A 72,089-nucleotide genomic window follows, 5' to 3' on the forward strand; every position below is an offset into this window, starting at 1 on the left:
AACAGAAACAAAAGTGTAAAAAGGAAAAGAAAAAGGTAAGCTAAACCTCCTTTATTAAGGCACGACAAAAAAAAATTGGAAAACGCAGACCCTGGGTCACTAGTAAAACAGCAGTACAACTGACAAAAAAGAAGCTCTTTGCTAAAATAGGCACAGGTGGACACTTCTACAAAAAACAGGCTCAGGAAAAAAACCTCGACTACTCGACTCACGACTCACGAAGTACAACCCAGAGCGTTCTCTCCACCCCCAACTTTCATTCTTATATCTTTTAACACGTGATGGCCCTGTCTAGACTTTGGGCCATACATGACACAGGTATCGGTCTACACGTTTCCTGTATTCTCCAAAAAGTTAAATGTGGTTTCATCTATTCAAGCATTTCCTAACCACATCCTCTGCATCTATCATACTGAAACACTCTGTCTTAAACTTTTACACATTAGCAATACTACATATCCATTTTAAGATGCACATCTACAAAGTTTTTAAAATTCAAAAAAGGTAAAAAAGGTTCTAAAACATTTTCCAGCTATTTCTTAACATTCTTTAAAATATTATGCAAGCACTTTCTTAAAAAACATTTGCCAATGCACATTTCTTTCTAATAAAACACATGCGTATGCTAGAGGTCAAAACTCCTCTTGAAAACACCAAACTTAAAATTGCAAAACCTTTATATATGTATGCAAGCATCTACAACTTTTTAATGCACAACTTGGATATACGTATGCACAAAGTCAAACACATTTGCCAAAATGCACACTTTTCATTATTAAGCATTATTTTTTTTTTTAATTGTTTCTCCAAAGTCCATCAAAACGAAGGCTCCTTCAGGGGCGTTCGACAAAATCATACTCAAATCACAAGAAAAAAAGCAACATATGTGATGAGTTCCATCTAGAATAGCCCAATATTTAGCCCTATAGCCTATTTCTAACAACCAAGTGAAAGGAATACTATAGTATACAGCATACATTTACGTAAAGTTTGCACATTACATTTACATTTAGCAGACGCTCTTATCCAGAGCGACTTACAGTAAGTACAGGGACATTCCCCCCGAGGCAAGTAGGGTGAAGTGCCTTGCCCATGGACACAACATCATTTGGTTGGCATATCCGGGAATCGAACTAGCAACCTTCTGATTACTAGCCCGATTCCCTAACCACTCAGCCATCTGACTCCCGTATGACTCCCTCATGTCTCTGATTGTTATTGGACTTGTACCCCATTCTGCCACTGCAATGCCTTAGCTCACACGCTCGCAACCATATAAATCTATGCTCGCCACTGGTCGCAAAGTATGACGTGTACAGCTAGTTGCAAGTGTGCACGAGGTCTCGGAGCTAGGGAAAAAAAGAGCCACTGTTTAAAGCTAGACTGGAAGAGTCGGAAGTGGAAAGATGACGCGGTCCAGTTTCCCGATCTCGCTTGCCTCACTGCGCCACTGAGCACTTTTCATAGAAATGAATGGGGATGCCATCTTGGAAGACAAAAGTTGCTTCCTCTAGTTATATTAACTCTATGCTTTAAACACATTGGTCCACTCTGACATCACATTTTCAAAACAGTTAACACACAGGCTAAAACAGAAGCTCACTGGCCAAAATGACAAATTGTTCTAACACTCACAAAACATTAAAAACATGCAACCAAAGCAAATATTTCCATCAAACACCAAAACTTGTGGTCAAATGTATTATATTCTTTCAAGTAATCATTATACAATGGACAACAAAATACAGCCATCAATATGAAATGATACTTTTCAAACTCAAATGCTGGGAAAAAAACCTACCAAAGGAAACTTATGGATGGAAATGCTTTAGATATATATAAACTCCTCAAAAAAGGTTCGGAAACATTATTTCGGTTGATTATGCTTCCCCTTCAATAATACCAATTGGTATTGTATTTGATATCGTTAGAAAGCCTGATTAGTCACCTTTACAACGAGGTACAACTTGTAAGGATCGTGCATTCGTGGAATGAGCAACACAGCTAACCGTGTGGGTAGCGTCACCCCAAAAAATGGCAAAATTCCCTGCAATATTCTTCTGTTGGTATTCACTCTCGTTTCCAGCATGAGGAGGAGGTGCCAAGCTGTTGTGGCTGCGTATGGATCTTCCACACACTACTGAGGTCCCTGACAGTGTAAAATGAATAAAGTGTAAAAATGGCCAATATGTGTTGTTTTTTCCTTATTACTGTGGGAGAGTGCAATCATCCAATCCACCAAGCAACTCAAAACGAGACACAACGTTCACAACGCCACAACGTTCATTTTTGGTGCGTCGTTTATTCGAGGGCGGCGTTTATTCGAAGGCAGCGTTTATTCGAAGAAATACGGTATATATAATCTTTCACATTTAGTCCATTCGTTCTTGACGATTATGCCACAGGTTCTCATCAACATTGCATTGAATTTTTTCCCTTGCAATGCACCGAGGGAAATACCTCCTTGCATGGCGTATCCATCCCTGGCAGTCCTCTGCACCTATGGCGTATCCATCCCTGGCAGTCCTCTGCACCTATGGCGTATCCATCCCTGGCAGTCCTCTGCACCTATGGCGTATCCATCCCTGGATCCATCCCAAGCAGAGAAGAATTGCATCATCATACGAGGCTGTGCTGCAAACCATTCATTCAAAAAGCGAGAATGGTAGAAGGCCACATTGTCCCAAATTATGACATACAGAGTCATGCCAGGCCTCAACAGCCCTCTCTCTTCAGGTGGAACCAGTCTTTCATTCAGTGCATCAAGAAATGTGATGATCTCACAGATATTTCAGATCTCCTTATGTTGCATCATACTTCCAGGCCCCTTAGATCAGGGGTGTCGAATCCTGGTCCTCAGGGGCCGCTGTCCTGTATGTTTTAGATGTTTCCCTGCTCCAACACACCTGATTAAATTGAATGGGTTGTTATCAAGCTCTGTGGAAGCCTGCTAACGACCATTCATTCGAATCAGGTGTGCTCTGTAACAGTTACCCTCTGACATGCCACTGTAACAGTGGCCCTCTGACCTGGCACTGTAACAGTGGCCCTCTGACCTGGCACTGTAACAGTGGCCATCTGACCTGGCTCTGTAACAGTGACCCTCTGACCTGGCACTGTAACAGTGGCCCTCTGACCTGGCACTGTAACAGTGGCCCTCTGACCTGGCACTGTAACAGTGGCCATCTGACCTGGCTCTGTAACAGTGGCCCTCAAGACCCGCAAGGTCACAGGTTCAAATCCAGGCACTGTCTTTTGGCCTGTCATAATTTGAGGAGTCAGATGGCTGAGCGGTTAGGGAATCGGGCTATTACTCTGAAGGTTGCCAGTTCGATTCCTGGCCGTGCCAAATTATGTTGTGTCCTTGGGCAAAGTACTTCACCCTACTTGCCTCGGGGAGAATGTCCCTGTACTTACTGTAAGTTGCTCTGGATAAGAGTGTCTGCTAAATGACTAAATGTAAATGTAGAAGACTTCTGCTGTGCTAAGAATGTGATGATGAAGATCAAGTGGATCCCAGTTTCATTTAATGTCTTAGCAAATGCGAAAAACTGTAAGGTTTTTCATGTTAAGGTTAGGGTTGTCTTATTATTCCCATGCTCTACACTTAGACATGTACACACTCCGTTCTTGTGTGTGTGTGTGTGTGTGTGAGTATGTGTTTTCATGTCTGTGTGTATGCGTTTGTGAGTGTGTAGGTGTGTGTGTGTGAGGGAGTGTGTGTGAGGGAGGGAGGCCTGTGCCTTTCAGAGTGAGACAGACACATAATTGCTAATGTCCCTTAGGCAGTAATAGAGGGGCAGTGAGGGTAAAGAAGAAGGAGAGAGAGAGACAGAGAGAGGGAGGGAGAAAGAGAGATAGAGAGGGAGAAAAAAAGAGAGAGAGAGAGAGAGAGAGAGAGGGGAAGAGCGGGACCTTGAAAAACAATTGATTGACCAGATCAACTTCTTCTTTATTTACTCACCACTTTTCTTTTCCTTCTTCTCGTTCCTCCACTCTGCCTGTTGTTAATCTCTTCTTTCTTTTACACGGTCGTTTGACCAAACTGATACCATACACTGCGGAGACAACTAAACAACAACCTCAGGGGAAGAAATATCCTCACATAGTTTTGTCAAGTTACACACAAACAAACGTGAGTGGACATTCTTGTGGGGATCGAAAATTCAGCTCCATTAAAATGTCTATTTTTCTTCACCCTTACCATAACCTAACTGTAGCTTCAAACCCTAACTCTAAAATGATTCCTAAAACCTAACCCCAAACCTTAATGGAATTCTAACCCTATAGCATCTAAATGCCCCTAGAAATAGCACTTGAACTTTCTGAGGACTAAAGAAAAGATCTCAGTGAGTTGACATGATAATATAAATATCATTCCTTAGTTTACCACTCTGGCTTCTGAGCCCTACAAGATTTATCCAACCTGAATTATTCATCTGAAGATATTTACAACTGTTTATCATCCAATATGCAATTAGTAAGTTGACAGGCACCCTCCACACACACAAACACTATATTCACTTCACAAAGCATTTCTGAAAGATACAGAGGGTAGTCGGTTATGACCATGTCAGAATGTCAGGTGAAGTACCTGCAGACAGAAACACAGCTATGTCACAGGGGACAGTTACCTTCACACACACACTCTCTCTCTCTCTCTCTCTCTCTCTCTCTCTTTCTCTCTGCCTTTGGAGTTGGAAGGAATGGTTATTAATACCCAGTAGGCACTGAAATGTCAACCCTTCAATACAGAAGCACAAAGACCAGATTTATTTATGCACCTGACAGGTTTTGTGTGTTTCTGTTCTGAAGTTATTTTTTGCTTTCAAAGTGTGTCTGTCATAGGAAGGCAATGTAGGCCAGGCCCACAGACAGGCAGAGTGGGAGATGAGAAAAGTGGTCACGGTTGTGTTTCACTCCTCTGAGAGCTTGACCCAGACCAGAGGCTCTCCAACCAAACACCATGTTACCTTGAACTAATTCTTCCAGGACAATCAAGTAGGGACTGCTGAACATAGTTCTTCATGTTTCATGTAGTCCATGTTCTTTGCATGTTCAATGTAACCCAGAATACTGTTGGTAATGTGTTGGAATGTTTATGACAGTCTGCTGTCTACTCGGCTAACACGGGTCCCTGCTAACAGATGCTGTTCTGTCATTCTAGTGAGTCAACAACAACATGACATATCTACTACAAGTAAACAGTCACAGCTATTCAAGGTGCCACAGTCACACCTCTCTCTCTCTCTCTCTCTCTCTCTCTCTCTCTCTCTCTCTCTCTCTCTCTCTCTCTCTCTCTCTCTCTCTCTGTATTTGGTCTATTTAAACACTTCTGTATTTTTAGCATTGTGTTAAAAAGGCCTGTCTGCAGATAAAGCAATGGAGACGAAAGACAGACATCTTTTAGAAGTGACGCTAACCTGAGGAGACTCCAGTCCTTATACCTGTGAAATGGCTGTCCAGTGTGATAACTAGAAAATGCTGAGAAGGGAGCAGAGCGTAAGAAATAATAAGACAAGGAACGTCAGTCTTTACAAGTAGATGTAAAAGAAAAGAAATAGGATCAGACAGTGTCGCCGGATAGCTGTTAAATGCATACACGCAAGCACACACACATGCATGTACGCTCACTAGAACGTCACTGACAGATGTGTCGACACATTTGTTTAAAAATACACATCTCCACTCCAGAGTTGAGGGCGTGAGATGTGACGAGGGATAGTTTTCTCTGCGTTTCTTAGCCTTGGAGGAGGTTGGCAGCAGTCGGGAACAGAGCTCTGATTGTGACCAGCCTACATCCACAGATCAGCAGAGACAAAGGAATGACACAGTGCCCTGCTATGTGCCCCCTCAGTCACAACGTTTCACATGTCAATATTCTGTCTCTGGACTGTCAACAGCAGAGGGAGTTGGAAACTAAACCAGAAACAGAGAGAGAAAGAGAGAGAGGAGAATGAGTGAGAGGGAGAGAGAGAGGGGGGGGAGAGAGAGAGGAGAGAGGCAGATGGAAAGGGGATACAGACATGTAATTTTCCTGGACCATCATTAGGAGTGGACTCGAGAGATGAGAGGGCTGGAAAACAGACAACATGATAGTAGAGGTGAAGAGACACAAGGAGAGATATAATAGATAAACCCTCAGAATAAACGGAGAGCAGGAAGGAGGGGCCTAAGAGAAGGGGTGGGATAGAGGTGGGATGATGCCAGGAGCAAGCGGGAGAAAGAAGGTGGATAGGAGAGGCTGTGTGGGGAGGGAGAGAGAAGGTGGAGAAAGAGGGAGAGAGAGAAAGGAGAGAGGGAGAGAGAGAGAGGGAGGGAATGAAAGAGAGAGAAAGGGATAGAGAGAGATGTATGGAGAGATAGAAAAAGAGAAAAGAAAGTGGAGGGTTAGAGAGATGGATAGAGAGAGATAGATAGAAGAGAGAGAGCGAGAGAAGAAGGGATAGAGAGAGTCTAAATCATACCACCATTATAATCAGGAAGCACTGCCCCTCCTACAGGGGAAGGGAGAGAGAGGGAGATAGAGAGGGAGAGAGAGGGAAAGAGAGAGAGAGGGAGAAAGAGGGAGGGGGAGAGAGAGAGGGAGGGAGGGAGAAAGAGAGAACAAGAGGGAGGCAGAGAGAGAGATCGAGAGAGAGAGAGTTGGAAAGGAATAGGAGAAGCCAGATTGCTCACCGCTAGCTCCGGCAGAGTGACATCGTACTGGAATCCTCCTGGTGGAAGCAGGAGATCTGTTACCATGCAACAGGGTGAGGATCCGCTACTGTAGCGCTGTGTGACCCAGCAGCCTGTCCACGTGTGCAGACGCTCCTGTCGGTCCTGGTCCCCTGGGCTACTTCAGCCCACACCTACAGGACGCCCGGGAACACCCTGACCCCAGCAGAGCAACCCAACACCAAACCTGATGAGGTGCAAGAAGGGAAAACAGAGGAAGAGAACAAACTGATCTCCACTTTCCATGGATTGTTTTTGTTTCTGCTGGAGAGAGAGAGAGAAGCAGAGGTGGAGAAACTTCAGCAGCAGCATGATGACTGGTCTTACCCATGCTCTCCCTCCCCTGGTCCTCTCCTTCGTTCTTGTCTGTCAGCTTTCAGGGTGCTGGGACACTGACCAAGTGAGACAGAGAAATAAACTGTGACTCTACTCTACCAAAACACACATACTTACTCACACACACACGCACACGCACACACACACACACACACACACACACACACACACACACACACACACACACACACACACACACACACACACACACACACACACACACACACACACACACACACACACACAGCTGGCTGCTCATCTGAGTTTTCACACCTTCCCTCTGTGCAGGGGTGTATGGACAGCCCTCTCCTCCTCCTGTCCTGTCCTTCTCACTGTCCTCACCTCAGACACACACACGGAAGCACGTGCACATACACATACACAGGTGCATTCTTACACACGTACACACAGAAACGCAATGTCCTTATGCTTGCACAATTCTGTGGTTTTCATTTTAAGAGCATGCAAGCCATCACTTCAACAATACACACATGTACACAAGCAAACAAGCACACACACTTGCGAGAATGCTCTCTTGGTCACCAGATCATTCCTACAAGTGCTGTAACAGGAGGCAGGGTGGTAGGACACCAACAGAAGGAGAGACTAAACAGTGAAACACGAAGGGAGGACGAACACCAGGAGGATGAAACGCAGAGAGCTACAGTCGAACAAAGACAGTCGGCACAGGTAATATAGTCTCTCTAACCCTAATACAGTCTCTCTCTCTCTTTCTCACTCTTTCTGTCTTTCTCTCTGTCTCTCTCTGTCTACTTGTCTCTCTCTCTCCCTCTGCCCCTAACCCTCATTCTCTTTTTCTCCCTTTATATTTTCTTTCTTTCTTCTCTCTCTTATTTCTCCTTGTTTCCTCCCTTTTCCCTCTTTTCTTGTATTTCTACTGTGAGCTTGATGGAGTCACTGAGAGTGTGTGTGTGTGTGTTACTGGTCAAACCTGGCGGCAGCCTAGTTGTGGAGAGATAGATTCCTGGTGAGATTGCTTTCTGGTGTTAACAGGGGAAAGCTTATTGTAACTTACTGTCTTGTTGTTTGGTATCTTAACAGTTTTCCGAATGTGTCTGCTTGTGTATGTCCGTTTGTTTAGCTCCATGAGAGTTGTGTAATTTGTATTAAGTGTGGAGTATGTATGTTCTGGGCATGTATGTGTGTCTATGTGTGTGTTTGTGTGTCTGTCTCTGTGTGTGGGGGTTTTGTCTGTGTGTGTGTGTGTTTGTGCCCCTGTCTGTGTGTGTGTGTCTGCAGGTTTTGATGAGTGTGTTTTAGTGTTTGGGGTAATCAATCACATCATCATCACACTTGATATGCCCAACAATGTACCATTCAAGTTTACAAGTCCAATCATGCTAAACAGTGTGATTCCAAAGTGAACAAGAGTGTGTCATAAGGATGTTGAAGAAGCTTTGCAGAGTATTTTGTGTGTTCATGTTATTTATTTGACACATTCTGTATACATACACCACGGACTGTCAAATACTTTACCACAAGTCTGGAAGGAAGGGATGAAGGAGGAGGGAGAGATGAGTTGACAATGTCAGAGTACGAGTTGTGATTCCCTTAAACTGACGTGTTGATGGATCTCCAGTAATCTTCATGAGCAAGATCCTCCACAGCCATGTTGAGATCTGCAGGAGGCGTTCAGCATGTTGAGATCTGCAGGTGGCGTTCAGCAGAGCTGGTCCCCGGGGGAACACCAGCCTCAGACACTCAGGCCCTCATGTACGTACATTTGGAAACGTAGCGTTATGTGCGCCATGGCCAACCCGCAGACAGTGCACGCTGTGATACTTCAGCCTACGTCGTATTGACCAACCCTGCAGTTCATCGGGTAATCAGCGCCTTTCTCCACTCACTATATTGACATTGCGAGCATTTAAAACGTGCAATTGAAAGGGCCTCCTTCTCTCTTTCTATCATGGATCAGCCACCAAAGTCAAAACAGCGAAAACAAAGATTTAGTGATAACGAAGTTGATGTGCTTGTTCATGAGGTAACAGCGAATTTAAATATTATACAAGGCCGGAATTCCACACCGACACAAAAAATGTATATTGCATGGATGCTTAATCTGTAACGCTTAATGATTTAGTGTTCACTCAAATGAAAAAGTGTGATCCTTGCGGCAAACGGCAGCTCGTCTCCTTGGCCTATGTCGCCATCATGTTTGTACATACCTCGCCATGCCTTTACGCGCACGTTGCGAAACAAATACGCCTGAAATGGGCGCAAAAGCATTAGTACATGAGGCCCTCAGAGACACATGGGCGCACACAGCATGTAGGGTATATGTATCTGTCTGATAAACGCTGAGGGTGTGTATGCACACGCCTGTGTGTACGCCTGTGTGTGTTTGGTTGACATATGTGTGTGGCTGTGTGTGTGTGGCTGTTTGTGTGTGTGTGTGCGTGGCTGTGGGTGTGTGTGGCTGTTTGTATGTGTGTGTGTGTGGGTGGCTGTGTGTGTGGCTGTGTGTGTGTGTGGCTGTGTGTGTGTGTGCGTGGCTGTGGGTGTGTGTGGCTGTTTGTATGTGTGTGTGTGTGTGGCTGTGTGTGTGTGTGGCTGTGTGTGTGTGTGTGGCTGTGTGTGTGTGTGGCTGTATGGCTGTGCGCTGACGCAGGTAGAGCCCAAGACAAGAATCTTTATCCCTCATTACGGAGCCTTCGCCATCTGGACCCACTCACTTCCATGGCGATACTGAAAAAGATTCTAACACAAAGGCCTGGTCGGACACAGATGTCCACACATATGATGCAAACGTTTGTGTGTGTTGTAGAGAGAATGCTTCAGCGTAATTGATTTGAAGCGTCGGAGTGTGGGAGTGTTTTTATGACGTGATTATAAACTCAGAGTCAGATGGTAATCTCATAAACCCTTTTATTAAACTCCTTTAAAGTGCTCCTAACCTGGCTCATTCAGACCAGTCTCAGCACTGTTGTAATGCTATGTTCAGCATGTCTTTGACTGTTTTTTATCTCCTGGTCGACTGTTTATAATCCTAGTGTCAGACAATGTAATACTCCTAATCTGTAGCCAGCGCGTACAAACACACACATAATCTGAGGTACATTACGTAGACTTCCATTGAGATTACAGTGTTACCATATTTTAACTGCTTTTTCCACTTCTCAAATCAGCCTCTAATTTCTAGTTTATTTTGCATAATTTGCTACTTTTCTCATTCTCCTCTTCTTCCCTCCCCACCTCCATCCCCTCTCTCCTTCCTCCTCCTCCATCCCCTCTCTCCTCTCTCCTCCATCCCCTCTCTCCTCCCTCCTCCATCCCCTCTCTCCTCCTTCCTCCATCCCCTCTCTCCTTCCTCCTCCTCCATCCCCTCTCTCCTTCCTCCTCCTCCATCCCCTCTCTCCTTCCTCCTCCTCCATCCCCTCTCTCCTCCCTCCTCCTCCATCCCCTCTCTCCTTCCTCCTCCTCCATCCCCTCTCTCCTCCCTCCTCCTCCATCCCCTCTCTCCTTCCTCCTCCTCCATCCCCTCTCTCCTCCCTCCTCCTCCATCCCCTCTCTCCTCCCTCCTCCTCCATCCCCTCTCTCCTCCCTCCTCCTCCATCCCTTCGCTCCTCCCTCCTCCTCCATCCACTCTCTCCTTCCTCCTCCTCCATCCCCTCTCTCCTCCCTCCTTCTCCATTCCCCCTTTCTCCTTCCTCCTCCTCCATCCCCTCTCTCCTTCCTCCTCCATTCCCCCTCTCTCCTTCCTCCTCCTCCATCCCCTCTCTCCTTCCTCCTCCATTCCCCCTCTCTCATTCCTCCACCTCCACCTCTTCTTCTCTCTGAAGTGTATTGTTTCTTCTTCACTCTACTGACGTCACCTTCTCACACCGACAACAACCCCTCAACAGCTCCCCTCAAACTGGCTTCTACTCATAATCAACCTGTGAGATGAATTTGTGACAGGTTCAGCATAATTTACATGCCTGTAGATAACCATGTAGAAAAAACATGTTGGTTGGTAGACAGAAGGATGAGGTGGTCCTTAATGCCTTTCTCTGAAGGATCAATAATATGGTCTACATCACACCAGTCATCCCCTCTGATCCATATAGCCTCTCACCAGTTCAAACCTGGACTGTAGTGAGAGCATGGTTCTGTAGCTACGGGCTCAGCTGGGTGTCTGAGAGGAGAGGAGGAGCCAGCCATGTTTGATGCCAGAGATGAGAACATGCAGGCAGGAGGGCTGGTGGTCCTGTACAGAAAGATGTGTCTGATGATCACAGACTAGACACAGATCAACCACGTGGTCACTACAGAACATCTAACAGCCACAGAATGTGTACCTGGAGGACGACACCTTCCAGTCACATGAAAGCCTCATCAAAGCTCACCCTTCATCAAAGCCCACCTGTTTGATACTCGCTGTCCATAATGAGGGATTATTAGGGGACGTTTCTAAGTATTGAAAAGAGAAACTAAATTTTAGATCAGAATCAGAATCAGAATGGGATTTATTCGCCATGAAAGTTTGCACAGACAAGGAATTTGCTTTGGCAGGAAGGTGCATACAATAAACATATAGGGACCAAAAATGTTAATATGTGGACTATCTATACTAAGGGTACATAAACTAGCAGTACTAAATGGGATTAGAATTGAATTAAATATACAATAAAATAAAATATAAGTTGCCGTAAATTACAATATAAAAATACAAACATACAAATATTATAAAAAATACAAATGTACAAGATACAATTATGTAATGTAGTGCAAAAAGCAGTGTGTTTTAAGCAGGAAGTCATTAGAGTCAGTGTGGTCCCTTGGCCTTGTTGAAGAGGCCAACAGCGGAAGGGAAGAAACTGTTTTTGTGGCGTGAGGTATTGGTCCTGATGGACCGCAGCCTTCTGCCGGAGGGGAGTGACTGAAACAGGGAGTGTCCAGGGTGGGAGGAGTCGGCCACAATCTTCCTCGCTCGCCTCAGGGTCCTCGAGGTGTGCAGGTCCTCGAGGGTAGGCAGATTGCAGCCAATCACCTTCTCAGCAGTGCGGATGATACGCTGCAGCCTGCTCTTGTCCTTGGCAGTGGCAGCAGCGTACCAGACGGTGATGGAGGAGGTGAGGATGGACTCAATGATGGCTGAGTAGAAGTGCACCATCATTGTCTTTGGCAGGTTGAACTTCTTCAGCTGCCGAAGGAAGTACATCCTCTGTTGTGCTTTCTTGATGAGGGAGCTGATGTTCAGACTAGATATAAAGACTAGATATCTAGCAGTCAACATCTCAGAGCTGCTTCCAACTCCTCGGCATGTCCTGACTATGGTTAGCTTGTCTCTCCTGTGTGTCTGGTTAGCTTGTCTCTCCTGTGTGTCTGGTTAGCTTGTCTCTCCTGTGTGTCTGGTTAGCTTGTCTCTCCTGTGTGTCTGGTTAGCTTGTCTCTCCTGTGTGTCTGGTTAGCCTGTATCACCTGTGTGTCTGGTTAGCCTGTATCACCTGTGTGTCTGGTTAGCCTGTATCACCTGTGTGTCTGGTTAGCCTGTATCACCTGTGTGTCTGGTTAGCCTGTATCACCTGTGTGTCTGGTTAGCCTGTATCACCTGTGTGTCTGGTTAGCCTGTATCACCTGTGTGTGTCTGGTTAGCCTGTATCACCTGTGTGTGTCTGGTTAGTTTGTCTCTCCTGTGTGTGTCTGGTCAGCTTCTGTCTCCTGTGTGTCTGGTTAGCTGGTTTGGTTAGCTTGTCTCTCCTGTGTGTGTCTGGTTAGCTTGTCTCTCCTGTGTGTCTGGTTAGCCTGTATCACCTGTGTGTGTCTGGTTAGCCTGTATCACCTGTGTGTGTCTGGTTAGTTTGTCTCTCCTGTGTGTCTGGTTAGCTTGTCTCTCCTGTGTGTCTGGTTAGCCTGTATCACCTGTGTGTGTCTGGTTAGCCTGTATCACCTGTGTGTGTCTGGTTAGTTTGTCTCTCCTGTGTGTGTCTGGTCAGCTTCTGTCTCCTGTGTGTCTGGTTAGCTGGTTTGGTTAGCTTGTCTCTCCTGTGTGTGTCTGGTTAGTTTGTCTGGTTAGCTTGTCTCTCCTGTCTGTCTGTTAGTTTGTCTCTCCTGTGTGTGTCTGGTTAGCTTGTAACTCCTGTGTGTGTCTGGTTAGTTTGTCTGGTTAGCTTTTCTCTCCTGTGTGTGTCTGGTTAGTTTGTCTCTCCTGTGTGTGTCTGGTTAGCTTTTCTCTCCTGTGTGTGTCTGGTTAGCTTGTCTCTCCTGTGTGTGTCTGGTTAGTTTGTCTCTCCTGTGTTTGTCTGGTTAGCTTGTCTGGTTAGCTTGTCTCTCCTGTGTGTGTCTAGTTAGTTTGTCTCTCCTGTGTGTGTCTAGTTAGTTTGTCTCTCCTGTGTGTGTCTGGTTAGCTTGTCTCTCCTGTGTGTGTCTAGTTAGTTTGTCTCTCCTGTGTGTGTCTGGTTAGCTTGTCTCTCCTGTGTGTGTCTAGTTAGTTTGTCTCTCCTGTGTTTGTCTGGTTAGCTTGTCTCTCCTGTGTGTGTCTGGTTAGTTTGTCTCTCCTGTGTGTGTCTGGTTAGCTTGTCTCTCCTGTGTGTGTCTGGTTAGTTTGTCTCTCCTGTGTGTGTCTGGTTAGTTTGTCTCTCCTGTGTGTGTCTGGTTAGCTTGTGTCTCCTGTGTGTGTCTAGTTAGTTTGTCTGGTTAGCTTGTCTCTCCAGTGTGTGTCTAGTTAGTTTGTCTCTCCTGTGTGTGTCTGGTTAGCTTGTCTCTCCTGTGTGTGTCTGGTTAGTTTGTCTCTCCTGTGTGTGTGCACATTTTTGTGTCATTGTGTGTGAGCTGAGGGTGAGTTGAGTAGAGGTGATTACATTCATGACACCGGTGTAAGGATTATAGTATATGGGATTAAGCACACACACACACACACACACACACACACACACACACACACACACACACACACTCAAACACACACATTAAGTTATAAATACCTTTAGAGGAAAGCTTCCTTGAATGTGAGACTATCTGAACAAAGTGAAGTGAAAATTAACCTTTTTTAACCTGTTTACGCTCCTGTTTCGCTCGCGAGACAAAAATGCTGCCTCCCCCTTCCTCAGTTACGACGCACTAAATTCTAAAAAATATATTTTTTAGACGCTACACATGTTATACATCGTTGGAAAGCTACGATTCTTGTGCTTCCATTGAAATAAACCAATTCAAGATCAAGTCGCAATAGCAAGCAAAGTCAACGTCTTTTTCCGGTGAACATTCCTTCAACAATGCCAAAGAAAAAAGTTGTACTCACCCTAAGTTGTTCAAATAGGTCCAGGTGTGCAAATCATGCCATCAAAACTTGATCTGCGTAAGTCCCAAGGGTTCAAAGTATCTAACCATGTAAAGTAATTCGTCCAAATACAATGTTTTACGTTCATGAATAGCCATTATCCTTTGTTTCATTATGCAAGTTAGCCGACGGAAGAAACAACTTGTTCACATAAAAGTGTTATTTTCTCAGATTTATCAACGGAGTATTTACAAAATGAAGGTCTCAAAATGTCCGTTGAACCCTCCCCTTTTGATTGACACCTTGTTCGACCCAATAGGAGCTTCCATGCCCCGTTGACAGCCCTCTAAAGCCAACTAGGTCTGTGCGTCCTGCCCCCCCCCCGCCCCCCCCCCCACACTCGTTCTAAACAAATTTCTCGAACTGGCTTCGACTGGCTCTGAAATTAGCTCGTTAGCCTTGTAGCTGACAGCTAGCTGAAAATGCCAATACCTCATTTGTATGCGTCTGTGGAGCCTTCAAAATAACAGTCGATTGCGCAATATGGTTGACAGAATCAGTGTTCTTTGTGCGCCAATCCTTGGAATCAGATAAAGCACTCCAATGTGTTCATGCTTCAGTTTTTGTGTTTCAGTATTACTAATTAGGGATTTAGCTATTATATATGATAGTTCTAAGTACCACCTTTCATTAGAGATAACAATTATGAAAAATAATACCTTTTTATTTGACCTTGACCTTGGTTACAAAGGGTCATTTTGGAGTCTCCAAAAGACCCTTTTAGAAAATGCCTGGATGTACTCTTATAAAAACATGTGTCAAATATGAATATATTGTGGTATTATGTTTGACTTTTGATTTTAATTGGGTAAGGCTTCAACCTGTGGTCCAATTTAGTCTTCCAGATAATACCTACCACCTCTAGGCCTATTCAGGCCTCTGTTTTCAAAACAAAATCTAGGCGGAAATAGAAATTTTCACTTTCCTTGTGTTCAAGCTTCTATTACTCAACACTAGAAGGACTGACAGGGGTCCTGACAACAGGGGACATAACTTCAGAGTGTCAGCTTTCAAAAGAGATCATTTACATGCATGTACTCCAAATGGTTCAAGAACAGCTTCCAATTTACTTTGGGTATGCTGTTTAGGCGTTTTCAGGCAAATTTAACAGGAACATGAAAAGGTTAACCCCTCTCTCCCTCCCACCCTACTTCCTCCCTGTCTCCATCACTCCCTCATCCAACAATCTTTACAGGAAGTAGGGGGCTGACATGGCCACTCGTCCGGGACAGTCTCTTCACCCTCCTCTTCTCTTCCTCCTCCTCCTCCTCCTCTCCTCCCCGTCCTGTCTGCGGGCCCGCCCCCTGACCCTCCACCCCTCCATCAACGTGGCGGTGGTGTTCAGTGGCTCCACCTACCAGAGTGAGGTCAGAGGTCGGGTGAGCCGAGAGAACTTCTCTGACCTGCCCCTGGAGGTCAACCCTGTCACCGTGCTCGTCAACGACACCAACCCCCGCGACCTCCTCACGCGCCTCTGTGAGACCATGGCAACGGAGCGGCTGCACGGCGTGGTGTTTGAGGATGACGTGGGCTCGGGGGCGGGGCCTCAGGTGACACACAGCCAGGGTCCACTGCAGGTGTCACAAGAGAGGATTCTCCTCTGGGCTGTTTTAGACTACAGATGACTTCTGCAGGCTTACTGCTTTGACTTAGCCAGCTTCTTTGTTCTGTGTGGTGGGTTACATAGGGTGGGTGTATACCATGTGTGACATGCTGATGAAGGTGTGTTCTCTCTCAGGTGGCAGAGGTGGCGCAGATCCTGGACTTTCTGTCCACTCAGACGGCCCTGCCCATTGTGGGTGTCAGTGGAGGCTCCGCCGTGGTGATACCTCACAAGGTATGCTCTCTCCTGTAGTGATACCTCACAAGGTATGCTGTCTCCTGTAGTGATACCTCACAAGGTACGCTCTCTCCTGTAGTGATACCTCACAAGGTATGCTGTCTCCTGTAGTGATACCTCACAAGGTACGCTCTCTCCTGTAGTGATACCTCACAAGGTATGCTGTCTCCTGTAGTGATACCTCACAAGGTACGCTCTCTCCTGTAGTGATACCTCATAAGGTACGCTCTCTCCTGTAGTGATACCTCACAAGGTATGCTCTCTCCTGTAGTGAAACACAGCAGATTTGTCAGATGATTTATAAGGGTGCAGAAACCAGTCACAATCTGATTGTCTTTCTCAAAGCCCTTAACAATGGAAAGCCAATGAAAGGAAAGCCAGCCTGATGGCATTGTAGGTTCCACTGTATGGTACATCATAAAGCTAACATTTAGATTACTCAGGTAGAACTCAAAAGTCCTTTGGCAAGCAGAACTCAAGTAGGAAACCTGGGTAGTGAGTGCAGAGATGAGAGTGCAGCGCCGCCAGTCAGGGAAGGTTCTGCTGAGAAACCAGCAGATGGAAATCACAAGAGCAGAAAGGCTTCAACTAATCCTTCCTGTACGCTTGAAAACATTTGGATTGAATGATTTACAATGTATCCCTCTGAAGAGTGGAGATGGAGAGCACTGAGCTGTTTATTTAGCACCTAACAAGGTCAGGTGATGGATGTGATGGGATCCGGTCTTTTTCTGGAATTGAGAGTGACTCTCCGCACCTCATCACTCCCTCTCTGTAGAGGATGTGATGTGGTAACTCCCTTCATTAACACCCTGTATTTATAGCTGGAGCCGGCAGAAAGCTTTCTCTATCAAACACGTGTGTACAGTACACACAGACAGTCGCACGCACACACACACACACACACACACACACACACACACACACACACACACACACACACACACACACACACACACACACACACACACACACACACACACACACACACACACACACACAGAGACAGTCACATCCACACATACACACACAGACACACACATGCAGTTACACAGACACAAACTCTCACACACACTCTCAGGGTAGACTTCTGAATGATACACAACCCTTCAGGTAGTGGTGGGTTGGGAAGTGTAGCATATGCTTACACTACAGAATGTAAACCATGTGATCCATTTAATGTAGCCTGTTAAATCTGGATTCTCTCTGCAAGTTTTGTGATACAGGCAGAGATCAAAAAGAGTAAGATATAGCCACAGGCGGTGAAAGATTTGCCTGTCAGTGTAAAGTTGTGTGTGTGAGAGAGAGAGAGCTAGAGAGAGAGAGAGAGAGAGAGAAAGAGAGAGAGAGAGAATGAAAGGCAGAGAAAGAGATTGTGAAAGGTAGAGAGAGCAAGCGAGTGAGAAAGACAGAGAAAGAGAGAGAGATACGTTCAGATGAAGTACTACTGACAGGAGCCTAGAGGCTGAGTTTATGTTCCTCACAGAACCATCTCTCTTTTTTCAGACAGAAATCTGAGAGGACTTTTACTCTGACTTATTTTCCATCTTTCTTTTACCCTCTGCTTTATCCTATCGCTCCTCCATCCATATCTGACCATATTCTGCCATCTTTGTTACAAACCTAGTCTTTCACTTATTCTTCTTTTCAACATTCTACTTTATTACACCCTCCTCCATCCCACTCCCTCCCACCCTCCTCCAGCTTCATCTCCATCCCCCTCTATTTCACATTTTGGAACAGTTTTGTGTCCTATTGTGAGAGGGCTGAATTCATTACTGTGGACCCAGGCCCCGAGAGCAGAAAGCAGGGTTGTATCTGCGTGTGTGTCTGCGTGCCCACGTGTCTAGGAGACGTCTATGGCTTCCTCTCAGCTCCAGGACTCCATTAAACTGTTAATTAGAGCCTGGAGGACAGAGCGACTCCCCACTGCAGCCATCACTCAGGCACTTAACTCTCTCTCTGGGACCTCTCCTCATTCACTCTCCTCTCCTGTCATTTTCTCTACTTTCCATTGAAGCCTACTTTCCATTGAAGCCTACTGTATTCATTGACAAGGACCACATTACGACTAACTGTCGACCAATAAACCTTAAAGCCGAATTATACTACTCCGACTCCGTTACAGACAGACGGACAGAGTCGGACGGATTATTTGAATTTATAGTACTCCGAAGGCTGTGGGTGCTGAAAACAATTCACCGCCAGAAGAGTAGGTGGCGATGCACTGCGATGCTAGCTAGGTTATCGAAAAGTCTGAGCAAATTTACAGATTAGCCGTTTCATCAATAAAATAAGCACATTTTCAGCAACTACACTGCCCATTTCTCGTCACATTTTAATTCAGATGCTGATTTACATGTACTGTTTAGCTGAAATATGAATTGTAAAAACTTACAGCAATGGGGGTCAAAGGATTCTGTTTGTCTTGTTGGTCACGGCAACCCTGCCCCCGACGCAAGTGGTTCTTAATACGGACCAATCACAGCCAAGGGGTATCCGTAAAATGACGGACTGACGGACGGATAGTCAGGAAAATCAGGAGGTGCACATAGAGCTCTCCGAGGGGCTCAGAGAGGGCGTTCCACATCAGAGAGGGCGTTCCCTGTGTCCGTTTCTGTGAAAACGGAGTAGTATAAATCGGCCTTTACACAAGATGTCTCACAATCACATAAAAAAGCACCATGCCTTCCGCAAATAACAATTTAATTGATTACAAAATGGATACAATTTTTCCCGCCCTTTAGAAGCAATACTGTGATTCACCTTGACTTTGTAATTAAACTTTTCTGTCTTAAGTTGCTTGCTCTTTTGGGTTTGTGTCCCTATGTATGCTGCTGTGAGAATGGAAAAAATATACAAACCTTTATGTTTAGGGGTTGAATGTCCAGACAATAGACGAGACCAAATAAGAGCCATGTTAACAGAAAACGAACAAGTATTCAAAGTAAACACCTTCAGAACAGCCAAACAAGGAGGTCACAAGGCTAGGAGATTTGGGCTGCTTGGCACACTGCCTGATGATGGGAATACAAACACAGCAGGTTTGAAGCAGGTTGAACTTAGTAGCTGGTCTCCATGAGAGTTGGAACGAGTCTTCCAGGAGGACCGTGACCACAAACACACTTCAGAATCCCCCATGAGTGGTTCAGGACAGATTGCTGGGCTGGAAGTCATCAACAATGAACCCAGATTTATATTCGATTGGAAACCTGTGAGAACATCTGAAAACAGCAGTAGGGGTAAGGTAGTCTTCAAATCTTGGACAATTTGAGGAGTTTGCACAAGAAGAGTAGGCCAAACTGCCACTACTAAATTCAAATACTGTGGTGTGACAGTTCTCCATGTGGAGTCAGGTGGCTGAGCGGTTAGGGAAGCGGGCTAGTAATCAAAAGGTTGCCAGTTCGATTCCCGGCCGTGCCAAATGACGTAGTGTCCTTGGGCAAGGCACTTCACCCTACTTGCCTCGGGGGGTATGTCCCTGTACTTACTGTAAGTCGCTCTGGATAAGAGCGTCTGCTAAATGACTAAATGTACTCCTGGAACGATGAGTTCAGCCTTTCTGAGTTCACCTTCTGTCTCTTAGGTCCTTTGTTGGGTGTAAAAGCTTGTCAAAGGGATCCAACACCACAGAACAGGTGGAGTGGAGTGGGAAACGTGTCTTTCCTATAAAAGGATGAAAGGCCTCAATAGTGCTTGATTATCAATAGACTGATGATGAGGATGAAGATGGTGATGATGATTAGCACGTTTGATGCTGTTTTTTCAAAAGGAAGCTGAAGCACATCTGAGGTTCCTATTTATGGTGTCTGTCAGTGATCTGTGCTTCACAGGAGAAAGGATGGGAGGTTGACACAAATATGAAAAGGTTGAGGAGAGAAAAGGAACTGTGTATCTTACATCAGGTTATGGACGTTTCAAGCAAATGAAAATGAGAGAGCGAGTGTGGAAAAACAAGTAATTTTTTTCCAAGGTAATGTTTATGTCTGTGTGGACGTGCACGTGTGTGTGGCTGGCATTGACTCATGGCTGTTTGCTGGGGGATCATTAGACAGTACTGTATGCAGATGTGGTGCCATGGGACTGATGCTGGTCGACACCAGGACGCACTGAGAGAAAGTTCCCTCCCCCAGGGGAGAATCTCCACAACAGTGAACAACCAGTGAACACTCACTGTGTGCACACAGTGGCAGAATCAGAAACATAGAAGTCTATACACTAGCAAATATTATGCTGTTTCTGTGTGGATTCATTTTGATATGATTCCAACCCAAAAGTGTTGCTTGTGGCTTGGTTTCATTGTGACTCATTTTGTAATATCGAGATATTTAATAAGCCCAGACTCTGATAGAATCTGTGTGTGATGCAATGAGCTAAACTGATCCAACTGAAAGCCCAATGATCCATGAGTGTATGTATCTAGGTCAGGCTGTGTCCACACACAACCTGTTTCTCCCTCTCACTCCCTTGCTCGGCCACACAGTCCAGAAATCACACCCATAATTCCACAAACCAGGTCACCAACAGCCCACAGTGGGAATTTATTTCCCAAAACTCGCTAAACATCTCAGTCAAAAACCATAGAGATGATGTCAAGCAAGTCTTCACAAACGATCACAGAATGACCCATTTTAATCTGCCATTTACAGTGGTACAGACACAGACCATCATTTGAAATATAGAGTTCATTTCCAATGGCTCAGAGATTGCTTTGGGATTGGTCAAGGAAGCTGATAAAAGATCTTCAGTTGGTAAAAATATGAATGATCAGTAAGGAAGGGGAGATTGTCAGCCATCAATCTACAATCATCAATCTACCCACCAAATTTATTTGAATGTCCTTTTGAGGCTTCTCACAAATCTTATTTGACCACATGGAACTGTTTTTAGTTTTGAATGTTTGTGTTCTTTTCTGTAACTACCCTACCCAGGTATAGTGAAACATGAACAACTTGACCTTGTGGGGCCCATTTTCCTTTGTTTCAGGGAGTTTTACAGTTAGGTAGGGGTTAGTGGTTAGAGATGCCATGATTTGGATCTGGAGTGAATAGTCGGGCCCCACTAGGATTGAAAAACAAACCTATGTGTTTGTGTGTGTGTGCGCACGTGTGTGACCCTCCTCCAGACTGCCATCTCTCTGGAGTGGGACATCTACTCCACTGAGCCCACAGAGGGACTTAGGAGTGTGTGAGCTGTAACCATCTCCACCATATCCTGTCACATCACCACCCCTGCACTAGGGCAGCTAATTACGTCTGTGTGTGTGTCACACTTCAAAGATCCGGGGAGAGGGAGAGTAAAGAGAGGGAGAGCAGTGACACTCGTGCGGGTGTGTAGAGCAGAGCAGCTTGTGTCCTCTGGGGCCTCAGCTTTAGGGCGGAGGGAGATGAAGCTCACTGAATTGTGGGAAACCGAACAGAAGAGAGACAGAGAGACATGTCCCCAACTATCTTGATCAGTGGGTACTATTTCTGTTTGCTCACACTTTGAACCAGTCAGGAACCAGTGAACGCTTTGTTGCTCCTTCTGATTGGGAAGGTAGGAGGAGTCTCAGTTTGTTTGCAGGTTGCTGAGTGAGTGAGGCGAGCTACTGAACATAGTGTCTTACCTGAAGGCAACTCTTCACACCAAGGCTATGTTAACTTTTCAGCTGCTTTAATAACTTTTACATGTAAATGTATTCAACAAGTAAATCTTGATGTGGGGGAGGTTGGCTCTTCAGGAGGTTGGATAAGTGGATGCTAACATTGTCTTTCTGTACCAAAACAAATCAGTTTTCAAATGCCTCTTAAACATTCACTTAAAGTGAAAAGCCTGAAAAGTGTTCCATCAATGTTCATAGCAAATGTATGCCCTTGTGAGATTATTTGTGAGTGTGTAGCTTACTCCTATGGGAAAGAGTAAGTGACAGGATAGGAAAGGCAGAAAGAGAATTAAAGGGATTGAGAAAGGGAGAGAGAGAGACAAAATGAAAAAGACTGAGACAGATAATCAACACAACACAGTCAGAGGGGAAGAAGGGGGTAGGGTATAGAAACTGCAAATGTGGACTACGGTCTGTGTGGACTCAACCTACGGTCTCGGTCAACAAACGTTTTAACAAATCGAAGCGACAAAGCATTTGCAGACTTACGCTGCGTTCACACTGCAGCGTTTTTTAACGCTCTGCATCGCTTGCCTTCCCACAGTACACCACGCTCGGGGGCGTGTTAGACAAGTTAATACAGAGTTGTAGTTCTCTAAGGTCACTGTTGTAGTCATGGCCAAGCGTGCAGATTTGGGTTCATGTACTCACAATATCAATCAAAATACCACTTTTACACAACATTTATGTAAGTGCAAGATTTTACTAGTGCAAGATTACAGTAGAATACATGTTACGCCACCGGTCACTCAACCAGTCGTTTGTAGGCTGGGCTAGCGAGCTAGCAGTGGCACAGAACAGTCACGTAATGTGACGAGACTAAATTTAAAAGTAGGCTATAAAAACACACTAGGAACAATGACGACATCGGCAACCATGCACCATGCATTATTAGTTTAATGTAATCTTTAAATTCAGGCTCGTCACATTAGTAACTTGGGTGTGCAGACACATACGAAAAGTTTCTCCTCCATCTTGAAATTGTCAAATCTAGAAATGTTTACCATGACGAACAGTTGCTACGTTACAAGAAACAAGAAACCAATCCGATTGGCCAACGCTAGCGTTTTCACGCTCCTCATTTACATAAAGTTGAGAAAATCCAACGCTCCGCTCCGCTCGCCTTCCCACAATGCCCTACGCGAGCGTCAACGCCTGGTTTCATTGAAAATGAATTGGAAGCCGACGCCCCGCGCCGCCCGCTCCGCTGCAGTGTGAACGCAGCGTTATCCAAAGTCCATATATGGTTTCTTATATACTACAACAATACGTGGGAAAATCCCAAATCAAACATGACGAATCTGGAGCAGACGCCATGTTGTCATGGTCAATCTCTACATCTCCAAGGCAACCGCTTGTTGCTAGGTCCGTAAAAAATGTTTTCAGACCTCTGCGAAGGTTCAGCAGTCTGCAAAAGTTTTTTCGGACTTCTGAAAACTTCTCTGGACCAATAAGAACAGCATATTTGTCTAATTATAATAATAGTATATAAGAAACACTGATGTTTGAAACTAATTTTCCAGAGGGAAGCAAAAGACTAGATCAACCATTTGGGCCAATAGAGGAGTACTGGAAAATTCTTCCCCCGACCTCTCTGAAATGAGATGGAGCACTCTCCTGGAGAATGTGAAGTGCCAACATATTATAAAGCACACACATGGATGAATACTACATCATAAGAAACATAACACGTTATCCAAAAATGAATAAATAAAATAAAGACAAAAATGTACATGGAATGGTAGACGAATATGTGTGCATTAAGTGTTTATACATTAAAAAACACACTAAGCATTTAAAAGCTAAATATTGGACTGAGGCCTATACCTACATGCCTAAATGGGCCTATATTACCTGAAACACTATAGGACCCAAACAGCATTATAGAACACAAGAGACATTTAACAGCAAGCTTGTAAAGCTAGCAACAGTGGTAAAGAACTAGTCAAGATTCTACTGGCTTGTAAAGCCCGTTCAGCAATAGTAAAGAGACAGTTCAGACCACAAAGTATCTGTCCATGCTGCTGAATGAGAGAGAATGAAAGGGATTGAGAGAGAAAAGCATGAGAGAGAAAGAGAGTGAGAGAGAGAAAGAAAGACTGAAAAGGAATCGAGAGAGAAAGTGAGAGGGAGTTTTCTGTTGTTGTGGTGCTCTTGTGTCATGCAGGTCTCTGGAGGTGTCTAGACTCCAAACTGGGATAAAGATCCCAGAGGACCTCTCTTTTGTGACAACAACCAAAAAGGTTTACACCCCCCCCCCCTTTATTCCTTTCTGTTTCTCTTTCTCCATCTCTGATGTCCTCCTCTCCTTTCCTTCTCTCTGTCTTAGTTTTTCTGCGTTTATCTTTGCCCTTAGCCTACTTTGATTCTGGCAGGTTATTTCAAGGACACACACACACAATCACGAAAGTAAAAGGGTTAGCAGTACTTGAGCATTGATGTGTCTCCCAGTGAAGAAACCAACAGAAGAGGATCTGTGTGATGGCTGGGGTGTGGAATATATAGTCTATATATCCTGTAGTGTGGAGTTTATAGTCTATATCTCCTGTTGTGTGTCTATGGGCCCTATCTTGAACCCAGCGCAATTGACTTTGTCAACAACGTAAGTATCAGTCCTAGTTTGCACTCGATGCAAAGCGGACTTTTCCCTCCACAGACGCACATCGGTAAATTAGGGAATGACCTTGCGCTCCCGGGGGCGGTTCAGCGGAAAAAGGAGGCGTGTTCCGGTGCAAACGTTCCCTGGTGCTATTTTGCAGTTTCAGAAAAACAATTCCGCCACAGACCAGGAAAACGTAGTCTAAAGTCAATGGCGCGTTATTCAGATGCTACAGTATTTTAAGGGCGCATGCTTGGCTCGTGCGCACTTCTGGTGATGCCAAGGTCTTCTTTCTGCGAAGCTACATTACATTGTTTTGATTTATTGTATGGCTGTGTTACATTTCATGTCAATGATTTTTTTTTTATCCTGAGAAATCTCTATGTATGTGAACTTGATTTGTAACAATTGTGGCAACCGAAGATAATTTGGGTGGGTTTCTTCTCCCATCCCAATCAGAATCTGAATTTGGTTTATTCGCCATCTTGCCTGTTACACAAACACGGAATTTACTGTGGCAGGAAGGTGCAAACAGTTAACATATACAGGTCTTAAATTAAGTTAAAAAGTACAATGGTTCAACTAATTCTAAGAACTAAACAATTTAAAAATATAACTATTAAAATATATATATATAAGAATAAGAATTTGAATGAGCAGCATGAGTGGGCAACTTAGTGCAATGAGAAAACTGCTCTGCCTTCCCCATACAATGTCACTTCTCTATCTTTTACGCCCCTGACGAGAACGCCGGTCTCCTCGGCTGTAAACCGCTCCTGGCGTGCGCCTGGCAAATCCGCCATTATAATAGCAATCCGCCATGGAACAAGAGCGCCTGCTCTGAAAGGGAATATGAGATGATGGGTTTATTACAAGTTACGCCCAAACCACATCTATGAGTAATGTAGCTACTTCAGACCAACCCATTTTAGATTTGCGTCGGACGCAAGAGTCATTTATCCTGCGGGTATTATAGCAACAGCGCCGTAGTCCCGCCCACAAAGTTACATGCATTTCACATTTGATACTTGCGTTTCAGATCGTTAAAATAGGGCCCTGAATCTCTTATAGTGTGGAATGTATAGTCTATTTCTCCTATAGTGTGGCGAGTATAGTCTATATCTCCTACAGTGTGGAGTGTATAGTCTATATCTCCTATAGTGTGGAGTGTATAGTCTATATCTCCTATAGTGTGGAGTGTATAGTCTATATCTCCTACAGTGTGGAGTGTATAGTCTATATCTCCTACAGTGTGGAGTGTATAGTCTATATCTCCTACAGTGTGGAGTGTATAGTCTATATCTCCTACAGTGTGGAGTGTATAGTCTATATCTCCTACAGTGTGGAGTGTATAGTCTATATCTCCTACAGTGTGGAGTGTATAGTCTATATCTCCTACAGTGTGGAGTGTATAGTCTATATCTCCTACAGTGTGGAGTGTATAGTCTATATCTCCTACAGTGTGGAGTGTATAGTCTATATCTCCTACAGTGTGGAGTGTATAGTCTATATCTCCTACAGTGTGGAGTGTATAGTCTATATCTCCTATAGTGTGGAGTGTATAGTCTATATCTCCTATAGTGTGGAGTGTATAGTCTATATCTCCTATAGTGTGGAGTGTATAGTCTATATCTCCTACAGTGTGGAGTGTATAGTCTATATCTCCTACAGTGTGGAGTGTATAGTCTATATCTCCTACAGTGTGGAGTGTATAGTCTATATCTCCTACAGTGTGGAGTGTATAGTCTATATCTCCTACAGTGTGGAGTGTATAGTCTATATCTCCTATAGTGTGGAGTGTATAGTCTATATCTCCTATAGTGTGGAGTGTATAGTCTATATCTCCTACAGTGTGGAGTGTATAGTCTATATCTCCTACAGTGTGGAGTGTATAGTCTATATCTCCTACAGTGTGGAGTGTATAGTCTATATCTCCTACAGTGTGGAGTGTATAGTCTATATCTCCTACAGTGTGGAGTGTATAGTCTATATCTCCTATAGTGTGGAGTGTATAGTCTATATCTCCTACAGTGTGGAGTGTATAGTCTATATCTCCTACAGTGTGGAGTGTATAGTCTATATCTCCTATAGTGTGGAGTGTATAGTCTATATCTCCTATAGTGTGGAGTGTATAGTCTATATCTCCTACAGTGTGGAGTGTATAGTCTATATCTCCTACAGTGTGGAGTGTATAGTCTATATCTCCTATAGTGTGGAGTGTATAGTCTATATCTCCTATAGTGTGGAGTGTATAGTCTATATCTCCTACAGTGTGGAGTGTATAGTCTATATCTCCTATAGTGTGGAGTGTATAGTCTATATCTCCTACAGTGTGGAGTGTATAGTCTATATCTCCTATAGTGTGGAGTGTATAGTCTATATCTCATACAGTGTGGAGTGTATAGTCTATATCTCCTATACTGTGGAGTGTATAGTCTATATCTCCTATAGTGTGGAGTGTATAGTCTATATCTCCTACAGTGTGGAGTGTATAGTCTATATCTCCTATAGTGTGGAGTGTATAGTCTATATCTCCTATAGTGTGGAGTGTATAGTCTATATCTCCTATAGTGTGGAGTGTATAGTCTATATCTCCTACAGTGTGGAGTGTATAGTCTATATCTCCTATAGTGTGGAGTGTATAGTCTATATCTCCTATAGTGTGGAGTGTATAGTCTATATCTCCTACAGTGTGGAGTGTATAGTCTATATCTCCTACAGTGTGGAGTGTATAGTCTATATCTCCTATAGTGTGGAGTGTATAGTCTATATCTCCTATAGTGTGGAGTGTATAGTCTATATCTCCTACAGTGTGGAGTGTATAGTCTATATCTCCTATAGTGTGGAGTGTATAGTCTATATCTCCTACAGTGTGGAGTGTATAGTCTATATCTCCTATAGTGTGGAGTGTATAGTCTATATCTCATACAGTGTGGAGTGTATAGTCTATATCTCCTATACTGTGGAGTGCATAGTCTATATCTCCTATAGTGTGGAGTGTATAGTCTATATCTCCTACAGTGTGGAGTGTATAGTCTATATCTCCTACAGTGTGGAGTGTATAGTCTATATCTCATACAGTGTGGAGTGTATAGTCTATATCTCCTATAGTGTGGAGTGTATAGTCTATATCTCCTATAGTGTGGAGTGTATAGTCTATATCTCCTATAGTGTGGAGTGTATAGTCTATATCTCCTACAGTGTGGAGTGTATAGTCTATATCTCCTACAGTGTGGAGTGTATAGTCTATATCTCCTATAGTGTGGAGTGTATAGTCTATATCTCCTATAGTGTGGAGTGTATAGTCTATATCTCCTATAGTGTCGAGTGTATAGTCTATATCTCCTACAGTGTGGAGTGTATAGTCTATATTTCCTACAGTGTGGAGTGTATAGTCTATATCTCATACAGTGTGGAGTGTATAGTCTATATCTCCTATAGTGTGGAGTGTATAGTCTATATCTCCTATAGTGTGGAGTGTATAGTCTATATCTCCTACAGTGTGGAGTGTATAGTCTATATCTCCTATAGTGTGGAGTGTATAGTCTATATCTCCTACAGTGTGGAGTATATAGTCTATATCTCCTTTAGTGTGGAGTGTGTGTAGCAGACTTTAGCATAAGTATCTTGTTGAGTGTGAGCACTGCTGCTCCTGAATCTTAAAACCTGTACCACTTAGATGTTATAATATTATATCTGTTTTTGACCACCTCTTCTGTCCATCCCCCAACCCTGCTCCCTCCTCCTGGTCTCTCCCCCAACCCTGCTCCCTCCTCCTGGTCTCTCCTCCAACCCTGCTCCCTCCTCCTGGTCTCTCCCCCAACCCTGCTCCCTCCTCCTGGTCTCTCCTCCAACCCTGCTCCCTCCTCCTGGTCTCTCCTCCAACCCTGCTCCCTCCTCCTGGTCTCTCCCCCAACCCTGTCTCCCTTCTCCTGGTCTCTCCCCCAACCCTGCTCCCTCCTCCTGGTCTCTCCTCCAACCCTGCTCCCTCCTCCTGGTCTCTCCCCCAACCCTGTCTCCCTCCTCCTGGTCTCTCCCCCAACCCTGTCTCCCTCCTCCTGGTCTCTCCCCCAACCCTGCTCCCTCCTCCTGGTCTCTCCCCCAACCCTGTCTCCCTCCTCCTGGTCTCTCCCCCAACCCTGCTCCCTCCTCCTGGTCTCTCCCCCAACCGTGTCTCCCTCCTCCTGGTCTCTCCTCCAACCCTGTCTCCCTCCTCCTGGTCTCTCCCCCAACTGTGTCTCCCTCCTCATGGTCTCTCCTCCAACCCTGTCTCCCTCCTCCTGGTCTCTCCTCCAACCCTGTCTCCCTCTTCCTGGTCTCTCCCCCAACCCTGTCTCCCTCCTCCTGGTCTCTCCCCCAACCCTGTCTCCCTCCTCCTGGTCTCTCCCCCAACCCTGCTCCCTCCTCCTGGTCTCTCCTCCAACCCTGTCTCCCTCCTCCTGGTCTCTCCCCCAACCCTGTCTCCCTCCTCCTGGTCTCTCCTCCAACCCTGCTCCCTCCTCCTGGTCTCTCCCCCAACCGTGTCTCCCTCCTCCTGGTCTCTCCTCCAACCCTGTCTCCCTCCTCCTGGTCTCTCCCCCAACCCTGTCTCCCTCCTCCTGGTCTCTCCCCCAACCCTGTCTCCCTCCTCCTGGTCTCTCCCCCAACCCTGTCTCCCTCCTCCTGGTCTCTCCCCCAACCCTGCTCCCTCCTCCTGGTCTCTCCTCCAACCCTGTCTCCCTCCTCCTGGTCTCTCCCCCAACCCTGTCTCCCTCCTCCTGGTCTCTCCCCCAACCCTGTCTCCCTCCTCCTGGTCTCTCCTCCAACCCTTTCTCCCTCCTCCTGGTCTCTCCCCCAACCCTGTCTCCCTCCTCCTGGTCTCTCCCCCAACCCTGCTCCCTTCTCCTGGTCTCTCCTCCAACCCTGCTCCCTTCTCCTGGTCTCTCCCCCAACCCTGCTCCCTTCTCCTGGTCTCTCCCCCAACCCTGCTCCCTTCTCCTGGTCTCTCCCCCAACCCTGCTCCCTCCTCAGGCTGAAGGATCCACTTTCCTGCAGATGGGAGCCTCCCTGGAGCAGCAGATCACCTGCATGTTCAAGGTGCCCCCACATCTACTGTCTACCTCTTTGCATCCCTCACTTGTTGGAGTAAGTGCAGTGTTCCTGGTGTAGCTGTGGGGCAGCTGCCGTGCAGTTTAAACATGTGTGTGAATCCTGGAGGCATCTCATCCGAGATTGACTCACATTTACAGCAAGATTACAGCTACATGTATTTTAGATTTTTTATTTCTTTTTTAGATCTTTTGTCATCAAGCATCCAATTTAATGTCCAAAAGTCTTATCACAAATAAAAGAAAATACAAAAGAAATTATTTGGGAAATAATGAAATGAAATGACAAAACCAACCTTGTCTCAACACTGCACTTTTATGTTGCCGCACAAATGCAGAAGACAAACATTTTGACAATATTCATGAAAATTCTTGAGTGCCTAAGACTTTTGCACAGTACTGTGAATCAATGTGTTTCCAAACCATATTTTAAAATCACCTTTAAATACCCAAGTCTCCGGATGCAGATGACTGAACTGAAATGATGCGATGGCCAACCTGATGTGGTCCAGAGTGGGTGGCTGAAGCCAGACACTTGTTATATTCTAGCCTCCCACACACTTCAATCCAATCTCTCACATGGGGAGACTGTTTCCCCTCGTACATATTATCTCCCCTGCATGATTGTTGGGTATTCATATATGCAATCATCTCGACTAGAGTTATTTTGACATAGATTAATTATCAGCCCTTCAGGATATACATTTCTACATTCAGTAGATACTTTTTATCCAAAACAACATACAAAAATGCCTATAGTATGTTACAGATAATCAAGGACTGTAAGGCACAGTTGGAACAGTGTTCCTGTGCTTAATGCCAAGGAACAGTCTGTGTCACAGGGAAGGTCAGGTTAATAGTTTAAGGTAGAGTTTTGCTACATGACCACGACTGGAGAGTTCCATACCTATTCAAATTTGATAGAATCCCTGTTGCATGGGAGGTCCAGTAGGCTCTCACATAGAGCCCTTGTGTAGGACATGGTCAAGTCACTGCTACACTGAAACATGTTGCCTGTGGCGACATTTAAATTGACCACTTTGCTCATTATAATCATCACAAGCACATGAGTTAATCAGAATAAGCCCCTTGACATTAAACTATTATCAAGTTTTAGCACACTTTCACTTTCAATGTGATCAGTGTCATGGTGTTCTTCTGTTGAAGGTGATGGAAGAGTACGACTGGGGCCAGTTTGTGGTGATCACCAGCCTGTTGCCGGGATACGACACCTTTGTGGATTATGTACGCTCCTACACGGACACTTCCTACTTTCTGTGGGAGTTGCAGGACGTCCTGACCCTGGAGATGTCTGTAGGTGCCAACGACCTGCGGACCAAGCGCATGCTCCAGCAGGTAGCCTGCATTCTGTATCACGTCTGGCTACTCAAACTCACATGTTTATTGCCTTCTTGTTACCATAAATGTAAAAAGGGTCTAATTTCATGGTTAAACAATAAATTGTTCAGCTTTGAATGATCCGGGTAGCCCACTCTTATCATACCACTTACCTCTCTTGTTTGGTTATCATTATCAAAAGCTATGAGTAAGTTTATGGCTCTGATGGTTTGAGGTTCAGGCTATGGGTAGTATGTACTCCCTATGGTTGTGAAGGTTTGAGGTTCATCAGTGTTCCCCCTGGGATGGAGTTGTAGCAGCCGAGGCTTTGTACTAATGTTGTTGGTGTGCTTCCATGTGCTCCAGGCCACGCCTGCAGGTTTCTACATGCCTGCTTGTGTTCTGCTATTTGTTGCTTCCTCATCAGATTGTGTTGCTGTAGCATCTTAGCCTGGCTCTGCCCTCCTACGTACTTCGGCTCAATTTTCATTTAGTTTCTGTACTGCGTCTGGGGTTTAGGTATATTAGTCAGATGTCTCCGGTAAACTTTTTACCTGTCCAATCAGCGAACAGAGGGAGTGGCTGAGAACAATGACGTTGATGTTGTGCGCTAGTTTGAGTTGTAGTTCCGTAATAGCGGCGGAGAAAGATGCGAGCGAAGCCATTCGGTCCGTTGTGGCAACACTGCAGAATATCCAGAAGTTAAAGCCGGAGCAAGAACAATCTTTGATCCCCACGGGGTTTGTTCGATTTTCCAGCTAGCTCCGTTAGTGGTGAAGGAGTTGGCTAAGGCGAACGCTAGCGATTGGTTATGGCAGATCCAGAGTGGCTCTGGGCAGATCCAATAGTTTTAAACTTTTAAACAACAGAGTACCCGCCTTCAAGGAAGTTAACGCTTGCCAATGGAGCAAGCCCAGATTCTCTGTACAACTGAAATGTACAATAGTCTGGTTAGGACCAGGCTAGTAGCACCTAGCTCTAACCCTGCAATCCTAACATTAAAGCTCAATACCTGGTGGTAGTATGTTCAGATGGGTAGCAAAACATTATAGAGCACCGGCACCAGAAAGGCTCCTGAGGCCTAAGCAGGGGGGCGTGAGTGAAGGGCAGAGAGCAGAGTGTGGTCTGTAGTATCTGTAGAATCACCATACCCTGGTATGGGCATATAAACAGCTCATGATGATGCTCGTTAGAGATAATATTTTTATTTTTGAAGAACAGATATGAACATTGGAAGGTTCTTAATAGGGACAATTCATGGTAGCAGGTGGTCTCTCATGATGAGCGCTGCTGTTACGATCTTAACTGTGACTTCTCTGATTGGATCCTGCTTCAGGATTATGGGTAATGTAATCCTTTACTGGTGTTTTGGGAAAGGAAAAGTTTTTTTTTTTTTTACGTTGAAATGACATGAGCATATAAAATCCAATAACAATCTCACCCACCCTCAATCCTCTAGCCAGATGGAGGCCTGTACATTATTGCAAAAGTTACACTATTACTATGGAATAAAAACTGCACTGTGACAAAAGGCAAGACGTGTTTTTATATTTAATGCTATTTTAATGTTTACTCTGAGTTTTAGTTAGCATCATGCAGTCTAATGCTTTAGCTCTGTCTAATATCACAGCTCACTTGCCCACTGAATTGCACAGTAAACAAACCAAACCAAACTTAGGTCTGAATAACAATATGAGTCCAATGTAATGTTTATAATACATAAAGCAAAATAAAACAGTATTTGCACTTTTGTAACTATTGATGCCCCTAGCCAAGCTGAAATCAAACCTACTCCCTTAATTGCTTTTGTATCGTTGTTATCTCTTAGTCTGTGGACTGCATTCTTTAATGGTGGAGTTTTGTACACATTTTGTATAGATATAATGTAGTTTTATGGTTCTGTTACTAGGAAGTACTGTTCTTGTATGGCCAGAGAGAATCATGCCATACCCTTGGTGTTTCTTGAAACACTGCCATTGGGCCAAAGTACAAATAGTATAGGCTATGTTTGTGCTCAAGAATGAGCAGGGAAAATGTCTAAATAGCACGAGGGAGTCAATTCACCTTCAGCCCACATTTCTATTGGCTGTTATGTACTCAATTTCTTTATTATTTTATTTCTTATAATTAATTACAGTAGTCTAAAATTACATCCTATTTGGTTGGTGTTTTATATAATTGGGTTAGGACTATTTTATTTGTGATAGGTTTATTTACACTTGTGAAATGTGTCCTGTCACAGTAGCCTCTTCAGTATCAGTGTCAGCGATTGCCGGCTGGCGTGTATCAGCTGCGCGTGTAACTGTATTCCAAATCACAGGTGTGTTATTTGACCTGGATATGCAAACGTAATAACGTTAGTAATACATTAATACAGTTTTATCTAAGAAATGTTAGAAATCAAATGGAGCCTGCTATTTAGCAGCAGTCACATTTCAGGTGCGTATTGGGGAAACACTGGGGTCAGCCTTTGAGTATGTACATTGATCTATAAGTATGTATATGGTTGTGATGGTTTGAGGTTCAGGCTACAGGTCTGCATGTGGGTCTTTGGGTCTGAATGAGGTTGTGACGGTGTCTACTGCAGGTGGACTCCCAGGTCCTGCTGGCCTACTGCTCCTACGAGGAGGCCCAGTACCTGTTCCTCTTGGCTGGGGAGGTGGGCCTCCTGGGCCCTGGATACATCTGGATCCTGCCCAGCCTGGCTGTGGGCAACCCTGACAGACTTCCACCAATAAGCTTCCCAGTTGGGGTGATTGGCATCATCACCGACAACTGGAGGAAAAGCCTGCGGCAGAGGGTCAGGGAAGGCGTGGCCATAGTGGTCAAAGGGGCAGAGAGCTTCAGGAAGCAGCAAGGAGTTGTGGCTGAGGGCCACAGCGACTGTAACACAGTAACTAAACACACCAACAACAACACACTTTTCAGGTGAGTGTGTGAAAGTGCACGTACAGAACACATACACACTGTTGATGTTGGCTCTTGGTGAGAACACAAAACACAGCTCAGAGACAATCATTTGAATACTTGATGACACCATCCATCAGTTGTGAAATCTGAATCATGTGACCTATATTACTTCTTCCCGCCATCTCACATCTGTGAGGCTCCTGACAGCCTTTTCTCTCTTACTCTCTCTTATTCTCTCTTTCCCTCTCTTTTTATTCTCTCTTCCTCTCTCTCTTCCTCTCTCTTTTTGTCTCTAGAAACCACCTCCTTGCTATCAGTCAACTGTTCTGTCATGTGCTAATGAGCTTCCAGACGTTTCCAGGTTATATCAGACTCCCAGGGGATCTCTGCCACCTTAATCACAGGATGCTCAGTTCACCATGGGTGTGTCTTGCAGACACATGCTGAACGTAACTTGGGAGAGAAAAGACCTGTCATTTAACAATCACGGCTTCCTCGCCAACCCATCCATGGTTGTCATCGCACTGGACAGAGAAAGACAGTGGGACAAGGTATTGTATGGTACCTGTTTGTGTGTATGCATGCATGCATGGCTGAAAGATAATGTCACAAAGAGTGTGTGTATGTTTGGTTTATGGTGTCCTTATCCCTGTTTATATGAGTAACAGTAAGATAGTGCAAGTGTGAACCGTGATGGCTCTAAGGTGCTGAACACAGCAACATTAGTGAAGCAAACACAAGCTTAAACATTGAAGAACATGAACCACAACAGCATTAGCAAAAAATAAAAGGCTCATGAAATGTGACTTTAAAAAAATAATATTTGATGTTACACAGCAGCATCAAATTACAACACAAAAACATGAATCCACAACACAGCAGTGCAATGCATGTTAGGTCACCGTGGCAAACCACAGAAGCTGTGCAGCATGATCCAGCCAATTATTACAGTTTTTTATAATTGCTAAAACACTAAACTCATTTTCTGAATCAAATGTTCAGTGGCCTAAACACATTTGTCAAATCAGACACTATTTTGGCAAAATTCTAAACACATTCTCATTCACTAAAAACATTTTGCACTGTGATGCACTTGTGCTGCAAAATGGTAAACACAGGTGGCAAACAGTAAACACAACTACAACACAGTTGTCATGGGTAAAACACAATGACTCAAAATTGTTCACACTCGTTTCTAATGGTGGTTTGGGACAATGTCAGCTTTCACTGTGGTGTCCGTATATGAGAATAGTTCAACATCAACCAGCATTTTTTCTACTGTAAATGTTTGCCTTCCACCATACAGCCCTTTTCTCAATCCAATTGAAGAGTTTTTCTCTGTGTGGTGGTGGCAGGTCTATGACCGAAACCCATATACCAGGGTAAATCTCCTACAGGTAATGGAATTGGCGTGTGGTGACATAGGTGTGAAGGGTTTTCAAGGCTGGATCCAGCACACCAGAGGGCTTTGACCCCGTTTTTCTTTGTTGAATGTACTAAGTTGTGATGGTTACTGTAATATTTTCAAATCAAATCAAATGTACAGTATTTGCATAGCCCTTTTTAGAAGCAATGTCAGAGAGGGCTTCACATACGCCCATAGAACTGCCCGTCAGCCAACCTCAACCCTCAAAAAATTCCCAGAAAAACTCACTAGAGGAGAAGAATTTCCCTAGGAATCTTGGGAGGAGCAATTCAGTGAGGGATCCCCTCCCCCAGAGACGGTTAGCGAAAGAGAGGACCAGAACACAAGCTAAACATCAGGAAAGTGTCAATGGGTGTTGAAACACCAAAATCCAGTGTTTCAAAATCCAAAGTCTTTTTTCTTTATTGTTACGTAAATGCATTTACTGTGTATACATAAACAAATTTGTCTTTACATATTATTACATGCCCTGGATGCTGTGTTCAAAATTTCCATAGTGTTTACAGTTTTTTCCGATTGCTTAGACACAAAAATGGGAGTCAGATGGCTGAGCGGTGAGGGAATCGGGCTAGTAATCCGAAGGTTGCCAGTTCGATTCCCGGTCATGCCAACTGACGTTGTGTCCTTGGGCAAGGCACTTCACCCTACTTGCCTCGGGGGAATGTCCCTGTACTTACTGTAAGTCGCTCTGGATAAGAGCGTCTGCTAAATGACTAAATGTAAATGTAAAAATGTCAAATAACACACAGTTAGTGAAATCTGACACTCAAGGAGCACAACAGAAGGCCAGACCTGCACAACTATAAGCACATTCTCATCCTCACATTATTTGCAAAATACTACACACAATCTTTTGTAAATCACTAAACAAGTAACACTGCCTTGTAAAATGCCACACGTGAACGAATGGATCAAACACGGGTGTCAGGTGTTCAAGCACTAAAGTGCTAAACTGTAAACATACCAATCAGGTGTAAGCACTATAAAAAGGCAACCGGTCAGTGTACCTGTCCTCATCAGAAATGGAAGGCAATGTTGCAGGTAGAGGAAGAGGTAGGATGAGAGGGGGAGCACATGGAGGAAGGTAGGGAGAGGGAGAGGTAGACCTGGAGGTCGTGGAAGAATAGGGACAAATTTACAGTATTTAATGAAATTCAAACAACATTGAGCATTGGTTGACCATGTTGTGAACCATGGGGCAACATTGAGAGAGGCTGGACAGAGAGTTTAGCCCAACCTCAGCAGATATACTGTTGCAACAGTAATTTGGACATTTCGACTAAAGCACAGATGAAAACTACTATTCTCTACTGTCTACAGTACAGTAACATGTAGTCTACTATATGCACTACATCAGTACTTTGTACACATTCACGGCAGTCCACAATTGAACCAATGTACTGTATTTACTGTAATTTTCTGAATACTTTTATTTGTCTCCACAAATGTATTTGCTGTGTTTACAGTAATACAGAAAATATTTTCAGCAGTGTGCAGTACTAGTCTTATGTGTTGTGTTTGGTCAACATATTCATGTACTTGTACATACTCTACTGGAACAATATCTCTGACAAAATCAAGCAGGTTATATCATTAGAAAAAGATAGTTAGTGTAAAAGTGTTTTAAATTTTTCACTACAGTGTGTAACTGATTCAAACAGAGTCCAATTTTTTGAACCATGTGTGTGGCATACGGTGACAGAAATGGGTTTTTGTACATGATTGTATAGTTCTGAACAAAGTGTTTCATTTAGAAAAAGATTGGAGGTGTTCTGCTACTTGTGTGTCTAGTTGTGTGAATCGTGTGTTGAGCCCTGTTTTTAAATTTGTGCTTAAGAAATTCGAAAAAACTGTATATATTGCTTTGCTCTGTTTATCATCTGATAGCATTGTTTGATTTTGAGCACAGGTTACATGGTTTAGGGACGAGTGTTTGATTTTGCCAGAAGAGTCAGAGGTTTTGGAAATTTAGTCTGAAGATTTGTTTTTGTGTTTACAGTTTTGAGAAAAAGGGTGACTGTTTCAAGAAAAGTTTTTTAACAATTGTGAAAAACTGTAATTTTCATGGGCTTTTGTACGATGCTGCATGTGCGATGCTGTGTGATATTTGGACCAATTGAGATCAATTGATTTCAAGGTTTATGCACTTCCGCCATCATGCCTACAACCAAGAAACTAATTGTGAAGGATTCCCACACAGTGTTCCACAGAGCAGTGTCTGTGGCAGCAGAGGAGTGTCTGTGACAGCAGAGCAGTATGTGTGACAGCAGAGCAGTGTCTGTGACAGCAGAGCAGTGTCTGTGACAGCAGAGCAGTATGTGTGACAGCAGAGCAGTGTCTGTGACAGCAGAGCAGTGTCTGTGACAGCAGAGCAGTGTCTGTGACAGCAGAGCAGTATGTGTGACAGCAGAGCAGTGTCTGTGACAGCAGAGCAGTGTCTGTGACAGCAGAGCAGTGTCTGTGACAGCAGAGTAGTGTCTGTGACAGCAGAGTAGTGTCTGTGACAGCAGAGCAGTGTCTGTGACAGCAGAGCAGTGTCTGTGACAGCAGAGCAGTATGTGTGACAGCAGAGCAGTGTCTGTGACAGCAGAACAGTGTCTGTGACAGCAGAGCAGTGTCTGTGACAGCAGAGCAGTATGTGTGACAGCAGAACAGTGTCTGTGACAGCAGAGCAGTGTCTGTGACAGCAGAGCAGTATGTGTGACAGCAGAGCAGTGTCTGTGACAGCGGAGCAGTGTCTGTGACAGCAGAGCAGTATGTGTGACAGCAGAGCAGTGTCTGTGACAGCAGAGCAGTGTCTGTGACAGCAGAGTAGTGTCTGTGACAGCAGAGTAGTGTCTGTGACAGCAGAGCAGTGTCTGTGACAGCAGAGCAGTATGTGTGACAGCAGAGCAGTGTCTGTGACAGCAGAACAGTGTCTGTGACAGCAGAGCAGTGTCTGTGACAGCAGAGCAGTATGTGTGACAGCAGAGCAGTGTTTGTGACAGCAGAACAGTGTCTGTGACAGCAGAGTAGTGTCTGTGACAGCAGAGTAGTGTCTGTGACAGCAGAGCAGTGTCTGTGACAGCAGAGCAGTGTCTGTGACAGCAAAACAGTGTCTGTGACAGCAGAGTAGTGTCTGTGACAGCAGAGTAGTGTCTGTGACAGCAGAGCAGTGTCTGTGACAGCAGAGTAGTGTCTGTGACAGCAGAGCAGTATGTGTAAGTGGCACTCCGTACTTTTTCATTATGCCACTTATGGAGCAGGCTTCAAGCAATAAGTGTGACAAAAATTCCAAACTTCAAATAAATCTTTGTTTTAAACCTTTACTGACAAAAACGACGTAACATACGGACAAAATATGAATTATTTATGTCTAACAATATATTGGTGTCCTCGTGGTGTCGTCGGTCAGAAAACTGTGCTGCTCCGTAACCTGACCATCTCAAACTGAGCAAAAAAAAACTAATTGGTCACATGACCACCTTTCTCGATTATAATACATTCCACTATCAATGTACTATACCTCTATGAAAATAAATAATATTTATCCATACATGAAACCATGAATCCACAGATCCAAACAAACAATGTTCTAAATATTAATTTATACAACAAAAACTCTTCAAATGGGCTCTTACAGTATGTGTGACAGCAGAGCAGTATGTGTGGCAGCAGAGCAGTGTCTGTGAAAGCAGGGCAGTGTCTGTGACATGTTGAAGTCTCTTAAACTACGTTGTCTTTACAGGTCGTTTAATACCTCACATCAGTTGAACCTAATCGAACCAAAGGCTCTCCTGTGTTTATCTGTGTTGTTAGCCTGGTGTGAAAGGAGGATAACAGAATTGTTGTGGTCTTTCTGTTGTAACAAGTGGTTTATCTTATCTGATGGTCTCCCCACCTCTGTCTCTTTCATCCTTTTGTCCTTGTACTGAGGACAAAAGCTCCCAAGATACGTACACACACAAACTCTCTCTCTCACACACACACACACACACACACATCCATCCAATATATATACACACACGCAAACTCTCTCTCTCTCTCTCTCTCTCTCTCTCTCTCTCTCTCTCTCTCTCTCTCTCTCTCTCTCTCTCTCTCTCTCTCTCTCTCTCTCTCTCTCTCTCTCTCTCTCTCTCTCTCTCTCTCTCTCTCTCACACACACACGCACACACACATAAAACCACATACACACCCAAGGGTATGCTGAAGTGTGATCCTACACAGGAAGGCTGGAGCTTAATCTCACTGCTTCTATTGAACTCATTTATTCCTGCCCTCACACAGCTAGGCTACTTTATCACTAGCACTGCCTGGCAGGTGTGCATGTGTGTGTGTGTGTGTGTGTGTGTTTGTGTGTGTGTTGCCATGGTGTGCAAGATTGTGTGTCTTATTCTCTTTGTGAAGATAGTTTAAATTCTGCAGACAAGGGCTTTAACCACAAGACTCCATCTTGACTTCTGTGGGTCAGTTTGATGTCGTCATGTTGCAGAGTTGACAGTGTGTTCCAGACTGGGACAGGGGTCAGTGGACGTGACACAGTTGACGAGAGAGACTTGGCTCAGTTTAACAGTCTCTGACCAGATGAAGTCTCTCTCTCCTTTCTATCACTTTCCTCTCTCTGTTATCACCTTCTCTTTGTTCCTCTCCCCCATCTCCCTCATCTTCCCCATCTCCCTCATCTCCCCCACCTCCCTCATCTCCCCCACCTTCCACCATCTCGCTCATCTCTCTCATCTCTCCCCCACCTCCCCTATCTCCCCCACCTCCCTCATCTCCCCCACCTCCCCTCATCTCCCCCACCTCCCCTCATCTCCCCCACTTCCCCTCATCTCCCTCATCTCCCCCACCTCCCCTCATCTGCCCCACCTCCCCCTGCCCTACCTGCCTGTGTCTAGCTCATTCATTAGGCAGATCGGCTGTGTTGTGGCGTGCTCTTTTCAAAGTCCTTCTCCCCCAGCGACACTTTGACAGTTGAACATGGTTTTCTTTATCGGAGTTCTCTCTCAAATCTCTTTCTTCCTACACCAGCAGAGGGAATTCAATGGATCTCCTCTTAGAGAGGGAAAGGAGAGAAGAGAGAGAGGAGGATGACAGATGGAAGGGAGGGGAGGGAGAAAGGGTTAGAAGGGGAGGAGAAGATAACAAATCCTGGATTTTAATAAGAACAGTCAATGTTGGTATTTCTTCATTTGAAGTCAATCTGGAGATGATCTATGAATGCTCAAAATACACTCAAACTATCAACAAATTGTAAATTACAAATCAATTAACCCACCCCCTCACCTTCACCAGTTATTGAATATATCAGAAGCTGTACTTGACATTCTGCTAATAGTTTATGGATGGTGTCAATCATCAGAGTATCATCAGATAGTCTTCAGGAGAAGTGTAAACTGGATTTCAACAGGGACCATCTCTGTCTGCAGCTTCGGAGCCCTGAGCCTCCCAGAGCCCTGGGTGACTGACATGGTAGTGTGTTGTTTTCATCCCAGTGCGTCGAGGGTAGTGCAGTCAGACAGCGCTGCAGGGAGAGGCCCAGCCAGGCTGGGAGGGAGCAGCCACCTCGCTCCCACAAGCTGCTGGAGGATTAGCTGGATCAGCCGGCGCTCTGAGTCTGAGCACTGGGGTGACTCAGCAGGATGTTGTGTCCCTCTGGTTCCCACCTTTCATCCATCGCTCTTCTCCCCCCTCTTCCCCCCCCTCCTCCTGGAGCGCTGTCTGTTTCACACACACTCATATTTGATGTCTTCTGTTATTTCTCCGACCCCTGCTCTTCATCCCTGCCCCCCACCCACCCTCTCTCTCTCACTCCTCTTTCTGTCCCTTCCATTCTTTTCCTCTCTCACCTCTCCCCCTGTCTTTCTTTCTTTCCCCATCTCTTTTCTCTTCCTTGGTCTAACCCCGCTCTCTTTCTCTCTCTTTTGTTCTATTTCTTCCTGTTACTTTATAGGTGGTATGATCCATTCCGTACCCCCCACCCTCCCCCAGTCCCCAGCCACCCTCCCTGGGTCAGTCACTCCCTGGGTCTGTCACTCCCTGGGTCAGTCACTCCCTGGGTCAGTCACTCTCTGGGTCAGTAACTCCCTGGGTCAGTAACCCCCTTGTTCCTCTGCAGGTGGGGACATACTCCCGGGGCATCCTCCAGGTGCGTTACCCCGTGTGGCCGCGCTACGGCAGCTTCCTGGAGCCCGTGTCAGATGACAGGCACCTGACGGTCGCCACCCTGGAGGAGCGGCCCTTCGTCATCGTGGAGAACGTGGACCCCGTCACTGGCACCTGCGTACGCAACACTGTACCCTGCCGACGCCAGTCTAACCGCACAGAGAGGTATTATACACACACACACTCTCTCAGACACACACACACTCTCTCTCTCTCTCTCTCTCAAACACACACACACTCTCTCACACAAGCACCATGTCTCTCTCAGACACACACCCACTCGCATACACACACACACATTCTCTCGCAGACACACACACACACTCTCATACACACCCACTCTCTCAGACACACACACACTCTCATACACACACACACGCACACACTCTCATACATACACACACACACTCTCATACACACACACTCTCTCAGACACACACACACTCTCATACACACACACACACACACACTCATACACACACACACACACTCTCTCTCAGACACACACTCACTCTCTCAGACACACACAGTCTTAGACACAGAGACACCCAATCTCATACACACAGACACACTCTCTCTCTCTTATGTGGGCCACAAACAGGCCCATAATAGGACTCACACACACAAACACCTGTTTGCATTTTAACAAGTAAACAATGTCATTTTGATGTAGAGGCAGGGCACATTGATCTGCTGCGTACTGTGCAGACTGAACAGTTTCAGGAGCTGCCGTTTGACCCTCTAAACACACTCTCATAACACACCTGCAGCGTCATACACCTCACAGCCAGTAAGACGAAAATAATCATTTCACAATTATCCTGTCAAAACACGTGCTGCTAAATACATATCTGGGGCATTATATCATGCATTGATTTACAGAGCATGGCTTGTCTGTACTGGGGACGTGTGTGTGTGTTCATGGTTAATGCACCCTCTTTATACAGCAAATGACACGGTTGGCATATTAATCACAGACGTGTGTTGTTGTTGAGTGCAACGGGACATTGATTGCTTGTAAAGAAGATTTATATCTCCAACTCTGGCACATCTATCATGTCAAGATAGAAACAGCGTACACCCCACCCCCCTCTCTGTTTTTACTTTATTCCTCTCACCACTCGGTCCTGCTACCCCAGCAACCTGGAGAGAGAAAGATCAGGTAGGTGGAGAGAGAGAGAAGCAACCTAAAGAGAAGAGGGGAAAGGGTAAGAGTGAGCATGTACCGATAGCAGGGAGAGAGTGGACAAACTTCAAATTGAATCTGTCATTTTTAGCTACACAGTTTCTCCATGAAGCAGATGTTTAGCGTAATGAAACATTTTTTGCCCTGCTCGTTTAAACTGCTCTGTGGACATGGGAATACCTCTGAAGCCAGAGACTGGAGCACCTGGCAGGACTCATTCCAAGCAGCAGCCCAGTGGCTGACTGGATGTCAGAAATTTTAATCCATCAAGCATTGCACAGTCAGTCTGTGAACAAGTTTAAGAAAGCTTTATTGCTTGCGGCCGGCCCACAAGGAGACAAAACATCACACGCCATTGTGCTACAAAGTTTGTCCGCTAGCATGTTGTGCTAGCAACCTATTTAAACAGAACCGCTCTTGACAATGATTGGCTAAAACAATGGCATGCAAATGTCCCATGGCTCTTTTTTCATTGGCTCTCTTGCATAGACCTGGTGCGCATGTGTGCGTGCGTCATCAACCCTAGTTGAATCTCTGGTTCTGGTGTCGTAAAAGCTCAACCACCCAAACATCCTCTCAGCCTTAGTCTGTAACACATGCTCACCCTTCCCCCAGGTCAAGATAAGGGCCCAGTATGTTTACATAAGCCTAGAGTTAATTCAGGGGTAGCCTCTCCTTGCATACAAAACTAAACACAGTATCATTTTATACAGAATAAAAGTGTTACATCTTCAATTTTTCCGACACAGGAGCAGGAATGGGGTTGGCCAGATGGGCTGATTGCTCAGCAGACATCATCTCTACTTCCATTATTTCAACTGGGTCATTTTCAACAGAATATTCAGTTGTGTGATAGTTTTCCCCTAAAAACAATCCAATACAAAACCTTTGACTTGTTGATCTTTCCTGTCGTTAGCTGGCGTTGTTCTCGCTCCAGAGTGACTCTGTCTCTCCTCATCCGTGACTCCCACAGGACCTACGCTGCTCTGCTTCCTGGCTGTTTGGAGGAACATGTGGTGTCACAGTCGCTGCGAACCCTCAGGGGTGCAAGCATGTTTGGGTGTTCTCCTCTTGGTGCCTTGTCTATAAAGTGTCTATGATATTGCCATGGTGGTTAAATTGTGTCTCTTTGCATGCTGTAATGAATTGCAGAAAAACACATTCCATCAGACTGACTGGTGTTGCTACTGTATGTGCGTGTGCGTCTATGCATGTGTGTGTATGCTCACTCACTCACTCACTCACTCACTCACTCACTCACTCACAGATGACTGAAAGCTCTTAACCCTCCACACAATCTCACAGCTGGTGAGACGAGGGAGGATGGGACTCATTTTCACTCTCAAATATATCACCGTCTCTCTCCCTCTCCCTCTCTGTCTCACTTTCTGTCTCTGTCTCTCTGTCTCTCCTTTTTCTCTCTCTGTCTCTTTCTCTGTCTCGCTCTGTCTCTCTCTCTTTCTCTCTCTCCAGAATTGTCTCCTTCCTCGTTTTCTACTGCCTGTCTGTCTCCCTCAGAGCTAGAGTCTATCTCTTGTCAGTAGCCATTTCTCTTTTCTTTCAAGCTCCACCCCACTGCCTACATATCTCTCTGCTCTTCCTGTTTCACAATCACTGTATCTCTCTCCTCATGCCTGTTGACTGTGTTGTGGCCCTACACCTCCTCAGTCAGTGGGGTGGATCCCCACACACTGTTTCTGTAGCTGTTCTTCCCTGTTCCAAACGAACGGCCTGTGCTGTTCCACCTAACGCTGCACAGGAACTACGTCCTCAGGCATCCTTGTGGTGCCTGTTCTTCAAAACAATCTGGCATTGGTTGCAGACATAGAACTATGATAGCGTGTGTGTGTGTGTGTGTTTGTCCCTCCCTACAGTATCGTGGGTCACTCTGAACCCTACACTAAGCTCTGCTGTAAAGGCTTCTGCATCGACACCCTGAAGAAGCTCTCCAAGACCATCAAGTTCTCCTACGACCTCTACCTGGTCACCAACGGCAAGCACGGCAAGATGGTCAGGGGAACCTGGAACGGCATGATAGGAGAGGTGAGGAGCACAGTGGCAGCAGCAAAACAGGGCAGCAGGTTCCAGGCTCTGACTACATTACTGTAGCGTGTGCCTGCACACATGGTGGAGGCTCACACTCACACAGACACACATGAAACACAGCTGCGTCCAGAGAGCCCTGTGCAGGTTCTCCTCTGGAGACTAACTCTGTCTGCCTGCAGTCCAGCCCAGAGGCTCTTCTCTGTGGGTGTGCTTGCAAGTGTGTGTGCGTGGGTGTTTGTGTGTGTGTGTGTATGTGTCTATTCAGAAGCCAATTTTCCCAAAATCTGCCACACGAAGACACACTGCAGTAAAATTAGAAACAACATAAGGTGTTACATGTATCCCCAGATGTTCTTAGATGTGCTAGAAAGGGAAAAGAAAATGGCAATTTTCCTGCCTTCCTCTTCATAATCCTCCATTTCTGTTTTCTCCCTCCTTCTCGTCTCATCAGGTGTTCTACAGACGGGCGGACATGGCCATCGGCTCTCTCACCATCAACGAAGAGCGCTCTGAGATCATCGACTTCTCTGTGCCCTTTGTGGAGACTGGCATCAGTGTGATGGTTGCCCGTAGCAACGGCACAGTGTCCCCTTCTGCCTTTCTTGGTACTAGAACCTCTTTCTGTCTTTATCTGTCCTCACATGTCCCCCATTCGTGGCTCTGAGATCAGATGAGCCTCTGCCTTGGGAGGGTCAGGTTTGAGGTTTCAGGTGTGTGCTAGGCTGGCGTCTACCTGCAGCGTACCAGTCTCTCAGCCACACAGACTTACCTGCAGACTCAGAGGAGAGCGAGCCTCCCTGGGTCTCTCCAGTCTTCTGGCCTACTTTACTGAGCAGCTCTCTCTCTGTGGTCCAGAGACGCTCCAGGAAAGTTCTGATTAAAGTTTCATCCCAGGTTAGACACACTACAACTAAATCCCCTGTCAGAACAACATCTTGAACAACTCAATTGAATGATAAAACACAAAAACCTGACAGCAAGTTCAAGAAAAACTAGAGAGGGTACAATTTCTGGGCAAATTGTAGGGTGGGATTGCGTCAGTTGCAGATGGGAAAATTGACCACTTAACCTTTTTCTGTCCTTTTTTAAAAAGTTGATAAGGACAATTTTGAGTGAAGAACAGATGGGTAAAATGTCCTCACTCAAAATTTTCCTTCACAACTTTTTTTTATTTTATTTTATTTGCATACATGCTGGTTCAAATCCCTCATCCAGAACCATTCACTAAAAATACATATTGGATTCCCCTCCTAAACATGCTAACAGACAGAGTTCAGCATGTCAACTCTCAAATGTAACCACACAACACTTTACATTATGATTGCATCACTACTATGTAACCACATAGTATTGTAGGTACATTGGAACTGCCATGTGGTTCAATTGTAATAAGTGTTAGCGGTTTAGGTTATTAGAAAGTTTAGGAAGGCCCATCTTGTGAAAGGGGTGAGTGGATGTTGTGAAAGGCAGTTGAAGTCTGTGTTACCAAAACTAGATAAATGTTAACATCCACTTACCCGCTGGAAAGCCCATCCTTTTCATTTGTGTAAGAACTTGTAGCTCTCATCTGACGATAACCCTAGCCCTAACCCTAGCCCTATACCTAGCCTTAGTACTACTATTAACACATAAGGTTAAATAACACCTGGATCTAAAGTGTTACCTTCCTTTTTTACCAGAATACCATCTACTATTAATCAGGCACAGTTTAAGAATAACCTTCCTTTCTCAATGATGTATTATGTGTCTGAGTATATCAGAGCTGGCTTAACATCCCCTGTTACGTCATGTTCCTTGCAGAGCCCTACAGCCCTGCAGTCTGGGTCATGATGTTCGTCATGTGTCTGACCGTCGTGGCTGTGACTGTGTTTGTGTTTGAGTACTGCAGTCCCGTGGGCTACAACCGTAGTCTGGTCAGAGCCAAAGGTGGGTCTCGCACCTGTCTGCTTTCTGTCTGGCCCGGTAGAGGTGGCTTACTTTGGTGCTCCAGGCTGTGTAGCTGGTGGATCTGGGTGAGAGTGAACCCTCTATTCTACACACCCTGGCTGACGTCCTCTCACTAACACAAGGTCATGTCCACAGCCATTTACTTTTCGCTTGTAGGAGTTCTTGAATAAACTCTCAGAAGGTCAGAATGAAATAAGTTTTGGCTCCAATGTTACCACTACTCCCGTGACAATCAAAGAGTTCCAGAACAAGTTCCAGCAGATGAAGCTAATCAATCCCAGCATGCCATGCAGCACGAGCGAGCCACATCTCCGTGTCTGAAAGGTCACTTCCCCAGTTTTAATTACTGTAGCGCAAGTAGATATGTCGGATCAGATAGTGATTGATGGCTCTCTGATATAGCACACCACAAAAAGAAGCAGAAGAAGCAGAAACAGGCCACAAGCTGTAAAGCTGACAGAAGTTTTTGTTGACAAACAGCTTTTAAAATGAGGAGGAGGAGGCTAATAACTAATAATAGGCTAAAGACAGAGCGATAACTTGTCATGTTTTGCAGAATATATAATCATAGGTTTTGAATATACAACTTGTTTCATGTGCTGAGCCACTACAGTATTTCAGGTTATTGTGAACCTCCTCCCCTCCCAGCTCCTGATGGCCCCACCTTCACCATCGGCAAGTCGGTATGGCTACTGTGGGGCATCGTGTTCAACAACTCTGTGCCCATAGAGAACCCCAAGGGCACCACCAGTAAGATCATGGTGCTGGTCTGGGCCTTCTTCGCTGTCATCTTCCTGGCCTCTTACACCGCCAACCTTGCCGCCTTCATGATCCAGGAACAGTACATAGACACAGTGTCAGGACTGTCTGACAAGAAGGTAAGAAATACAGTGTGAACTATATATTCATGAGTGTCTAGATGTTGTAGTAGCTTGAAACTGGAATACACACAACTAGTTATGCAATGTTTATATTCAGAAAATTGTCTAGATGGCAACTGCACCCTTTTTGAGCCTTGTGTTTTGTTTTCTCCTGCTCTCCCCCATGTTCCTCGAGTGTCAGTAATTATATTAAGATATAGAACATAATAAAACAACAACTAGCTTCCACAATCATTAGCATTAACGATGTAACTATGATGCAACCAATCAAATTCTCAATGTGTTTTGTGACTGAAACAAGTAGCTTCACAATGGACCACAGACCGCTCGCTAAGATAAGATGTATTCCGAATGGTGCAACCATTCAGAAGCATGCAGAAAAATGCAATATGATTGTCCAATTTCCTTTCCATTGCTCATTAATTTTGCTTTCATTAAAAAAGTGATTTGAGTGTGAGCAGCAGTGAGAAGTGAAAGCTTTGTGCCTCTGTTTTCCCTGTTTTTTTGTTTGCACTCTTGACAGTAGATCTTTGCGATGTGAGATACTGAATAGATATCACACTGATAGGCTGTTGTTACCGGTGCTCTGACTGGTCTTAATCATCCATATGGACCCAAAGGTTTTGACCTAACTCGCCAGATGGTTTCTCACACATATACATCTGGGAAGTCGGCCTTGGAAACAGTTTGTGAAAAGGCAGGCACTTAAAAAAAAATACTTGGGAGGTGATTGGATGAACCATTGGATGAACCATCTGTCTATCATCGTGTAACTTCAACGTCGCCCATAGCTGCCAGTAGATTCTTAGAGGACGCTGACTGGTTTGAACCAGAGAAGTTTGAGCTTGGCAGGATGGATTCTTATGTCCAGATGTCTGCAAGGTTACAAAAGCTTTTCTCAAATTTTTAGCACATAAAAAATATGGCCAAACTCACCGACTGTTTAAAATACACAAGTGGGAAGTAAGAGTGATATGTGTGACTGCTTTGTTGTTATATTGGAAATGTATTTTTAATGTTCCTGCCTTCTAACCATAACCTTGATGGTGGGGTTGTCATCCATATAACATGTACATTAGGTATTTTGTTTTTCAAACACACTCTCTCCATACTGTCTGTGGATCAGGGCTTTCTGAGCCAACAGGAAGTGAACTGGAAATCTATTGATATGTTAGCTAAAAACACCCTCCTTCAAGCAGAAACAACCTTTGGTCCAATAGGATTCTTTAGGATTCGATTTGTTTAAAAACATGGATAATTTGTCTGATTAATTGCATGTGTGGACATATGCTCTGAACACCCACTCACCCATGTTCATCCTAATGGGCTTTAAAGGTCAATACTGGAAGCAAGAAACAATTGCATTTATTTACAGTTAAATTGATTTTCAAGATTCAGTGCTTCTCTTTAAAGATTTCCTTCTCAGTGCTCTACATTTACATGACTATGGACTGTCATGTGGTCATGACTTCAACTACATTGACATAATTAACGGGCACGCGGTTGATTAAAATGGCTTTGACAATCACAACCAAAAGCAAATGTAATCAAATTGAACTGAGTTGATTGCCATTCGGTTAAATTAAACTGAATTGATTAAAGCAGTTTAGTTACATTAGTTTGAAAGTGTCTAATTCATGAAATCTTCTTTGTTGAATGTTCCAGTTCCAGAAGCCGCAGGAACATTATCCTCCGTTCCGGTTTGGGACGGTGCCTAACGGGAGCACAGAGAGGAACATCCGCAGTAACTACCCAGACATGCACACACACATGGTCAAATACAACCAGAAGGGGGTGGAGGAGGCCCTCAACAGCCTTAAAACAGGGTACACACCTGGCCACACCAAACATCCCATTCACCTCTAACACTTCCTGAAACACAATCAGCTTCCATGATACCCCCACACCCCAGACAGGGCTGAGTTGAAGTTGTTGCTGTTGTGTCAAGCCTCCCCTCCCTCTATCATCCAGGAAGCTGGATGCGTTCATCTATGACGCAGCGGTATTGAACTACATGGCCGGGAAGGACGAGGGCTGTAAGCTGGTCACCATAGGCAGTGGAAAGGTCTTCGCTACCACCGGTTACGGCATTGCACTCCAGAAGGACTCACGCTGGAAACGACCCATAGATTTGGCCCTGCTGCAGTTCCTAGGAGATGGTGGGCTGAGACACACTGACATACACACACACACCATGAGCTGGACTGGATCCAGATAGTAGACAGCAGTACCAGGGGAGGGAGCTTAGAGAATAGTTAATATCCTCTAGTCCAGCAGGAGGTAGGTAGCAGGTAGGAATATGAGAAACACTCAAACACACACACGCATACACACACAGACACCCGTATTGCACAGTCAATGTGGATCTAGTGAATATCCTTTTTATCTAAATGTCTGCACCGTTACTCATTGTTTAAATACATCATACAAAAAACAAACAAATAAAAAGCATTTTATTTTAACCTTCATGCTGTGGGGGGTGTGAGACAGCCAGATGGTTAAAAGAAAATGCTTCATTATATTTTTGTATGAGGTAAAGTTGTCACAACACGTGGGGGGGGTCACAATGACTGAAGGGTCACAATGACCTGAAGATAACACAAGGGTTCAACAGCTGATCAATGTTAACATCATAGAATAATGTAATTGCCTTTAGGACACAGCTGTTTTACTAATGATATTTTGTGTTTCTCTATGTATGATGTATTTGTATGAAAATGTGTATCTCAAAATCAGATTTTTCTCAATGAGACCAACGTATATAAATAAAGGTTGAATCAGATGTATTATGCTAGATTCATGTGTGAGGAAAGGAATACACACACTTTCCATAACAGCTACTTGACCACCTGAATGTGAGTCCAAAGCTCTGTGTCTGTCACACCCAGCATCTCGTCTCTCTTCCTCCTCTCCTCCCCCTTTCTCTCTCTCTCTCTCTCTCTCTCTCTCTCTCTCTCTCTCTCTCTCTCTCTCTCTCTCTCTCTCTCTCTCTCTCTCTCTCTCTCTCTCTCTCTCTCTCTCTCTCTCTCTCTCTCTCTCTCTCTCTCTCTCTCTCTCTCTCTCTCTATCTCGCCCTGTCTCTCCCCCAGGAGACACACAGCGCCTGGAGACGGTGTGGTTGTCTGGGATCTGTCAGAATGAGAAGAACGAGGTGATGAGCAGTAAGCTGGACATAGACAACATGGCGGGAGTGTTCTACATGTTGCTGGTGGCCATGGGCCTCAGCCTGCTGGTGTTCTCCTGGGAGCACCTGCTCTACTGGAAACTACGACACTCCCTCCACAAGTCCCCCAAACTAGACGTCCTACTGGCTATCAGCAGGGTGAGCTGGCATACAGAGCTTGATTGGTTCATTGATTGAGTAGGTGATTGTTTTCATTGGCTGGCTTGCAGCCGTTGTCATCACAATTTTTCCTTTTCTGTTTGTTTGTTGTGGTCCAAGTCATTGATCACAACATTAAACACATGGTCAGGGTTTAGAAACACAACACTGAAGTTGACACAGTATCTAAACCTCTCATCTCTTTTGCTTTTTTGTCACCATGACAAAGGAGGTGGAAAGATAAAAAAGGTTTATGAAGACAGAGAGGTCTTTCTAAAGGGAGGTCAAAACCAAAAACTCTGCACAGGAAGAGAAGTCCAGGGTGAAAATGTCCTCTAGTCTATCTTAGTAGCGGAATAGATTTGGTGTCAAACTGTATATTTGTGATCAAACTCCGTATTCCACCCATACCATCAGACGATGTTAGATAAAAATATGTTTTTGTCTCGCGTGTTAACCTGCCAGTGACCGTCTGTCCTCAGTTAAACCTGATATCCTAGCATGAGGTTTAGTCTAGTGACACAGTTAAACCTGATATCCTAGCATGATGTCTAGTCTAGTGACACTGTTAAACCTGATATCCTAGCATGTCTAGTCTAGTGACACTGTTAAACCTGATATCCTAGCATGTTTAGTCTAGTGACACTGTTAAACTTATTGTAGTGCAAGCAGTCTTCAAATAATATGTTATAATGATCCATTAAATAAGTTCATAATTTGCATTATTTAATTATTGAATGTGTTGCAAGCAATGATTGTAACATATAATACAGTGTTAAATAAAAACATATTTTTTTCTTAGAAAGTCTATGTAAATGCAAATGCAATCATATTCTTATAATTATAAAAATAATAAGATACTGTTTGTCATTTACATTGTATTCCTAAATTATAGGTCTGACTTCGACATGCAGCCAATTAAAAAAGCACAGACAGCTATCGATGTTTATCCAGCACATCATTTAGATTACTGAATTAAAATCTGCAAAAAGCAGCCATTTAATGAGTGTGAGCCAAGATTCTAATTCCAGTCCAACATTAGCGTGAATCAACACCCAATTTGTTTGCTGAGAGTGTGGTTGGAGAGAGGAGAGGGGGAGACTGCCTGCCTGGCCAATGAAGTGGATATAGAGTCAACAACACAATTTACCCACCTACCGTCCTCCTGCTCCAGCCTGTGTAATTACACCATTGTGCCTGGCTTATCAGATTAGCAGTTAAATGACAATCTGATAATTAATCCTTATGGGTGGCCCCATGGGCCAAATTAAATTTGGCTTTGTCAGGTTTTCAGCCATCCGTGAGTGACACAGTCGGGGGACCCAGTTATGTTTGTCTGACGAGTTAGAGAACGTTCCCTCTGTGTCTCTCTGTCTGGGATGTTTGTGTTTAGCTAGAGTGCACACACAGTAAAACATGTTTTCTGGTGAGGAATGTTTTCTACAGTTGTAATGTAACTTTTGAATCGTATTCATAGCCCTAAAAGCAACACGTTCAGCAAGGTTCATTGTGTAAACTGAAAAATAGCCTCTCCTTCATTCTCAGGGCGTCTACAGTTGTTTCAATGGAGTGGAGGATCCAGGTCACTCCTCTAACCTGCCCAACCCCGACCTCACTGCCAACTATGCCCAGGCTAATATGCTAAAGATGCTTCGGACCGCTAAGGACCTGGTCTCCACAGCTAATGTAGAGAACTCACTGGACAACGCCACCAAGGCCATAGAACACTGGAGTCGCCACGGCAGCAGCATTCCCATCCGCGTTCCCCAGGTCACCACGGAGACCGTGCCAGGGGGGTTCGCTTACGTCACAGAGGACCCCTCCACCCTCCCCCAGCACTCCCTGACTTTTCCCTACTCCAGCCCCCAGCCGCTAACGGCTGTGACCTCCCTGAAGCAGCAGAGGGGGCTGGCCAGGCCCACGCCCCTGCGCTACACCCTCCCTGCCCGCTCCAGCTCCTGCCTGTACAACCGGACGCTCCCCATGTCCAGCCTCAGCAGCCCACATCTGGCCTCCCCAGACCCCCCGCCCCACCCCAAGCCCCACCTCTACCAGACAGGGAGGCTGTACGTGGACGCCAAGCCCCCACCAAGCTCCCCTTTCGTGCCCTACAGTGAGCTGCAGCTGCCTGACATCTATGCCTCCCACCCCTCCTCCCTCTCCCCCCAGCACCTGCCTCTCCAGGACGGGCCCTCCAGGAGGAAGCGGAGGTCCAGAAGCTTCCAGTCCGAGGAGCCGGGCAGGGAGAGGAAAAAGCACCGGGACAAGGAGAAATCCCCCAAGTCCACTGTATGTCTGGCCGAGCTCAGAGCCAACCACCTCTTTGAGAACCACAGCCCGGGTCCCAGTGCTGACGTCATCTACCCAGGAGAGGTTCTCTGTCCTGGGGGAGAGAGCTGTAGCTCCTGGCCCATGGAGGACTTGGTGCTGGCTGGCAGACGCAGGCTCCACCGCCGGGCCTCCTTCCTGAGAGCCACCTGGGGCAGCGAGCGTATCCACCAGCACCATGAGACCCCTGTCCCCCTGTCCCCCTCAAGCCAGTCACCTTCCACCCTACCAGATCTTTTCCCTTGCATGCTGGCTCAAACCACACCCACGAAAACCTACAGCCCCGCCCACAACCACAACAACCTGTGTTACCCACGAGACCACGCCTACCTGCATTTAAGACAGGACCAGAGGCGGGGCAACGGGCGGGGCCGCAAGGCTCAGAGGCTACGCTACTCCCACTCCACCCACCTCCCCACCTATGGGGAGGCAGTACGGCAAGGGGGTGGGGCAGGACAGGGCCTAGGGATGGTCCAGAGAGCAACCAGCCTGCTCAGCAGACAGTACGCCCACTATCTGAGCTCCTACCCTGGCCTACCCCTCTACCACAGCCCCCTGGACCTGCAGCCACACACTCAGGCCCCCGCTGGCCAGCCCAGCTCCAGCCCTGTGTGCCAGCTGCTGGCATGTGGAGGTGGGCACTGTGGGGGCCAGAGAGGGCTGCTGTACCAGGACAGCCTGTATGGAGCCTATGGAGTTTACCGGGGCTCAAGGCCAGGACTGGAGGCCCAGCCGGGGCAGGGGGTGACCGGAAGGCCCCAGGACAGTCCTTGTCTGCTCAGTTCCTGGGGCAGAGTCTCCAGTCTGGAGTCTGAGGTTTAACTGAAGGAAAACATCTCAACCACTACACCTCTTATTTATGTATGACACATCACAGCTTCTGGGAAGAGGGTGTTTGGGGAGGGGGGCACTGGAAACACGAGACTTTATCGCGGCGATGATCTGTTTGTTGACTTCACCTTATAACTGAGCACACAATCACCTCGCTGAGATGTCTGCTACCGAGGGGCCCAGACCAGGGGCCCAGGCTGAATTCTGAGAGACAGCAGGACCAGACAGCGGTGGGACACTTACTCAGTCTGGAGTAGACTTGTGAAAAGATTGTAGATCGTGTTGTTGCTGCTTACACATAAACATGTTCATGTATTTTCTATCAATGAAGTGCACAAGATTTACTAGTCAATCCGATGGCAATATGGTGATGTTTCAATGGTCATGATGCCAGACAGACATCTGAGAAGTCTGGTTTGTAGACGAGGGATGTCTGAGCAGACCCTCTCCAGTCTGAACCTCTGTGTGTGTGTGTGTGTGTGTGTGTGTGTGTGTGTGAGAGTGGGTGTGTATGTGGGCAGCTACTGTGATAGTTCACAGCTTTGGACTTTGAATAGAGTCATATATTGATATATTGTTTGGTGCAATAAAGCAGTTCTAGTTGTGGGGTGTGTCTTTGGAAAGATGATAGACTGAAACGTTCCCCCCCTGGTTACCTACAGTAGACGCTGATGGGTTACTTACAGTAGAGGCTGACATGTTATAGTAGAGGCTGACGGGTTACTTACATTTACATTTAGTCATTTAGCAGACGCTCTTATCCAGAGCGACTTACAGTAAGTACAGGGACATTCCCCCCGAGGCAAGTAGGGTGAAGTGCCTTGCCCAAGGACACAACATCATTTTTTGGCACAGCCGGGAATCGAGCCGGTAACCTTCAGATTACTAGCCCGACTCCCTAACCGCTCAGCCACCTGAAAGAACTTTACTTACAGAAGAGGCTGATGGGTTACTTACAGTAGAGGCTGACATGTTATAGTAGAGGCTGATGGGTTAAATTAGAGGCTGACAGGTTACTTACAGTAGAGGCTGACAGCTTACCTACAGTAGAGGCTGACGGGTTACTTACAGTAGAGGCTGATGGGTTACTTACAGTAGAGGCTGATGGGTTACTTACAGTAGGGGCTGACAGGTTACCTACAGTAGAGGCTGACAGCTTGCCTACAGTAGAGGCTGATGGGTTACCTACAGTAGAGGCTGACCTGGTGAGGCAGGTGGTCATACATGAACAGCAGCCCACTGTCAAATAGGGCTTCACAATATATTTCTATGTATTATAAATACTATATATGGAGAATATATCGATTAGATGTGTAATTTGATGTTGATTTCTGTGTTATAGTATATTTATCTATTCCAGAGTGATATTTGTATTCTCATCTGCCACTGCTTCCTCTTTTCTAACTGGCAGAGATGTCGAGCCACAAGCTCTCGTTTGGTGTTTCTGTCTATATAAAGTATATACAGTAGGTCTTCTTCTGATTCTCTATTATTTCTAGATCTTCCTTTCCTCTATCTTCATCAATGTCTCTCTCTCTCTCTCTACACTTCTTTTCCTTTTCCTTTCCTTTCCCTCCATCCCCCTCCCTCCCTGTTTAATGATTGGATTTTAAAGGAGGTAATTGAAAGCTATTCTAGTATCTGTATTACCTGGTTCTTCCACTCTGTAATTAATCACTTGGACCAATTAAAGAGCCTTTTGGACGAATATAAGTTGGTGTGTGTGTCTCTCTCCTCTCTCTCTTTTTCACCCATCTATCCAATAGAATCAAGCCTGTAAACTTGGCTGGTGGGGGAATGTTTATGATCATGAAGTAGGACACAAGCTGGGCAGAACAGAGTGGAGAGATGGGAGTACAACGTGTTGAAGGAAAGAAATGTTTGAAGGAAGAAATTATGTAAATAAGGAAAAGAGGCCGGTCAGGAGAAACAGTCCTGGGGAGAAGGCTAAAGAGAAGAACAAATAGGTAGAGATAAAGAGTTAAGCTGTGATGGTCCCTGTGCAATGTATTGTGTGTGTGTGTGTGTGTGTCCTTGCAGGCTGATTCATGACTGACCCTGCTAGGAGATGGCAGGTCACACGTCACAACACAGAATGTCACTCATAGGGGCGTCCAATCAGTTGTTCCTGAGCTCCAAGTTATTCTATGCTAACCTAACACTGTCCATGCCTTATCTTATTTGAAGAGAGAGCACCTATTTGCCATGTGCTGATAACTCTCGGTTTTTCTGTCATTGCTCCCCATCTCTCCGTCTACCCAAGGTGACCTGTTTCCAAAGTAATGGCCCTAGCATTAGGACTTAGTTCAGCAGGGAAGATGAGCAAGATTTGAGGGTCCAAACACATCTTTTAATGAGGCACCCTGCTCTGTTGCTGTGGTAGAACAATAATGTTGATGTAATCTCCATTACTAATCTGTCAGGTTTATAGAGAGTGTGGTCATTGGGTGTCACTCATAAATGTGTGTCACGTGCTTTCCTGAGTTCTGAGAAGCTCTTAAGCAGATCTGAAGCCAACACTCAAGGCACTCACCGACAGGAAACCCACACATCTTTGAGACGCTTTTGCGCCCACTTCAGGCGTATTTGTTTTGCAACATGCGCGTATAAGCATGGCGAGTTATGTACAAACATGCTGCAATGAGGTAAAAGCGCAGACTGCCTGTAGTGGGAACTGAAAATGGCAAATTGCGCTTTTCCGTGTCTGTCATGGGCGCCATATCACCCATCGCCGTGTTCTCAGCCCATAGGCTTAGCTTGATAGGCGGCGCTATAAAGTCGCACACATGCACGCACACACGTCCTCGATTACCCTTGTGTTCTGCGCTGCTGCCATTGCTGGTCGCTCCCCGTTCTCTGTGTTGGCCTGTCTGTCGTTCGCGTTTCCCTGTCCGTCTCTTCGGTCCCGGACGCCGTGTGCATGTTTTGGGGATTTGAACGAAGGTTTCGAGCTGCTTCCCAATGATTCTCCATCCGAGGAGCCCTGCACCGATGGGGTCGGTGGAATTCGGGGCGCCGAGTCAGGCGCAGTTCCCGTTTGACCTTGCCGGCCAACATTAAGGACTGTCCGTTGTACAACAGGGACAGTCGGCCACTAATGAGCTGTTTGTTCCTCGAGTGCGGCGAGGCCGTTCCATCCGCTCCCCTGCATGCTGCCCGGGAAGGCTCCGGCGAAGGGCGGCTCCGTTTCCCGTGCTGCTGTTGTGCTGTCCAAAAGGGGGCTCGCGTTCAGGAGCCGACCACGAGCACTCGCGGCATATCTGGCATATCCGAGGAGCGACATTTGCAGGTACTGTCGTGAATCACGTTCAGGTTTTCTCGGTGCACTGACCTGTTGGACAGGCGTCTGATCGATTGCGGGGTGTAGGGTTGGACATATCGTGCAAGGACAATGCAATGTGCACGCTTCTCAGTCCACAATAATAGGGGCATTAATGCTTTGCTGCACAAGCCCGCATTCGAAGAAGCAGCCAGAGTTCGCTAGGTAGCTTTGGTTGTTCACAATGTGTGCTTCATGTTTTGTCTACTCGCAATGTTTTGTGGCTATCTTGTTGTTATGATCAGTGACCTATGCACTTTGTAAAGCTCTCTCTTGGAAGTCGCTTTGGATAAAAGCGTCTGCTAAATGAATAAATGTTAAATGTAAATGTAGCTGCTAGCCATTAGTAGTGTTACTGTTACCAAGCTGCCCTGTTGTCACTGCTTGACCGAGCCGAACAGAAGTGCTTGCTGTATTCGCGCCGTTTAAATTGGTTGTTAGAATCGTGGAGCAGATCCAATCCACTCGCTCGCGTTTGATGACGTTCTTTCAATTCCGTGCAGCGGTATTATGAATACAGCGGAAGCACTGGAGTACATCGTCCTAGTGACATTGGTAGCCTAACAATGGAGACGGCAAACGTTGTCGGTTAATAGCAGTAATAGTTTACTAGGATGCGTCCTGTAAAGGAATGAATACACAATGCTAATCCTGCTGCAATTCCATATACTACTAGTTATGTCTCTTAAAGTCCCCTGACATGCTGTTTTGGATGCTTTATACAGGCCGTAGCGGTCCCCTAATATTGTAGCCTATCTGCATGTTGTCTTGCGACATCATAAGAGGAACATGTTCAATTGGAGCATTGAGCTTTGTTTTCTCAAGGCAGAGAAGAATACCCTGGCCCGGTTACAGCTGTAGATATACCAATGTGTACTGACAATGCTGAACGTGTGTCTGATGTAATCAATGTGTCAGAAAATGAGTAACGATAATGATGAACCGAGAAGCTTGTGAGACGGTCCGCATGAAGCCAGCTATACTGATTGCAATAGGTATCTGCATGCTGCAGGTAGCCTGCAGGGACGCTTCCCCGATCTGTGCCCTCGTCAAAGGGCAAGTGAATACCGTCAACCCCTGCCTAGCTTCGATATTCTTATACATACCTTGATGTGTTCTCCGCGAGCCCTCTGCCTGTAAACATGTCTGTGCTGTTCCCTTTGCAGGGTGCACCGTTTAGAGTCCCGCAAGCTGCAACCGTGTCCATCAAAGCATTGGTGGCAGGTGTCCAGTTGTACGTTCGGTGTGCGGATCCTTCATCATGCAGCCTTCTGGGGAGCCCGTCTCTCCGTCTTGTAATGAGCGGTGCACAGAAGCAGCGGGCTGAAAGCAGACAAACGTCTTCCTAACACTCCACCTTTACTGCACAAACTACCACTGAGACATGGGTGCTTCGTGCTAAGTCGACACCCTGCTCGATAGTGTTTCTCGGGTTCTGCGGTGTAAAGATACCCCCACTGTGATGGTCCACACTAACTACCTTTTGTTCCCTCTCCTTCATGCGCCAGTACCTGCTGTACCGCCCCGGGTGACACCTGATGAGCCCCTGTTTACCAGTGACGCAGCCGGCAAGGCCACGACCAGATTGTGGCTCACGCAACTCCACTAAGTTCTGTGCGAGTGCTATGGCCTGTCCCCGGAGCTGTATACGGCGTATTCCTTCCGGATCAGGGCGGCTGCTTCTGGTGTCCACGTCCGCGCTGGACGTCGTGGAAGCGCAGAACTCATGAGCGCTTGAGAACAGAGACCGGGACCGTGTCGGGCGATGCTTGCAGCTGGTACACAAGAGGCTTGCATTGGATAACGCTCTCTATCTACTCTAGGCCGAGCAGCTGAGCAGGCGCTCAAGAAGAAGCCGAGCAGGCGCTCAAGAATAAGCCGAGCAGGCGCTCAAGAAGAAGCTGAGCAGGTGCTCAAGAAGAAGCTGAGCAGGACTCCAAGAAGAAGCCGAGCAGGCGCCCAAGAAGAAGCCGAGCAGGCGCCCAAGAAGAAGCCAAGCAGGCGCCCAAGAAGAAGCCAAGCAGGCCTCCAAGCTGAGCAGGCGCTCAGGAAGCTGAGCAGGCGCTCAGGAAACCGAGCAGGCGCCCGAGAAGGCGCTCAAGCTGAGCAGGCCTCCAAGCTGAGCAGGCGCTCAGGAAACCGAGCAGGCGCCCGAGAAGGCGCCCGAGCGGAAGCCGAGCAGGCGCCCGAGCGGAAGCCGAGCAAGGCGCCCGGGCGGAAGCCGAGCAAGGCGCCCGGGCGGAAGCCGAGCAAGGCGTCCGGGCTGAGCAGGGCGCTCAAGCTGAGCAGGGCGCTCAAGCTGAGCGGGTCTGAGACCTCCGGTGACCAATGCGGTCCGCATGTATCCTGTGGTTGGGTGGCTTCATACATTGCAGTGGTAGTATGTCTCTTCGGATCTCCATGCAGCCGTGGTGATCCGCAGACGTCCTCTGATGCGCTACATCGCCATCAGAATCCAGTGTCTACATGGGGACGTCCGTTTAGATGCCCTGGGAACAGCGGATGCACCGCTGATTTGTCTCACACATAGTTTTGTTGCTAGTAACAGTGGGATGTCATGTGGTCCTCCTGAGGCTCAGGAGGCGCGACGCTCCGCTCTACACATAGTATAGACTGGCGGAGTGTCTGTGTTTTGGGGATTTAACTTGTTGCTCCCTGCCTCATGTCATGCATGCTGCAGTGAAGGCAGGGAGCGCTTCCCCATGTACATCCATTCTGCCAATGTTAAACCATTTGTCATGTGTATGAATAAATGGTGAAATCAATCACATGAGTGTCTTGACTGAAATGCATATGCATTCACAGGAGGGTCAAGGGGAAAGTGGGAGTTTCCCATAAAGAGATGGAAGGGGATGCGTAAAATGTATTCCGCGGTATGTACAAAAAACACCCGTGAAAGCACGCCTCTATTTTGCGGTAAAAATTCTGCGCCTCTTAAAAGCAGGTGTAAACCAGGATGGGGGTGTCCTCACATATGCCTCCTGGTGAAATGGCAGCAGTAATCAGAGCAAGATGAAGACATAGGCCAAGGAGACGAGCTGGAAGGATTTTTGCCACAAGGATCACACTATTTCAGTTGAGTGAACACGAAATCATTACGTGTTACAGATTAAGCAGCCATGCAATATTACAGTTACTGGAATTTGTAATTTCTGTCCAGATGGCATTTTTTTTGTCAGTGTGGAATTCCGGCCTTGTATAATATTTAAATTCGCTGTTACCTCATGAACAACCATATCAATTTTGTTATCACTAAATCTTTGTTTTCGCTGTTTTGACTTTGGTGGCTGATCCATGATAGAAAGAGAGAAGGAGGCCCATTCAATTGCTCATTTAAATGCTCGCAATTTACAGTATAGTGGGCAAAGAAAGGCGCTGCTTACCCGATGAACTGCAAGTTTGGTAAATACGACGTAAACTGAAGTATCACAGTGTGCGCTATCTGTGGGTTGGCCATGGCACTGATAACGCTACGTTTGCAAATTTACGTACATGAGGGCCAGAGTCATTTTCCTACTTTAGTCTCTATACTTTCTCTATACAAAAAATGGTGTGAAAAAAACACATTTGTTAGTGTATATAGTATCAATGTGTGTGTGTTTGGCGTGTGTGGGGAGGTGGGAGATTGATGAAGTGGCAGAGCTGTCTAGCGGGATGATGAATGATAGGACTGGTGCATATGAATACATCAATGGAGCACCTGGGACCAGTTACAAACACACACAAACACACACACGTACACACATGCATACACACACACACAAGTACATACACGCACACATGTACACACACACGCGCACACACACAGACACGGGTCACATAACAGCCCAGGACCACATTAGGGTGTAAAGATAGGAGAAGAAGATGGGATGATGGAGAGGGCCAAATGGAGGGAACAAGGACAGAAGGGAAACATGGAGGGAGAGAAAGGGATAAGTTTAGAGTGCCTGTGTCCGAATCAGGGTTAAATAGTCATTAAACTAGTCAGGACCACCCAGGAAGCAGGCATGTTAATTATGCAGAGCGATATACTGACACACACACAAACACACACGTACAAACACACACCTCTGTCACACTAAACGTGTCACACACCTTAAATAAAATTGTTTATACATCTTATCAATCAACACGCTCAAATTTGTATTACCTGGAACACAGTGAACCTCTCGGGTTACAACTATACCCTTGCACACACACACACACACACACACACGACACAGACACACAATAGTCATCTGAGGTGCATAGTCCAGTCTCATCACACTCCTGGCTGTGAATAAATTGCGGCCCATGTCGTAAAACGGCTCCAGACGCTCAGTCACCTTGAGACAAAGATGAGAGGGGAATGTGGGGGTACGGGGGGGGGGGTGGTGGTATGGGGGGTGATTGACGGCGGAAGGATGAGAACAGAGAGGTGGAGTGAGGTTTGAGAGGGAAGATGTAGGAGATGGGTGAGTAGGAGGGAGCTAGATGAGCTCCTCAGATATTCTAGGATGGAAGGAGAGAGCAGGTGGGAGGAGAGGGTATGGAGATATGAAGGGGAAGGAGGAGAGATGGAGAGGATTAGACTGCTGAATGCAGGGAGCTCAGGAGCACACAAAGGTGGGGATACGAGTAAATTAGTCTGTCGTTTATTTTTAACTGATATAAACCTTCCCTGTCACAAAGTGAATTTGACGGAATATTATTTTTTTTAATCAAGTAAAGATAAAAACAAGAAATAATACAAGATAAAAACCAACCACTGCATCACAGAAGGAGGGCTGTGATTGCAAGACAGGTGTGCAAGCAGAAACATTCCAAAACACTCAACCACCAAACGAATTGTTGAAAGAACCCTGAGAATCCAATCCATGTCTTTCCTGATTGGATCTGCCTGTGGGAACGCTAATTACCTTGGCAACCTCCAGACTGTCTCTCAATTGTCCCAACGGCAGGAATGAAAATGAGTTCATTATTCCATTTGTGAAGATTTCAAGCCTTAGATCGGAATCTGGTTTCTGTCTATATTAGGATCAAAAGGGTCCAACCATAGTTGGGGAGACCAGCATGTTTCACACATGAAACTTTTATTAAAAAATTAAGAACTTACCTCTCAGACTTTGCAATGTTTAGAGTTCTCGTTTTCATGCTACATCAAACTAAGAAAGTATTTTACATAATGAGACAGATCATCTCAAATGTAAACTTCTGAAACTAAACTGCTTGTGGTGGTAAATGGCGTTTTGAATTTGTCTTCCCATTTTCAGATGCCATTTTATCTTAAAAATCGACCATCTTTACCTTTTTGAATACCACGGAATGTAGATGTTGCGAAGGATTATGACGTTCTGCTGACTCTGATCTGATATTTTCCAGACACACAACCAACAACAGCCTAAGATATTTAATCTCTCTCAGACTGTCACCGATCACATATTAGGCCAAGGGATTCAATTCTGTGGCTCACCAGTTTCTGAATGAATTTCAGGACCAATTTGAGCCGTGCTTCTGCGTTTTGTGGGCTCCATACCTCGGCGCGGCCATGGGCCATACATCATGAATGCTGTCAGGGACGCAGACCACCACAGCAGCTCTGCTCACGGAACGCCTCAGAATCTCATGGAAACAAGGAAATAGACATGAGGATTGTGTTGTGTTAAGGAGCCTCTAATACACACACATACTGTCACTTGTCTCCTTGTCCTTCCAAGGTGACAAGGAGCACCTGAGGTGCTCTGGCACTGTTCAGCTCAGCAAATTAACAAACCCCACACCTCCCTGTCACAGGGCCGGCACACACACCCACGGACACACAGGCATGGACACACACAGACACACACAAACACGAATGGACACACATACATGCATGGACACACACACACAGACTCACACACGCATGGACACACCCACGCATAGACACAAACAGCACACAGATTGACATACGTGCACACACACAGACTCACAAGCATGGACACACACACAGACACACACATATTGTCCACGTGCCTGAATGTACACACACACACAAACACACAGACAAGGACCAAAGCCAGCTTTACCACAGGGGCACAGCCAGACAATAAGACACACACACCTATAAAGCTCCAGTCAGTAGCCTGAGCCAAGCCCGTAGCCCTCTAATTAACCAGTCTCACCCCTCAACATGGCTCCCCAACTGAGTAGCCAATCAAATCCGACTTACAATATTACGTAACAGCCAGACATTCTCTCCTCTCTCCCAACTCCTCTCTCTCCAGCTCCTCTCTTTCCAGCTCCTCTCTCTCTCCAACTCCTCTCTCTCCAGCTCCTCTCTTTCCAGCTCCTCTCTCTCCAACTCCTCTCTCTCTCCAACTCCTCTCTCTCCAGCTCCTCTCTTTCCATCTCCTCTCTCCAACTCCTCTCTCTCTCCAACTCCTCTCTCTCCAGCTCCTCTCTCTCCAACTCCTCTCTCTCTCCAACTCCTCTCTCTCCAACTCCTCTCTCTCTCCAACTCCTCTCTCTCTAGCTCCTCTCTCTCCAGCTCCTCTCTCTCCAACTCCTCTCTCTCTCCAACTCCTCTCTCTCTAGCTCCTCTCTCTCCAGCTCCTCTCTCCAACTCCTCTCTCTCTCCCAACTCCTCTCTCTCCAGCTCCTCTCTTTCCATCTCCTCTCTCCAACTCCTCTCTCTCTCCAACTCCTCTCTCTCTAGCTCCTCTCTCTCCAGCTCCTCTCTCTCCAACTCCTCTCTCTCTCCAACTCCTCTCTCTCCAGCTCCTCTCTTTCCAGCTCCTCTCTCTCCAACTCCTTTCTCTCTCCAACTCCTCTCTCTCTAGCTCCACTCTCTCCAGCTCCTCTCTCTCCAACTCCCCTCTATCTCCAACTCCTCTCTCTCCAGCTCCTCTCTTTCCAGCTCCTCTCTCTCCAACTCCTCTCTCTCTCCAACTCCTCTCTCTCCAGCTCCTCTCTTTCCAGCTCCTCTCTCTCCAACTCCTTTCTCTCTCCAACTCCTCTCTCTCTAGCTCCTCTCTCTCCAGCTCCTCTCTCTCCAACTCCCCTCTATCTCCAGCTCCTCTCTTTCCAGCTCCTCTCTCTCCAACTCCTCTCTCTCTCCAACTCCTCTCTCTCTAGCTCCTCTCAGTTCAGTTCAGTTCAAAGGGCTTTATTGGCATGAAAACAATTGTTCATATTGCCAAAGCAACGGTAGAATTACAGAAATATTCATCAATCATGGCCTTATATATACTCATATTTCATACACTTACATACAGAGAGACACACACGGCAGTTTAACATATACATACGTGTAGCTACACCACACAGGTGTACAACTTGTATCCATGTTATTATTATTCAAGTTGGTATATTATTAATGTTGCCAAATAATCGGTATAAATAAATACATAAATAAGTAAATAGATACATATATATATATGCATACACACGTGTATACACACCCACACGTACATATACACACGGATATACCCATATATACACATACATACGCACATACACCAGGTTATATAATGATAATAATAATAGTAAAAATCAAATACTAGATTTGAAATTCTGAAAAATTACAGTAAAATTTAAACAAAATATGAAAACAAAAATGAAAACATGTTATGTTTGCCATATAATACATTTTTCTCATTGTGGCTGTCTCTAAGGCCATGACAGGCTGATACATACTTTGCTGCTAAAATACAGCAGTTAGGTTTTTCTCCCAATAAATAAACCAGTCTCTCTCTATTTGTTACATTTTCAAATTCCTTGTATATGTTGGTAATTTGGGGGAAGTATTTGGTTCAAATGTCTTCATAGTGGTCACATTCTGTTAGGAAGTGGAGCTCTGTCTTGATATGGAAAAATTCTAGCGGCACTGTGTAGATTTGAATAGTCAAGAGATGGCGGTTACAATAAATGTATTTTGCTTGTACAAATTAAGATTTAACAAAGTACTTTGTGATCAGTCATAACGAAGGAGGTGCTAGCCACAGGTCGTTCGCCAGAGTGATACAGAACAACCCCAAAACCCTGCCTTATATAAACTTTAGATCAAATGGTTTTTCTGAACTCTGTGATTGGTCAGCACTGCTCAGTGACAGTGACTTCATATCAAGTTCCCACGGTTCTTTATTGTGGCCTCTCTCCCCAAACCAGTCAAATGGTCAACTTTCCTTTGTGTGGGCACTTCAAACAAGTATTTGATTAACCCCACCCATTGCAACAGGAAGGGTCAGAGCAGCAGATCACAATAACAATACAGTTGAATCCACATTGTCTCCAGACCAACTGTCTCTTCCTCCCAGGTGACAAGAACTCTTTCAGGTCACCCAGACTTCCCGTCTCTTAGACTTCACGTCTCCTAGTTATAAAACTGCAAATGGCATCTCTACCAAATGGAGTTGACTCTTAATCAACTTTAGACTTCCGTTAAAACACATTCCTCATATATGAAACACACACATTATAACTGTATTCCAAAATTTCAATGACAATTCCAAAATATATATAAATATTTTTTTACAATTCCATAAACCCAAACAGTTAATTAAGAAAAATAATTCAAACATTAACATAAGAAATGCTAGTCTCAAGACAAAACCCATTGTACCCCGTACACCACAAAGTCCAGGTTGTCGGAACGGATGCCATCTTCAGTTGGATGTAGGCAAACTTCTGTCAGGCGGTGTAGTCTAGTCGAATCGATTGCAAACGACGATCAAATTGCTCAGGGCAACTTTCAACGACACTGCACTTTGCGCACAGCTCGGAAATTTCCTTGGTACTACGCAGAACGCGTATCCAATGCTTCCGTCTCCAGACAAGGTGCACGCAATAGTTAGCGTGTATCCACGTTGCTCTTCCCTCCGATCTTAACCACTGGATTAGTCGTCAGGAGAATCTGGTATGGCCCCGTCCACCTTGGGTTCCTCCAGGACTTCAGGTCCTTCACCACGATCCAGTCATCTGGTATCAAATCATGCAGCGGTCCAGTCATAGGAATAGCCTCCTTCACCTGCCTGTGAATCTCACACAAAATAGACTCCAAAAAGGTTGCACAGTGATAAACAAGCACATTCTCACAGAGGTCAGTTAAAGGTAACTGACTTCTTGTCGTCTGACTTAGTCTTCAAAGTTCTGTTCTCTCATTCAACTGAAGTGATTAACACAATGTTGAATCCTATCAACACCAAAATAACTTCCTTAAACAAGTGTGACCCATTATCATTACATAACCTCAAAGAAAAATCCCATCGAAAATAATCTAAATTAACAAAAGCTTGATCACTGAGCCCCTGAGAAGTCTAAAACTTCTTCCCATCAACAATCATTAAACAGTATCACTTCTCCAAAAATTGAACTCTACAAAATCCATCTATCAATACCCAAATGGTTTCTCTAACCTTAACTGTGAAGCTTATCGTGTTTAAATTCCTTTTCTCATAATACTTGTCCCACATATGAAATACTGACAAAAAAATGACTATGCATCCATTACAAATCCTCTTGTATGCTAAAATGATGCATTCTTGTTATCACACAAACTGTAGAGGCATGATCTTTCCATGTGTTAACTTAGCAAAATCTCAAGATAAATGTTTTATGCAGACCATACAACCTCCATTTTTTTATTCTCATATCCTTCATTTTTCCAAAACGCATTTTCTTGTGGATTTGTCCAAGTTCGAATCTCCATTCCACCATTCCTTTCTCCATCTGTCCGCTGTATTCTGTAATTCTTATCAAATATACTCAAACAAAACAAAATTCTCACTCTGGGTTAAATACAGTCCAATATTTTCAACTCAGCAATATCATATCAAACCCTCACAATCCTATCACAAATCCAAACTACTGAAGCTAAATTCATAAAACCATAAAACCCCCATAGACACTTTCTGTTTGGATCAGTCAGTCATCAGTCAGTCATAAATTCCTAAACGTCATCTCTTCCTCTCTAAGAAGCCTGCGCTTCCCTTAAAGAACCTGTAACAAATGTTGTATCAAGGTCACACAACAATTTTCCTCAAAAGAGTCCTGTAAGCCCAAATTTGTCAAGTTAGGCTCATCCGGACATAGCAACATCATCTCATCACTTCCTGTAAACATATCACATCAAAAACATATTCTAGTTAGTTCATCAATGCATTCAGGCAATCTAGAAACTGCTCCAGCTAGTATCAGCACTAGCATTTTCCCTGTGGAATAATCATAATTGTTAGAGTGAATTCCACATTTTCATACAGCAAGTTGTTCTATAAGTGAAAATAGGAAACTTCCTGTTTCCATACCTTTCCCAAAATCATATGTAACACCAATGATGTATTTAACTATCAGTAAATATTTTAACTCTTTTCCCTTTTATGAATTAACAAGCTTACACTGAAGCAACCAACTTTTGAACCAATTTGTATAAAATAAAACTATTTTAGAAAACAGCCAAATTACGAATAACCTCAACTTTTAGTCTTATTATCTTTTCTTCAAAAAACCTTTAGGAACAGTTCAAATGAATACCTTTATATTTCAGATTCCCTTTTAATTTTTTGTATTTAAATTCACCAAATCAAATCTCTCTTTTTCCAAGACCTTGTAGAAAACTAGCATCACTACCCTAAACCAGAATTTAATCTGTATGATTCCAAAAAAAAACATAGACCATAAAATATTCTTAATGTAACCATTAGCCAAACTTATACCCCATCTATATTTCTATATAGGTTAGATAGGTAGAACTTCATAACTTGCTTTGGCTGCAGTCCAGAACAAGCTACTTCGTACCAACCATCATAACCACAATTTATCAGACTTAATGAGTCTTCCCAAATTATTTCAAAACCAAATTATCATAACCCTCTTTATGAACCAATACCATAATAAAACAACCTCATCACAGCCTAACTGTTTATCCCAAAACATTGTACCATGCCCTTAAGACAAAAGAAAATATAAACTCTCCCTTTTTCTTTTAAACCTTTAAATTCACAATTTAACATAAACCCGTAAAACAAAACCTTATTCTTTAACTCCTCAAAAGTTTTATCAAAGCATGTAATGTATACACCTTTGTATATTCCTATATTTACCAGCTATCTCAATTACTCTTTGTTAGTAAATCAACTCAAATAAACAATTGCGCATTTCAAACTCGAATCAAACAGCGCGCTCTGGAACAAAGCAAAAACTCTCAACCTTTTTTCATTTCTTTTAAACAACACAGATGGTTGGCGTTTACCATCTATTCACTTAATTTTGCTAAAGTATAACTTTTCCAATTCAATTAGAACTAATTTATGAACCAGGGTCTAATTTCTGCATTTTTATGGATACCATCACACACCACAGATGTTCCGCTCGTAAATACAAGTCCTGGTCTGAAAGGCTCCTACCTCCCAGTTTGGCTAGGATTTAGAACAAATGTTAAATCATACATTCGTAAACCACCAAACTTCGAATTCATCTAAACGGACACATCTTTCACCATTAATACTCACATAATTATGCAGAATTAAACCCTCTGGGATCACCTTTGTAAAACTCAACGTAACGGGACTCTTTTAGCCCCCACCTTTCCTCGGAATTTCTGAAACTCATTTAAAATGTCCTCAAACAAACAAAAACCTTGTTAGCAAATGTCTCAAAATACTCATCACGTAACATATTTCAAAAATAACCAAATTAATATGTAAATTCGCTTCAAATTGATCTATTTCTCTAAATTTTCGTCTTAATCAATTTCTCAATTTCCATCTGCGCATGCGTCATGCGGTTACTCATCCTGGATCTCAAATATCAAGCTGCAATTCCTTTACTAGCCTGTACCCGCCTGTCGGTGTGTTAGTTTGTTGGCCAATGTCGTTGCCATAGTTGCAAATTCAACTTCCTGGACTCTCCTTTGTCTCAGGACAGAGCAAAATGCACTTCCTCCACGTTTTCACCATTAGCCATTGGCCAACAAAGTCACAGCCTAGATTTTCTTCCTCTCAGATCCCAGCTATCCTAGCAATTCGTAAAAGACTTGGTTCAACAGACAGCGGACTGGCAAATTCGCTAGAATCATGTCAGCCTTCGGATTTCTTTCTAGGGACAAGTCTACCCTCTTACAACATGTAAAACAATTACCCATGGTTATATTTACAACAGAACCTCAATATTTACAATTCTATCAACTATTAGTACTATTTTAACTTCAACATAAAAATTAGGCTCCGAAATCTACATATGCACCTAATATCACTCGTCAGAGAACGACAGTTTACCCATGTATTAGCATTCTGGTTGGACAAAGCTTCAACTTCAAGTCCATTTAAATAGGTAAATATGAATACCACCAAACCCAACACATTTCAACAAATCATCTCAGCAGCAATAAACACACATATGTAGCACCTTTGCCCTTAACAACAAACGCAATTCGGTCTCTCGAACTAGTTCCCCTTGTATACACTTCAGTCCCTCGGACTGGCTCAATCTTTCTAATCACTTCTTCTTAACCCTTTACATATTTCTTTAAACAACAGTAACATCTGTGAACTCCCACAAAATTAAAAATAAAACCATCGAACATTTCCAGACATAAACAAAAATATTCCTTAAACAACATAACATTTCCGTTTGAACACATAACTTTCTATAAAAGTTTCAATAACCCCGGGATTGTAATTCTTAAAATGAATATCGCTTTTGTTGCCAAAACTGGCCTTTTACCAATCATCCTACCCAAAAAAAAAATTCCAACGCATTATTCCATAACGAATCAAGCTCATAATATAGAAAATCGGTCTGTACATAATTTCCAAATCAAGAGTATGGCAACTCACAATATTTTCTTAAGCTTGACAAAGAAACAGAAACACACATCTGTTTTCCCAACCAATATACTTCACAATTCATCGTCAAATTCTCTATAAAATGAGTGAATTTTTATTATTTTTTATTTTTATTTTTTTGCACTCATGTTTGGGCCACGGCACGCAGAATGAGCTTCACTGAAAGAATCAACTTCCGCTAGGCTCAAGCGCATGCGCCTCTTTTCAAGTGGAGAATTCAGTCAAAGAATTAACATTAGCATTTTCAAAACAGAATGTCTCCGTCTTCAAAAACAAATGCCTTCTGGCGGTAATCAGACCGATGTAAAGTCTAACATCAAATATATAACGGTTAACACAGAGTTGTAAAACAATATAACAAGTCAATCGTCTCTCCTCTACCAACAGTGTCATAACCGATAAACATTGTACGCCACCATTTCGGAACTCAACTTCCGGTCACGAACCCCTCTGATTTTGCGAGAGTTCGCTCACAATTTCCAGAAAACTTTCAAGTGATGACACATCTCCGGACATCCACGTACATTTTGCTCAAATTCCCACAACTAAAGCACGCATTTTGGATTGACCTAGCAATTCGTGTTGGCCTACATGTTTTTCAACAGCATGTCAACACGCTCTGCATTAGCTTTGACCATAGCCCACAACACCACTTATTCCAAACACAACAGGGACTCAAACCCTTTGTTCCGGAGAGGACTTTAACCTTTCCTTCTTTGAAACACAATGGCAATTGCAAGTCAAGGCACAAGCTTCAATCTTTGCGGGAATCCAAAGCAAATCTATAAACAAATTCCAGGATCCTGCTTTCTTGACTTTTCCTAGATATAACCGGCTGTCAGAAGACATCGGAGTCATAGAGAAATGGCAAATGTCTGACCTCATGTTCATATTCTGTTCTCGCATTCCCGCAAAACCTCATGCGCCTGCGCATCCTGCCGCAACACCCCTGGCTGCGGATGAGGCGAAATTTGTTGGCGGAACAGCCAGAAAACCTCAATCGTGAATCTGTGGGGAAATAGATGAAAAATTCCCCACACTATTCTGTCTTAATATTTCTTTATCTCTCTACCTATCTCCATCCAATCAGAAAAAGCTCTCCAATCAGGCTAAAATCTATTCTTTTCTCCACCTAAAAAAATCGTGTATCTATTTCTCTCCACGAACCCAATTCGCAATACAATAAGGTCCTTAAAACAAAACGACTCCACACTCGAAAATCCACATTTATCAATCCATATTTGCATTTGCAATAAACTATCGTTACCATACTTTTGCTTCATGTAATCGATGTTTGGACAGGTCAATTCTGCCTCCAGACCATTCATTTTCAGAATTACAATCCATAAACGATAACCAACGACAGAAAATAAAGACACAATTACTCCTTTTCGTTTCTAAAAACAATTAAATTCCGACTTCCCAACTTTCAATGAAAATAACTGCACAATCATAAATTACAAATATTCAAACCGAAAAAATAATAAAAATTTCGAAAAGTAATTAAAATTTTGATTTTTGTAATTTGTATATAGGTTGAATAATAGACACCATTAGTTACTCATACTTCTTTTAACCTCAAAAAAACCTAACTTGCAATTAAAACAAAAAAATGGACACGCGTGTTGCAAACTTAAAACCTCTACTTTGAAATTTCACAGGCCTATACTTCCTAACCTTTTTTTTTCTTTGTTCTCCACCTTCAGGGACTCAAACCCTTTGTAAACACTCTCACTCACACAGCTGATTTCCTCACAAGTATACTTTTCTCTCGGGACTTAGAATCACGTTTAGGCCGTTAATAAATGAGAACTGCACCAATGCCAATACAATTTCTCAAACTATCACTAACCCAACATATTCTAATCCTTAGGGTCTCAAAAAGACACATAACACAATATAACATGTGAATTTATCTCCCTCTATGTGTTTGTTCGTCAACAACACTACCTCTGTGTGTGTCCGTCGACACACTTCTGCAGACATTTTTTTTACGACTTTCACGTAAAAGGTAGGTTCAACAACCTTACCTTATTAATTCGTACGACTTTACACGTACAGGACAGTTTTACCTCTGCCCAATTACTTACTTAACCGAATTATTGACAA

The 72,089-nt window shown here is 44.7% G+C and overlaps 1 protein-coding gene across 2 annotated transcripts; it reads left to right on the forward strand.

Annotated features, from left to right (window-relative positions):
- Positions 1–7,365: 7,365 nt before the first annotated feature.
- Positions 7,366–55,551, forward strand: LOC134031030 (glutamate receptor ionotropic, NMDA 2C-like). Of its 2 annotated transcripts, none has more exons than XM_062474500.1 (17): positions 7,366–7,743; positions 15,531–15,885; positions 16,074–16,172; positions 29,429–29,494; positions 30,673–30,861; positions 33,431–33,771; positions 34,190–34,304; positions 41,277–41,488; positions 44,384–44,552; positions 45,007–45,160; positions 46,356–46,481; positions 47,151–47,380; positions 49,049–49,209; positions 49,355–49,542; positions 50,473–50,705; positions 52,251–54,539; positions 54,877–55,551. In XM_062474500.1, exons 2-16 carry the CDS (start codon positions 15,547–15,549, stop codon positions 53,853–53,855), a joined length of 4,227 nt encoding a protein of 1,408 aa, XP_062330484.1. In that variant the 5' UTR covers positions 7,366–7,743; positions 15,531–15,546; the 3' UTR covers positions 53,856–54,539; positions 54,877–55,551. The 2 variants fall into 2 exon arrangements, with proteins under 2 accessions (XP_062330484.1, XP_062330485.1); XM_062474501.1 differs by having other exon boundaries at positions 52,251–54,515.
- The last annotated feature ends 16,538 nt before the right edge of the window (positions 55,552–72,089 follow it).

The sequence above is a fragment of the Osmerus eperlanus genome, chromosome 12 (genome assembly GCF_963692335.1).
Source record: "Osmerus eperlanus chromosome 12, fOsmEpe2.1, whole genome shotgun sequence".
Lineage (NCBI taxonomy): Eukaryota > Metazoa > Chordata > Actinopteri > Osmeriformes > Osmeridae > Osmerus > Osmerus eperlanus.

What these genes read in the sequence shown, in the direction of transcription:
- LOC134031030 (XM_062474500.1), top strand. Translation starts at nt 15,547, where the DNA reads ATGGCCACTCGTCCGGGACAGTCTCTTCACCCTCCTCTTCTCTTCCTC. An exon ending in AGATCACCTGCATGTTCAAG is followed by an intron (nt 29,495 to 30,672) that starts GTGCCCCCACAT and finishes CTTCTGTTGAAG; the next exon opens with GTGATGGAAGAGTACGACTG. An exon ending in CAGGACTGTCTGACAAGAAG is followed by an intron (nt 47,381 to 49,048) that starts GTAAGAAATACA and finishes TGAATGTTCCAG; the next exon opens with TTCCAGAAGCCGCAGGAACA.